General features: G+C 38.1%; 1 protein-coding gene across 1 annotated transcript; it reads left to right on the top strand.

Moving 5' to 3' along the window:
• The first annotated feature begins 33,128 nt into the window (after positions 1-33,128).
• On the top strand, positions 33,129-43,945 carry PCGF3 (polycomb group ring finger 3). Its single transcript, XM_010003793.1, has 8 exons — positions 33,129-33,237; positions 36,241-36,337; positions 36,912-36,967; positions 37,928-38,038; positions 38,508-38,596; positions 39,833-39,970; positions 41,895-41,975; positions 43,430-43,945. Exons 1-8 carry the CDS (start codon positions 33,129-33,131, stop codon positions 43,475-43,477), a joined length of 729 nt encoding a protein of 242 aa, XP_010002095.1. The 3' UTR covers positions 43,478-43,945.
• The last annotated feature ends 28,144 nt before the right edge of the window (positions 43,946-72,089 follow it).

Genomic DNA, 72,089 nt, shown 5'->3' on the forward strand with positions numbered 1-72,089 from the left:
GTTTTTCAACCACTGAGTTTTACAGAGTTGTGGTGATGTCCGATTTGGTCTCTGAAGTTGGTCTCTTTTAGTCTGAAAGTGTTGGGTATCCTTTCAGAGTGTCCTGTGTCGAAAGTCTAACATGTCCTGAAGTACTTGGATGTTCTTCTGTTACTTCAGCTGTTCGTGTTTGGTTTTTTTTTGTGTTGTTTTTTTTTTTTTTTTTTAAATTGTTACAAAAGTATCGCTGTATGCACATTGTGTCAAATCAGTTTAGCCCTTTCCTGCCTTCTGCACAAAATGTGTTCCTCTGAGAAATGGGTTCAAGAAATTCTGTTTTATTATCCGTGTATGCTGTGGAGCTGTCTTCTGGAAAGCTTTCTTTTTTTTTTTTTTTAATTTTTTTCCAAAATAATCCTACATAATTGTCTTCCAGATTTTCAGAGAAGAGCTAAGTTTGTGGATGAAAAGTTTGAATTAAGAAAAAAAAAGCCAACAGTTGAGATTAACCTTATGTTTCAGGAGGTTCTCATATATGTGTCTTCCACTGTAAATTATACAGTAAGAACAATTAGTCAAATGCTAAATATATTGTCACAAGTCTTTTTAGTGCTAGGTAGCATGCTTTTTAAAAATTGTTTTTTGTTGGTTAGGATACTTGTGTATTTAATGTTTGCTCTTTAGTGGCAGTTCAGATGAGAATCTGAACTGTGATACTTAGCATGTGTCTGGTGAAGGTGCTCTGTAATTCAAAAACTTATTTGGTTGTAAGGAAGTGAATAGGTACAGAAACCTGGTACCCTTCCAGTTGCTTTACCGTTTCATATTTACTAGGTTGCACCGGTAGATGTTTTATCATGTGTTTATGAGTGTTACACAAACTGTTCAGAACTGAAGGTACTTTGTGAAATCATGTAGGACGTATTAGGAAAGGTGATTTCTAGATCAGATGACTTCTAAAGAGATGCATAGGGCTACTGCAACAGAAAGCTTCTAAAGAAATAATTTTACAGTGTTTCATAAAACACTTTTTGGAGAAAATTTGTTCCATTTCTTTGTCAGGGCTGATCTAGCCAGGTTGATCTTGTTAGTTTACTGTAACCATAGAAAATGAAGTCTGAGCACTTGTAAGTGTTTTACTTAGGTCGACTTGTAGTTTGTGCTAGCCTCATACTAATGCCTAGAGTGGCAGAAATGGATTACCATGCTTTGAAAGACTTTGGTGCTAAGAGAATGTACTGCAGCTGGCAAACCTACTGTTACTACATACCTGCTTCAGAGGAGGTGATCTCTAAGCTTTATATTTGAAATACAGGTAAGCTTTCTTGCGAGGAACTTTACTACATTTGCTTTAATAGCCTCCATTTCCTTTTTCCCATATGACTGTTTAATCCAGGTGGCCTTTTTAGCTTTTGTCAGATCATGATCTCCCTGTGCTGAAATAATTCCAGGTTAAATTTCTGAACTCTATGGGAATCACCATAGAGAAGAAGTAGAAGCATTTCTATTGAAGGTGCAGCCTATTTGTGAGCTACAAGTGGATGTGGATATGTTTTGAAATGCATATGGCTTGACAGCATTTCACTTTTCAGCTACTGTCTGAAGAGATTATACCAGTTTACAGGGAAGTGTAATGAGATGTTGTATGTTATAAAATAAACATTTTCTCAGTTTACTGTTTTGGAACTCTTACTAAATGGAAGCTTTTATTGGTAACGGTGTTTGGAGATACAATGGATTTAAGACTGCTGGCATTTCTGAGAGTTTCGTAGGTCAAACTCTGTTCTTTTCTCGTTGCTAGTAAAGCTATTTTAATGGTAGAAACATGGTTGGACTAGATGATCTTAAAGGTCTTTTCCAACCTGAGTGATTCTATGATTCTAAGGGATTCTATGAAACTGCTCTAATTTGCTAGGTTAGTATACTGTCATGTTTGAAGGAAGTGTAGAGAAAACCTGCCTAGGGCACTTTAATTGGAGGAGTTGAAAAGCCAGAAGGAAGCTGTCCATGTCTTTTAGCATATACAAGACTTATTTTGAAGTTCTGTCTTGAAGTAAACTTAAAGTTTTGTAGTTCTATTACCTCTCTCTTTGAATTGTGAGATTGTTTTATTAGACCGTAAGTTCAGCTAATACATAGAAGTCATAAATGCATTAAAAGGGAAGAGAGAAGAGCGTTATTCTGCATTAAAAGCAGTCGTTGCTATTGTGATACGTAACAGTTTTGTTGGTAACTGAAGACACATGATGAACAGTGGTTTGTTCTAAATTTGCTCTAAAAATCTAGGACAAACTTTTTGCTCTTACTGAAGTTGGATTTTCTCAAGTTAATTTTCCTAAGTAAAATATGTTTATTCAGTATTCATTATCTGTATTTAAATCAACAGACTATGAAAATTAGAATACTTAGGGTGGTGAGAACTAGTGAGATTGAAAGCCATATTTATTATTGAAAGTTTGACTGAAGTTTGCTACTGCAGAGACCTGAAGTCTCACAATTGTATTTCAGAGCCAGCATTGTTGGAAGGAATAAAACTGTGGTCAGCTTATCAATTATACTGTTTTTCCTTTTTTTCTTTCTTTAGTTTTTATTTGTGTCTTGTTGTTTTTTGTTTCCCCTCCACCTTAATCAGAAACAGTACTTTATACCAGGAACTTCATGCTCTATGTAGGAACTTACACCTTTGTCAAACAAAGCATGTATTATTCAAAAATAGGGGCTAGTACAGATTATTCAAAAGTAGGGGGAATGACAAAGTATAGTGAGCTCAAGTTACTCGTTATTTGTCCCAGTAGATGGCTGTGCTCACAGCTAGTACAGCCACTTTTCAAATCACAGTTACAAGTTGATGGAGCCAGTGGGGGAAGTGGCTGAGGGGATAGGGCAGAAAACTGGAGAAAATCAAGGCAGGGTGTGTCTGCGTGCACGCATTGGCATTAATACAATGCAGGGTAGGATTGTAAGAAAGAAATACACAAGTGTGAAAAGAACTAGGAATTTTTTGTAGTTTTGCTGCTAGTAAAAGAACTTGTTTAAACTAACTCTACCATTATTTTCTGTCTATGCAATGTGGCAAGGAGGAGACATTGTTATCCTTATAGATTATATTTATATTTACATTAAAATATAACTATGTATTCTGACTTTGTGACTGAGAGTAACTTAGAAATTTGTATACATTTAAAGGGCTTGTGTTTTGGCAGAAATATGGATCCTTATGTTAAAAACTGAGGCTATCCTTATTGATTGAAACAGAATGTATCTTGGCTTTGTGAATAGTATACATTTATTTTGATTTAAGGTAGAAAGTATTTGCTGTCTGTTGTGTGTGAGCAAGAATGTGCTGTACACACATTCTTGTGGTGTGCTGTATAGCTTTTTCTAGCTTGTCACAAGAACAAGATGAAAGGTACAATACAGCTGGTTAACTTACCTATTATTTTGCTAGGAATATTTTTCTCTGACATTTCTTGTTGCATCTGAATTATTAGTATGAGTCCGCAGACTGGCATAGTGAAAACCATGGGTCATTTGACTACTTTGTTGAACAATATTGTCAATTTTTTTTTAACTTATTAGACAAAATGTTTAATTTTATCATAACAAATATATTCGTAGTACTGAGCAGTGGCAATCAGTAGAAATTTTTAAACATTTTTGTATTCTTTGTTCATTCAACATGAATTTTGCTCAAGGTAATTTGGATGCAGAGATGATGTGTCTTAGGGCTAAGGTCATTATGAAATGGGATGCTATCTCAACTCCTGTTTCAGATGATTATATTCCATGCTGTTCCGTTGTGATAATAACTTAGTTAGTTTTGCTTATATATATATTTCTTTCCTAGAAAATCCACATACGCATTTTCCTCCCCAACCCTCTTTTCCGACTATTTGGATTTGATAAATTGGCATTACCTTACCTTGAATCCGTACTTAAAAATTCTGAAGTTCATTGCTATAATCTGTGTCTGCTCCTGCAGTCAAATATGAAATCTAGCCTATTTGAAATACTATGGTAATACTTCGTTTTACAAAAAGTTTCAATCTAACTGTTACTTGAGCAGGAGCAGTTTACTTGAAAGGTGCTTTTAAATAACATTCATCCTTGTTGAAAGTAGCGTTACGCTTGGTGGCACCAAAGTATGTAGTCTATTTGCATACCAATTTATTAAATGTTTGTGTTTCTAACCTTGACTTCTATTTCTTGACTGGCTAGAATGGCGTGGAAATTCCTCCCAAGATTTGGTAATTTGGTAACAATTTCAGAAAAGACTTGTGTTTATATTCCTAAAATGCTTTATTCAGACTTCTTATTTTGACCATTTTTCTCAAGAAAGCTAGTCCAGATTTTTATCAGCTGATATCTGAGGTAGCATACATGGTGCCAGGCCAAATTAAGAGCCTTCTGGATAGCTAGTGGAGCTAACTTTCCTTGTTTCACCTTTTGGAATGTCAGATTCTTTCAAGACTGGACAGAAATTACCAGAAGCAGTCTGCACATATTGATCTACATGGTATTAAGTGAATCTTGGCACTTGAAGGCTGCGTTTTATTAATGTGTTTGAAACATGCAGGTGTTAAAAGTATTATACTAGTTGCACTGACTTTTAGTGCAACTTCTTGGACGTTATCTTAGATGCTAGCACCAAAAGTTGTTTATGAGGAATACGTTTGCTCTCATCTGTAACAGTTACTCAAATTGTTGAAGGTTATCATGGCCAAATGATAAAAGCTTATGGGATTGCATGTTTATTTATTTTATGGCTAAAAATGTCTTGAGTCTTGACAAAGTGCTATAGGTGTGGAGGGTGTAAACCAAAACAAAGCATTTTTTGTGTTTTGTTTTTTTTTTGGACAAAATGGTATTTTACTCTGGCCTTTTTTTCTTTTTTGTTGAAATTAATAATGCAATGTAACACAAATAAGTGTAGGACTAACTCTCTCTATAAGCCATTCTGTGATCAAGTATGTAAATGTATTATGGTCTTCAAATGAAGTATTTTTGCTACTTCTCTTTGGGAATTACCTTCTACCTTCTGTCCCCATGTTTCAGTTCCTTCCTCTGTTGCTCCATCATATGGGTCAAATGACTTGCCTAGTTGAACTTGAGGTAGACTTCCAAAGCCACTGCTCTGTCATGGCATTTTTCCTCTATTCAGAAGCATGTGTTGACATTGACTCGAAATTCTGGAGGCAACTGGAAGGTGTCATGAAGGTTTGTTTTATCTTTAGAATGTTGAAGTACAGAATATTAACATAAGTTTTAAAGATTTCAGACTCCTTTATTGTAGCCTCCATTACTAGGCTTGATGTTAATTTAAGATATATTTGCTAGAGGAGTGAAGGCGAAGGAAAAATGAGCTGCTTCTGCTTCTCCCCTAGATTCCTTAGCCACTTGCTGCTTCACATGATAAGTAACCTTTTTTCAAGTTAGTCATCCATTATTGCCATCTGCAGACAATGACAGTTTTAGAATGCAAATGCAAATGAAAAAAAAAAAAAGTAAATATTAAGTTTTCTCTGCTCCCAGCTTTAATCCTAAGGAATTAAGTTTTTTTCCCCTCAAAATTACTTTTTCAAATTCTTACAATGTATTAAGAGATATTCACATGGTTCATCTTGGGACAAAAAGTCTTTCAGATGCCCAGGATTCGCTGTGTGGAGATCACTGTGAGACAGGGTCCTTTCTGTCCTTGTCAGGCAAACTTCTAAGGATATGTGTTTCACAAGGTTTTTTTATTAAGTTATGTTCTAAAGAATGGAGTTAGAGAGTGTCAGTGAAGATGTAATTTATTTAAACAACTGTTACATTTTTATTAATGATTGTGAATTATTTTTATTGTCTCTTATGGCACAGTTCAGTCTCCAAAAGGAATTCTTGGTGAATTGCAGAAGGAATCACATTCAAACATACAGATAACTCATAGCAGGCTGCAGTAGTTACCATCTTGCACTGAAAGACTATTTCATCTCTTTTTACTGTACATGTCACACATCCCTCTAGTGTTTGAAATTTGTTTAGGAAGCAATGAGAAAGTTACAGAAGTTATTTAGCTTTAAAATTTGGGTGTAGACCTAAGGTATATCTGGAATGCAATTATTATGATACATAACAAAGGTAGTCTTTATTTACTTAATTCTTCCTTGCATGTACTGTCTAGGATCCTTTTCAGATAATATTTTTTTTCCTACAGATTTTGAGTACTTTGTACCAGTCAGTGTGCAACTGAAGAGTTTAATTGGTAACAGACATCTCTTTGAATGCTAATTATCAATTCGGTGATAGTTCTGTAAATTTAGTGATGTTTTTTTATGACAGTTACCTTTTGATACACAATCAATAAAATATTGATGTAAAAAGCTTTAGCTTCTAGATGGCTTGTCACTGCTTTCTTTGTAACTTGCTGCTTTCTCATCTGGTGCTATGTATTGGAAAGATTCTGCAGTATATAATAGAATCATTATATTCATGGTGAAATGATCTCTCATGTTCTATGAGGTTTTCTTGAACTGTGACACAAAATTAGACTACAGAAGAAAATGTTTTAACAGGTAAATTTTGGAAATATTTCCTTGCTGCAATACAGACAGTGAAACATAAAAAAAGAAAGCAACCCTCCACTCCCCCCAAAAAATCCAACTCAACAAAACAAAACAAAAAAGATTCGATAATTGCAGGTATATTTTCTGAGAAGTGACATGTGTTTGTGGAAGATAATGCATGTTTTCGTATCGATCGACATTTAAGTTCCTCTCTCCTTTCCTACTCAAATGCAGAATACTAAATCTAATGATGATGAGGAAATGAAAATAAAGGGAATCTGAGGGCATTAAAAGTGTAATTATTTGAAACACTGTTAACATATTGAGAATGTTGTGAACCTTTTTGAACTGGAAAGCTGGAGCATTTTTCAGTCACTTGCAATAGAATTGCATTGGAAAAAGATGTTTGTTCAGTTCTTAAAAGATTAAAATACTCTAAATACAACCCACCAAAAAAAATCCCAAACCACTAAAAAAAAATAATCTGTGGTCAGTTAGACAGCTACTTGAGAATGCTGGCTTCTGCACTCTGACTTTAAAATGTAGTACTTGTTGTAAATGAACACACACAGTAATTAGAGGAAATTTTGGAGATACCAGGCTGTCCTGATTTGAGCCAGGATGAAGCCGGTTTTCTTTTTACTAATTTTTCCTTCTGTGACCTCTCTTCTAAGCAGCACACGCTGAAATTAACAGCAAGTTTTCCAGCTAGTGAACTGATAATGCCCATGTGTTTATAGTTACTGCTGAAATACCAAGAACACTTTGCTCTGCTTGTAGAATCTGCTGGGCCAGACACTAAAGGAGCAGAAGGGTCATCCACAACCAGCCTGTAGGGAGGAGTAGACTAGAAAGATGGCAGACCTGGCCAAAGAGTATTCTAGCTGTCACTGTTTGAGTCAAGATTTGCAATTAAACCAGAGACAACAATGTTCTCTATCCCCTCCCTCCTTCCCCAGGTAGGGAAGAATTATGGAGAGAGACTTTTCTGGATTGAAAACTAGACTAAACAGCTTTAATTGAACAATAAGGATAAAAGAAAATATGTATAATTATATACAAATGTGTTCAGGAATGTGCAAAAGCCTCTTGCCTCCCCCCACCCCCAGCAATTCCCACAGCACTCTACTTAGCTGTGAACAGTCCTGAAAAGTCCCAGAGTGCTGCCGGAGAGAACAACAGAGCAGACAGGAACTGAGGAGAGAATTATGAGGGTCAGGGATGCACAAGCCAAGCGGTCGACAATGATAAATAGGTGGATGCTGGACATGGACGGAAGAGAAGGGAAGAAGAAGCAGGAAGGAAGTTGTCTTCTGTGATCTCTGACCTTCCTCTGAGCTTATGTAGATCTATGGAATAGAATATCTCTGGCCAATTGTGCTGTCTGTCTAACTCAGCCTCCTACAGGGGGGTCATAGATATGACTCTCCTTCTCCTAGTAGTGTCTGAGCTGGCAGGGCAAAGACATGACCTTGCAATCTTGGCAGAAACATCAATATTCCAGTGCAGGGAGGACTCCATCACCATTGGTCCCTAGGCTCATGCATTCCTGATCCTCATAACTCCCTTCAGCTCCTGTCTGCTCTGCTTCTCTCTGCTCACAGCTCAGGAGCGTGCTCGAGGTAGGGGCAGGTGATAGGGTTTTCACATATGCCTGCAGATACTTGTAGTTATCATTAGTATTTAATTAAGGTTGTCTAGTTTAGTTTTTCAATCTGGAAGGCCTCTCTCCTTGTTCTCTCTCTCTCTCTCTCTCTCTCTCTCTCTCCTTTCCGTGTCTGGGTGGGAGGAGGAAGGGGATCGAGAGTGTTGTGGTTTGATTACCGATCCTGAGTCAAACTGTGACACAGACTTACATCACTATAATGTTTTTATTAAGCCTGCCAAAAGTGTGAAGTGAAATCTTACCTTCATGCAATGTGAGCTATATTCAATCGTAACTCATAATGAGATGAGTTCAGAACTTACTATCTACAAGAAACATGGAATGTAGTTATGAATGCCTTCTGTGCTTTGGTAAAAGATACTTTCAGACCTCTGTGCTATCTGATGCTTCTAATGTTATTGCACTTAGTTCCTGAAAAGCCATAAAGGTAAAAATCTTTTTGAAATGTCTGGGTTAGAATATCAGTAGCCTAGAGCTGTTCTTCATGTTCATGTTCCGTTGAAGTACAGTAAAGATAATGGTATGGCAGCATGTCAAAATAAGCCAAGAGCTGAAAAAGCTAGAATTACTGAATTGAAGGTGTATTCCTCATGCTTACTCCATGAGTGCAGGATTTTTCTCTGTCTTTACAATCTTATTTCATTATAAATGGAAGAGAATTAAAAAAACAGAACAATCCACAGAATAAATTATTTTACATTTTGGTGTTTTATTTTCTCTTTGTTGCAGGAGAATAACTTTCTGTTCCTTCCTCCTTTGTTCAAATTATATTATGTGTTGAAAGTTACCATTTCTTTCCTAACTCCTCTCTACTGTTCCTTCCTCTACTACAAGCATAAACGCTTTTGTCACTCTAATGCCAGTCTTAATTTTAAATGCTGTTTGTATTGAAGCCCATTTTTCTGTTGGTTTGGGTGCAGTTTACATGTGTACAACAGGAGAGAAGAGGCCTGCCGAGTACATGCTGTTTCCAGGTGGCTCGTTTTTCCCTGCCTTTTATAGTGTTGACAAGTGCTTATTCTTTGCACTTGATTGTGCAGAGGGCAAATGGCCCTATGAGTTTTTTGCTCAGATGTGGAATGGAGGGCTTCACAGTGTCTTGACAGTTCAGCTCTCTGTTGCTGGTTGATGGAAAATGCCTTTTGGGCCTTCAGCATTGTAGCAGGCTGTATACTGTCTTTCAAGAGAAGTTTGTCAGATGTAGTGGAAGATCCTTGAATAAAAAGACTTAACATGAGAAATATATGTGCCTTTGGGGCTGATGCTAAAGGGTCTGCTGCAATAGGAGGTTATGCTGCCTCATGGCAAATGCACCTTCTCTAACGAGTACAATTTTTCTCCTGGTATTTTAGCATGCTTGTCACTAGTGGGAGGGGAGGGAGAGAGGAAGATGGGAAGACAGCAAACAAGCAGCAATGTAGCTTGACTTAAAGTTAGATAACATAATTTGTGCTAGAAGCTTCATGGTAGTATTTAAAAAGTTCCATGTCAATGTTGTGATCAAAATAGCTTTTCATTATATGTTTGTCTTGTAAGGCATTAAAACTGAAATTGATATATTTAGTATTATAGATTTATCTGATAGAACTGGTTTCTTCAGATACTGCTCTCCACTGTTACAGGCATACTGAAGTGAGGATGAATTTTGTTTTAAAAATAGTTAAGTTCTTAATATTTATGTTAAAGTGTCTACTCAGCAAAGAAGTAGAAATGAGAATTCCTGTCTTACTGAAAACTTGAAACTTTTTACTTTAGTCTGTTCAGTCCAGGACTAAAACGTTTTGTAAGTTTACTTGACACAGTCCAAGATACTTAGTGAAGGAAACAGGACATTCAGATGTTACTGTGTGGTCTCCAAATATTAGGGCTGTTGTGTTCCTCCTTATTAAAAATAATAAAGCCTTTTGCAGATGAAGTGATACTGAATTTGAGTAAGTTGTCTTGACTTGTGCAGTCAGTTTTATCAATGAGAAGTAAAAGTGTCCTGATGTTGGTTTTAAGTGTATCTTAGTTTAGTTTTGGGCTGAGTCGTCTCTCTGAATGGGCACAGTGTCTGCTCACCTTGGTGTATTTGTTCAAGAAAACTCCTATGCAAGTTGTGCGTAGGAGACTGAGAACTGTGGAACAGAAGCACAGCAGGCCAAAACTGGCTTGGCACAGCCTGTTGTCCAGGTTCTTGATTAAGCTAGTTGACCTCAAGATGCAGGTATACTGGACATGATGACTTGTTTTGGCACTCAAGTTCTTCACATTACACTGAGCTGTACAGTGTTGGAAATCCAAAAATTAATGAGGATTTGTCAAGAAAACTGGCTTTCCTCTACAGTGCTATTTGGTGTTGCTCAAACTTTGTAATAAATGGCATCAGTGCGGGTTATATTAATATCTTCCTCTCTCCTCTCTTATTGTACTTGAAGTCTTAAAGCACTGATGAGTGGTTGTAACAGGTGTTTCCTGTAAAACTTAGAAAACGGTCATTGTGAAAACAGATTCTGTTTGACTTGCACTAACATCTATTTAAAGTCATTATATGCTTTGTGTAGCAAAGGGAGAATTTTCTGCTATTCATACTCATTGTACTTTGTATCCTTTAAACGTAAAGTACTTGCATAATACTGTAGGCTGTACAATTAGCAGTGGTGTCTAAATTTGATACAATGCCTGTACACTTTTCCTTTTTAGAGTCTGTTGGTTTTGTAGTAATGAAGACTCATACTAACTGTTTCTCTTAAGTTCACAGTGTCTATCAGTGCACACACCTTTATGTTGAAGAAAGTGAAATGTTCTTAAAGGTAACAAGGGAAAATTGCTTGGCTACTTTGAAAATATGCCACAGGAGTGAAATAAATAGAAAATGTTTAGGTCCAGCCCTTTTCAGGTATATTGACAAAGAATTTACAATCTATCGGAGTAAACTTTAGAGGCTATGGATATTTTTCTTGCTGGTGGTGATGAACAAATGTAGTTTTACATCAACTCATTAACAGCTGGCATATTTAAATGATTTCTATGTCTCCTTGTTAAGAAAAAGGAAGTTTTTAACAGGACATTCTGTTGTATTTCTAACAAAAATCTTGAAGTCTTCAGAAGTAACAAAAGCCACTGGTGCTTTTCCTCTGCTTCAACACCTGCAAGTCCCAGCTTAGATGGCATTGATTTTTGTATTGCATTCTTGTGTCCCCTTCTCCATATTTTCACTTTAACAGTTTTTGTTTCCAGAACTGAAGTTTCAAGACTTCAAGGTAAGAATTGAGGCAATCAAATACAGGAAGATATGGAGGACTAAACAGTTCTTGGTGTAAAGAAAAAAAAAAAGTTTTCTGCTGTATTGATTAAAATCCTGCTATATAATTTCATATTAAATAAGCTGTGCTAATTTATCAAGTTTGTTTTCATTTTTGCAGTCAATTAAAAAGCTAGAATTGTGTCAGGAGTCCCCTGCAGCAGCAAGAGTTCAAAGGAGACTAAATAACTGTGTTCTATCATAGCTTTATATCTGAAAGAGCTGAATGTTAGACTCGTAAGAGAAAAGTGAGCCGAGTGAATCTTAGAGCCCTCCCGGGGCTTCCAGAACAAGAGGAGGAAGATTTTGTAGCACTCCTTTTCATTGGAGTTGAATGGTTAATGGGTTAATTTTATGTAAGTTGCTATGTGTACGTTTGAAAGAGTACAAACCATTTTCAAGGTATGGTGCAATTCTAGCAACATCTTCTGTTGTAGCAGAACAGAGGCAATTATTGGACAGGTTAGTGAAGTAAAAACCTTTGATCAGAAAAATTTTTTCACTGATGGTGTGGATATGTAATTTTTCAGATCCTGTAACTCTTAAGTTTTTTTTGGATTTGTTAACCATCAAGTGCTGTTGTCTGTGTTTCAACCATGCGGGGTTGTTAATAAGAAAAGTGGTTCGTGGTAAAATGTGTGTGTTCAGTTGAATGGTAGCACCTTCCTATGTCTTATCTGCTAACAGCTTCTGGCTTCTCACTATCCATTTCCATTTTGACAGCTACTGTTCTACTGGGCTGCCACTGTGTATGGACCAGTAAGTAAAGTCAGGTAACTGAAAACCTAAGTTTTAAAAGGTATTTTGCTAAATACCAAAATGAATTATTTGGTTCCTATATGAAGATTCTTTATCTTCTCTTTTTCAAAACCAGTCAATATTTACATGAGAATGGGGGAGATACAGGTAGAGATGTATAACTACTTTAGATATAAAAGGTATAAAAATCCTAGTACTCAGATTAATATACAATTACTAAGTCTACACTTTTTCCTTGTCTTTTTTAGTAAGTGCTTGGTTTCTGGGGTTGTACAATTATGTGTGACATACTCTGTACCTAGATGTTTTCATTGTACCTAGAATGAGGATTTTTCAAGACTTGAAGCTAAAACGTGTGTAAGGGTAAGGAAGAATGGAAGGATCACCAAAACGTAAAGGTTTTTAGGAGGTGATGGCATGAGTCCATAAGGCTTCTTGCTTCTCTATGACCAGTTTTTCAAGCCCTTGTTATTTTGCATGGAACAGGCAGTGAAAATGGACACCATTGTTTCAAATGACAACTAGATGTCACTTGATATTTTGAGTTGCTCCTCTGTTCTGCACAGGACATAGTAATGAAGATTACAACCTGTTTCAACTAAATTGCTTTCTCTGAAGCGTGTGGATGTTAAACATTTGAAAAAGTGATGAGTTTAGATAGTAGAATCTCAGTGAAGATTTACTTTTAAAGGACTCCTCTTCGTGAGATTCAAGGCTGGTTTTGACTGACTTTTTAATTACTGGCAGTCAGAGATCTCTTAGTTTCTTTCTGATCCATGTGTACTGAAGTGAAGCAAAGTGCCTTTTTAATGACTTACATTTTGTCTCTAAATTCTCAACAAGGGGGCTGTTGGAACATATTCTTCCAGTATATGACAAATGTGTTTTAAGATTTTGACAAGACTTAATCTGCGATAGTACTCAGGTTAAGAGAAGGCTTCTAAAGGCTTCTGCCTCTAGCAGTGACTTTGACTTCTGGTAATGAGATAGATTTTACTTAGGGAAGGTTGTAGTGGTATTAATTAATGAAATGAAGGTCACTACTGAGATAAAGCTGGGTTTTTATAGTAATTTTTAAAACTTCAAGAACTTCTGGCACATTAAGACCTCTTCACAGTTTTATCAGTTATTGTAATCTATGTTGATCAGAAATGGTCATGTACCCTCAGCACTAAACAAAGGAAATACCAGAATGTAAGGAGTAATTTATATGTAATTAAACCAGTGATTCTTTGTCAGAAATGGAAAATTGGTTTAGTAGGATGAAATCTGTTGAGTGTTTGTTTTATCCATGCCATCTTTCAGAAAATTTTAACTTTTGTTGCACAGATATTTTGCATCCCAATATTCGTTAGTGTGCTCTTAGAACTGTGTCAAGACCCTACCATGAACAACCCATGACCTGGACATATCTTAATTGGAATGCACTTTACTGAAGAGTTTCAAAGGATATGTTTTCACAGGCTATGGACTGAAGCTAATGTCTTGCTGCTGCCAAGCAAAGTTTGGTTGTCACTGTGCAGTTCCTATCAATCCAGCAGAAGACTACCCACAGAAGTATGAGTCATTCTCAATGCATTCCTAAGTCTTGAAACAGCACTGCCTGTGTGGAAGATGCTGTTTTAATGAGACTCTATTAAGAGCTGCATTGAATATGATAGTGATGAAATTCTAAAGTTCTGCTAATGGAGACACCAATTTTATGCTTTAAAATGACAATGGATTTTTTTTTTATTCCAAGGCTTACTATTGATGTAGTCTGTAAAAGCTTTCCTAAATAAAAGCTTTATTAACTTTATTTTAATCATACGCCTTATTGATCTACATGAAATAACTTCGTGCATGTACAGGTGTTATGCAGTAAACCACAAATACAGTAGTAAGTCCACCTGATTAGAAGATATCCATAAAAATAAAAATGACAAAAATTGTGTTGATATTTTAGAGCTTTGAGACCATTAAAACACGTTTTCTGATTGGATTATATTACAAGTAGGAAGATCTCTTTAGGTTAGGTTATCTAATATTTAATGAAACATCTGCTTTGAGATCATGTGTTTCCTCATTTTCCTGTTTTAGCTCTTCTCCTTATGCTGCAGCTGCCTAAGCTCTACCAGAATGAAATAGAATTGGCTTAAATCACTGTAACACTATTTCGGAGTATTGATAGGTACTTTAAATGCTTGTTTTTAGCTCACTATTTGCATACTAATGCAACTCTTAAAACCAGAGAAAGCAAGTGTGTGAAACTGGTTTCTGTGGATAGTAAGGTACGGCGTGAGCTTAAATACAAAACTGTAGAGGTTTGCACATGACAGTCAAATAAGTTTTAAAAACTCTGCTGGCCCCATTAACAGATGAGTGCAAAAGTTATGAAATGCACTTATTGCCCTATGATTATCCCATTTAATGCCTTTTTTTTTCCTGATGCTGTACCTTTATCTGTTGTGGTGTGTAAAAAGAGGGTATGAAATTCTTGGTAATAAAATTTAATCCTAATTCTCTCTAACTGGGCTTTATATTATTGTAATAACTGACCTTGTACTTAAGTAGTGCATTTCTAATTTCTGTGATTAAGCCGAGCAACCAAAACCACTGCAAGACACAAAACTTTACAAGAGTTTTGCTGTTTCCGAAATCTTCTTAACTTTCCTCTGCTTTGCTGCTTCTGACTCCTGCTCTGGCCACTACATCACTTGCCTCAGATGTGAAAGGAGTCCGTGGCTGAGAAGGCTGAAGTTGAAGAGAAGATCGGACAATCCTGTTTGCCTTAGCAGCTGGTGCTGCAGGTACAATGAAAATTCAAATGTTTGTGCTGTTGCAGTAGTGCAACTGAATATGCTCTCAGTCTGCAAGTCTCTAATAGACTCTGCTGCTCAGTGCAGATCTTTTACCAAAGAGATTTCCTCCAGAGATTATGAACTTTGCTACTTGTGCTAAAGTTAGAAGTTCTTATCCGAGTGGTTTACCTCTGAAACTTGGTGCCTCTTGCTGACCAATTTAGGAAAAGTTGATTAACTCTGTCCTGTCTTAAATGATAGAAGTTCACAATACTAAATGTCCCTGAATTTTTGTGGTAATGTGTTCACTGCCATTTAAAATGTCTATTCCAGAAATACAGCAAAGTTTAATAAATGCTATTTTCTTTCTAAGGTTTGCAGGCTAGCTTTGTGATATTATATGCATGCAACCAATGCATTTTTTAACCCTTACTGTAGCATACTGATTTTGAGATTACTACTTTATTTGATGGGAAAAACAAAAATCCCCAAACCACCTTATAAAAAAATACATCCCTTCTCTCCACTATCTTAATACACTTAGAGAAGAGAATAGAAAATATTTTTAACCACTCTTAAAAGTACTCTGAGAACTGGATTAATCTTGGGGGTTTTGTGCGTTTTTGGCTAGTCACATGAATGTATGATTTTTGTAATTAAAGTTCCTTTAGGATTTCTCTGTTTTATCCTCCCTTCTCTTTTTCTTATGTAATATAGAAGCAATCTTTTGGATAATTTCCTATGACTTCGGAGCATTGACATTAAGCTAACACATCAGTAATAATGAAATCTTTGTTGAAATCTATAAACTCAAGGTAGATCACTGTAATTGCACTTAAGCAGCTTTTCAAGTTAATACTCAGATTGAAAGAAAACTGAAAGTATCCATAGAAAATTCTCATATAGTGCATTCTTTTATGTTCCTGATCATGTTTTATTTCTGATAAGACTTGCCTGCCATCAGTTGCCACTTGAAAAGCCTCCTATTGCTGAATTATGAGAATGTGATCTCTTCCATATTTACACTTGCCGATGTATCTCGGGTGAATGCAATACGTATTTATCTATGCCTAAAGGAGCTGACAGTTGTGATCGTACGTGGGAAGAAATTAAGTAAGTAGGCCAGGTTGCACTTAGTATGTATATACATTTTCCTTACTTTAAAAATATGCCTTTCACTTACTTTGTACTGTCATTCCTCCTCTTCCTAAACAGAACCTTTTAAAATGTCAGCTCAAGTTTAGTGCTGATGCTTTATGCATATTAATATAAGGCAATTTTCAATCATAATTTCTTGAAGTCAGGAAAACCTTAGTCTTGCATTTATTTGCACTGTGTTTGCTTTTACCTTCAGAGTTGAAGTGTTTTGATACCAAAATCTGTCTCCACCGTTACAAAAGCAGGGTGCTGAGTTTCTGTGTTCTTTTGAATTCCCATTTGTACATTTTAAATACACTTTCGTTTTCTTCCCTGATATATATACTGCTGTAATAACCCTGTTGTGGACTTTTACAAGAAAGATTTAGAGAAGTTACAGGTAGTCTTCACAAGACACTTTTAATAATGGATGCACTGCAGATCAAAGAGTTGAAGGTATTACATAGTTTGTGTTTGTTGATCTGCATTTGACAGGCTGAGAAGGAAAGACATATGTATTGTTATCTTCCTGAAATTGCTGTGTGACCTTGTTGTATGAGGGGCTCCGTTTTAGAGGCAGTAAAATCCTGAAATATTGTCAGGACCATTTAGTTAACTTTGCTGATGTTTCTGCTGTGTTCCACTGTCTTTAGGTAAGTAGACAAGGTTCCTGATTACCTACATTAATTGAAGTGTGTGACTATTACAGGTATTTGGGGATGTTTTTCTAAAATTCTTCAACACTTAACTCTTAGATGGTTTATACATGCGTTTTCTTTCCATCGTGTATTTTTAACTTAATTAACTGTTTTTTCCCATATCTTCTAAGTATCAGTAGTACTGCCTTCTCAGAACAGGATGAGATAGGTGAATACAGGAAAGACAAGAGGTTTTATCGTTCAAACTCTGTGTTCTCCTAATTGTGATAATCCTTCCTGGTACCTGGTCCAGTTTCATGCCATTTTTCCTTAATGAATTGAACAAAATGTTGGAAGGTGTTTCACCAGTGGCTTACAGTATTGCACCAAGAGCAGATTGTGGCTATTGAAATTGGCCCATGACACATTCTGGGTTAATACGTATCTGTTTATGGATGCAGTAAAATATTGCTAATGTTTGAAACTTGTGCTTTCACATGTTTGGATGGAATGCACTGTATATGAGGGATTTTATATTACTAAGTCATCGTGACTATGAATTCAGTTTTACTATAAATTTGATAAAACTCAACATTTACTGAAAATAAAATACAAGTCTCAAGGCAGGGATGGTGTCTATCTTCTTTACAGTGTGCTGTTATGCTGACTGGTAGACAAAGGTGTAGATGTGTTTTTGAAATACAATAAAGCACTATGAATTGCAGCTCTCCAGTCCTTCATTTTTAGTGACCAAGTGGTATTTATCGTATTTAGTGCATTTTGTTAAAGGAATAACAGCTATTTACTTGGATTTTTAAAGTGTCTTCCTTAATGTAGTGCTTCATAATCATCTGTGGTCAGGTGAAAAGTTAAAGACAAGAGCTAGCTTCTGTAATTTGCACTAGTTATGTATCTCTCTGGCTGCAGACATTTTGAGAGATCAGTTGTATGACTTGTTAGCTAAAATATAGCAAGCATGTAGTAGTTATATGACTGTTCAGGACTCTAATGCATGTAATACAGACTCCAAATCTAAGCAATATTTAAATAAAACCTTATCTTAAAACATCTTAGTATCCAGCTCTGGTATTAAACGTGTCAAAGTGACTGGAGGTTTTTACACTCAGCTTCCAAACTGAGACTGAATGGCTCTGTATGATTGTTTTATTTTTAAATAAGTGTATTTTGATAGAAAAATGACAAAATATAAGTACTAAGAGCTAATACCTATAACAGTTAGGAGGAGATGGTTGTTTGATGTTCCTCATTCCTCTCTGCACAGTGAAATTATGGAAAATAGGTTACTGAAATTTGTGTGAAGGGGCCTAGAACCTAGTTTTGAGTCACTTGGTTCTTCAGTTGCTTTGCTGTTTCTCCTGCCTTACTGAAGTACTTTTTTTCCTTATGTCCTCTACTGATAACATGCAAGACAGAAATTTTGAACCATCATCTTTGCTGTTTTGACAACTTACTGCAGGACCATTTAGTGTAGACAGAAAAAGGTGTCTAATGGAAAAGTATAGATCAGTCTCTCCTTGTACCATAAAAGGTATGTGGTCTGAATAAAGATTAAATAGGCAGATTTAATACTACTGTGTCCTGATTATTTCATCTACTTTATCTCAAACATTTGTGTCGCTTCTTAAATGTAATTTATTAACAGTGCTGTGTATTTTTTATTTTACATTGAAAAGAAAGACCTGTGTAAAAGTGAGTATGTTTTGCTTTGAAGTGGACATTTCTTCAGCCACCCCTACTGCAACTATAATTAATGGTGTGGCTACACCCTCAGTAGTTTCTCTTTAACCTGTTAGTCCAGTCTCCTCAAAAAAGAGCAAACTACTCTTGAGCATAGATCAAAGAAGTAAGTATTGCATTGTCATTTTCAGGGGATGTTTTTGTGACAGTGATGTGATGCTAGAGTCTCTTCTTTGTTTTTCATTACTTGATGACTGATGTTACCATTAGTCATTATCTGAATTCTCTGACATGACAGATTTAATTTCAAATAAGTTGGCTAAAGATTACATTATTCATACCCTCTATACTTGTCTAGTCACCTCCCACTCTTTGAATTTCAAGATGAACAAGTTGTTAAAAACTTAAGAGAAATGTAAAATGACTAGCAAATACTAAGCATTTCTGACTTAAAAAACTTGCTAGCATAAAACCCATCAGTGATGCAGACTCTTGGGGAGTATTATCAAAGACAGAATTATACTTACTATGTACAAGGAATTTTTCTACAGAAGTATTTAGATAGAGTTTATTTTGGTTGCCTGGTGGTTGCACCAAAGGGTGAGAAAAAAAACAACCAGAACAAAAGTAACTGTTTCAGTTATGAACTCACATAGTTTAAAACTGGGATTATGAGCTTTGTGTCTAGTTTTATTTTCTTCAGTATTCTTGTGGAGATAGTAATACTTTTGTACTAATTAAAAATTTTTAGATCTGTATTGAAGGGACTTTTACTTGTCTGCAAACAATAAGGTGAGGGGTTTTTGTTGTTCTTTTTTTTTTGCTAGTTTTTCAAAACAGTGCTTAAAGCAGACTTGGGGAATATTTCAGAGAGAAATGTGATAGCAGTCTAGACCAGGTACTGTTCCATTTGCTTTCTTTTCACCTTTCCTTTCTTCTAGTTGTGTGACTCTGGCTTTGTGGGTGTCTTTTGTAGGCAAGGTGTTCTTAATGCCATGAGGCAGTACCTCTGACACAAACTTCTGATATTTCAAGATGCTGGGAATAAATTAGTAACTTCCCTGCATCTTATAAAGCTACACCTTCTAAAGAAAGCTCTGTATGCATCAGGGAACAGTGAAATGTCATGGCACTCCCACCCTCCTGTTCTTCTTCTCCCTCCAGAAACCCCTAAAGTACTGGAATTTGTAAAAATGAAATAGGGACTGATATTTGCTTGCTCTTGGAAGGCATGGTGATTTCCTAATACCTTCATGAAAGGTAAGTACATTCTGATAATACAACTTTTATATGCATCTTGTAATATCCTAGTTTTTATCTTTAGTGAAATTAACTTAAATCTGTGTTCCCAAATAGCAGTGATAAAGCAGCTGTAATTGGCTAGAAACTCAAATAGTGGATAATGTTATGTTTATTATAAAAGTCAGGCTGTTAACCTACACTTAGTTCCGGCAGTCAGGCAAGTCCTTAAAATAAGCATTGGGGTATTATCTGCATAATTAGGTTCACTCTGTGATGCATAATAGGAATAGTTGCATGCTTCAACCTATTTTTCTAGTGGCAAAGGCAGCTAATATTTTAGATGTGATAGTTAAACAAGACACTTTATTTTAGATGCCCTATTTTAAGATAAAATTAACTTTGAGAGGCTATATTCTTCCTATATGTTTCCAGTTTCACGTACACAGAGCAGATGATATCATGACTGAGTTAGTCTTTGAAGTTTCACCCTGTGCTTAAGTAGCTTTGGTATTCTAGACCAAATAGTCATTGCTCTAGCTTTAATTGGATTAAATAAATCATGTTATGACTTCCAGGCTTGATGACTGTTGTGTTTTTTAATTGGAATAAACAGTAAATACTAAGGCGACTTCACAACATGTTCACTTAGCAGATTTTCTGGTGGATTTCCTTGAGGGTTCGTATGCACTGTCTTACCTGAGCACTTGAAAGTAACATTAACGCTACTTGATCATACATGTGTGTTTCTCATATCTCCTGAACTATAGCTAAAATGTGTATCTAATTGTGAGCAGTTTATTCTAGTTGGGCATTCATATGATGCACAAGCATTGCTGTAACAGACAATAGAGACATAACTGTTTCTGAGCATATAATGGAAAAGTCCTATTTTGGTAGGTCTGCTGGAGAGAAAATAATACTTGCTCATTGGCCAGCTGAGAAATAGTAGACTGGTAGAAGAACTATTCTTGATGAGGGTCGATCCTGTGTTCTACACCTTGTTTTAAAGTATTTCCCTTTGCAAGGCTGCAAGACAGCTTATATTTACTTTGCTTGAAATCGTAGAATCATAGAATGACAGGTTGGAAGGGACGTTGAGGATATCCAGTCCAACCTTTCTAGGTACTGTTATAGGTTATATTAGGTGGGTAATGATATCATCATACCATAGAGTGGCTTGTCTTGAATGGAACCTTCAGAGGTGATCTAGTCCAACCCCCTTGCCATGGACAGCAAAACTTTCAGTAAGATCTGGTTGCTCAAAGCCCCTGAACACTTCCACGATGGGGCATCCACAACTTCTCTGGGCAATCTAACCCGCTTCAGTGTCTCACCACCCTTGTCATAAAAACTTTCTTCCTTATGTCCAATGTGAAGCTGCCCTCTTTCTGTTAAGAACCATTGCCCCTTCTCCTGTCATTACAGGCCCTGGTAGCAAATCTCTTCTCATGTTTCTCATAAGCCCTTTTGCAGTATTGAAACATCCCAGTAAGATCACCCCAGAGAAGTCTCTTCTCCAGGCTAAACAACCCCAGCTTGTTCAGCATTTCTTCTTAGGAAAGGTGTACCATTTAGTAATTTTATGCCTTCCTCTGGACCAGCAATGTTTTTCTAGTGTTTGAGTCTGCAAGGCTGTCCTCTGTGAATGTATGCAGTACTCCTGGTGGGGTATTATGAGAGTGTAGTAAAAGGGGAGTATCATGTTCCTTGATCTGCTGGCCACCCTTCTTTTTATGTAACCAGTTATATCCCAGCTGCAAGTGCCCACTGCCAGCTTGTGCCCCTTTTTTTTGGCCACCAGTGTCACCAGACCCTTCTCTACAGGGTGCTCTCAACTCATTCATCCCCCAGACTCTAATGAAATTGGGGATGGCCCAGACCCATGTACAGGACCTTGCATTTGGCTATTTTAACTTCTGGAGGTTCACGTTGCCCCACTCCTCGAATCTATCAAGGTCCCTCTGCATGACATCCCTTCTCTAAAGTGTTTCAACACCACCACTCATCGTCATCCAGGTCACTGAGGCACTATGTGTCTATGGTGCCAGAAACTGGAGCAAGTGAGGGTCTGGGCACTGCAAATGGAGTCTATCTGCAGGCTGGTGGGACCATGTGCCTGAGTGCCAGCACTTGGAGAGAGTGGAGTGAGCCACAGGTGGGACCAGGGGTCAGAAGTCCATGTATCCATAATACCAACAATTACAGGAAGCAAGGTGGCATTAGTGAAGAGCAAGCCATACTAGCCTGGTAGGTGAAGGTATGTGTGTGACCCTAGTGACCCCAGACAGCCTGAACCAGCAACTGGAATTGGGCAGTGCCCTCCAAGGGAGGTATGTCCAGGTGACAGCATTTGTGGAGACTGGGATCCAGGGGACAGCTACTGGGGCTGGCTGGGGCATCTGAGTCCAGCTGCTGCAGGGATCCACCTTGCCTGTATATACGTTCTCAAAGTAGACATCCATTGTGCTCAGCCAGCTGGGGGAGTGGGTTGATGCTGTTGGTGCTGTTTGTGTTCATGTTCATGTTTGTGTGTCTGTGTTGGATCTGTTGTCGCTGGCTGTGGTGTATGTGTTGTATATGTGTGCTCTGTGTGTGTGCCTACTGAAAATAAGTGCTAAGCCTCACCACAGGTTGTATCTGGGGGCTTAGAGCTGCTGCACACTCACCTCTTTTGGGTGATTTTCCCTTAATTCTCCTTTGGTGCTCTGCCTTTCATCTCCAGTGTTCACTGTTGATGAAATTGATAATTAGTCCTAAATCTTTTATTATGAAAAGAAGTAGTACTTGAAGAAGGCTGAAAGGCAGCTGTGTTTCCTTGTGGACTATGGCACTCGTTTCTGTAATAAATGTTAGATTATTTTAAATTCTTTGGGATCAATTGTGTATCAGTTTTTAGTAGTGTTTTAGCAACGTAGTGGTGAAAGCAGTAGTGTATTATGCTTGAAGGCCATCTCTTTTTTCTTTTTTTCAATAGAGGGCAAGCTTAAAATAGCAGCAAAAAACCCTGAAATGCATCAAGAAGTATGGAGCTCTCTATTCTGGAGGTAGTTCTGGTTTCACAGTAGTATCAAAATACTGTGTTCTGCTTTGGATTAACTGCATGATGTGTTTGTACTCAGTAGATCTTTAAGAAAATAGATTACAAGTGTGTAAAGGTTTGTCATTCGTTTTTCTGTTGGGAAGGGGGGTCCACCTTTTTCTGAATTACTAGGATGTATACTTGCTTTATTGAAGTTAGGGCACTGATGGCATCTGGTGTTGCCAGTATGGTCTCAAAAATGGGAAAAAAAGACTTGTGAGACAGTCCACTGAGGTGTGAGAAATTGCTGGCATGAAACAAAAAAGATTAATAGATACATTTGCTACCTTAACATATAATTACATGGATGAAGGAGGTCATAAAAGGCTGCATATGGTCTGTTAATCAAAACTTACCTTGCTAAAGCAAATTTAAATCTTCAACATATTTTATTCTGCTCAACAGAAGGTTTTGTTTCTAGTTTGCTAGTATGTTTGAAGTTACTGTTATGTTTTCTACAAGCTCATACAGTAAGTTTAAAAGTAAAAATTCTACAATGCAAACCTGACATCAGTTAAATAAACAACTTTAATAATTGAAGCCAAAGCAACCACAAATCTTCTGTCTCCTTTATCTTTTGGTCTCTTGAAAAAGGTGTCCTGCATCATAGGTTGCTTACCTGAGGTAATATTCTCATCATTCTGTACTGTATAGGCTGTATTGCCTTTGTTAGCAATGAAGGTAGAATTATGACTAATTTCCAGTTCTCTTGAAATAAATTTCTGATTCATAAATATCTTGCCACGTGATGGAAAGATTTGTAGAAATGTAAGGTACTTTATATTAAGCTGGTGGGTTTCTAAAATGAGTTTCACTTAGCCATAACTTGTTCCATTGCAGGTCAGTATGATAGTATTTAATAAGTTAATGCTAAATAAAAAGTCTTATGGAATAGAGGTGTGTCTGTTCAACCATTATCAATGTACCTATTTCTATTGCAACTGGTTACAATTTTAATGCTATTTTTATTGTTTTAATCCAGCTTGTTGAAGTGGTGCAAATTCTGTGCTTGTATTTCTTTGTAATCTCTGACGTCATGCCCAGGCAACACTACTACCTTCAGCTGCATAGTGCTGAAAGTGTGAATTAGACTTCTCTTTTAACTAGGCATCAGTTCTGTAGTGACATAGTTATGTTCACAATGTCAGGATTCTTTTTTGGATCTTGTCTTTATGGCATGAGGTGTTTGCAGGCCTGTTCTGGTGATGTAGGTAGTGGAATTAGATGGAAACTGGTGTTAAAATTGACAGTATGTAATAGTAGTTAAGCATTTATTATTAACATTTAATATTAAAAATATAATTTATCAGTATCTATTGGACATGTTTGAGAATAGTTAAACTGACTGCCATAGCAAGGACTGTCTTTTTTGCTGCAGTTTAATTCAGCTTGTTGTAGACCAAGGTTTGTTTACTGCATTTCATTTGCACACAGCTACTAATTGCAATAGCAATGTGTGAGTTTTATGCCTAGCATAAGCCAGGCAATTGTAAACATCAGATTTGAAAATTTTCTTTCCCACACTGTTTTGTGTCCGAGCAAAGTTTCATGGTTTTGTTGTTAGAACTCTGATTTTCACTTTAATGACACTGTCAATGTTAATTTAGGTACGCTTGTTGCTTCTGTTACTGTTGTCATTCAGCTTTCAGTGCTGTATGACCTTAGTACCCTTCAGTACTTATTCAACATACGTTCAGTAGTTATTCAGCAAAATTACTAGCACCTGCCACATACAGTTTTGTTTTTTTTTTTTTTTCTCAGGCCTTTTCTTCTGTGAGCTTTATACTTTTGCTTTTTAATGAAGTAACATTATTGCACTATATTTTGGCAAAAGGAAAATTATGTGCTTATACTTTTAAAATGTAGCAAGTTTGTAATAGTTTGTAAATACTTCAGGCATTCACTTCAGTTCTGCGTTTGTACCTGGTATGTATAACTTCCTGTTTTGCTTTACAAAGGTAGTTTGGTAATCTGTTGAACAGTCCTTTCAAGAAAATCTGTTTTGGAATATTAGTACTTGCCTCTGACTTCTTGATGTGCAGAATCAGTAGAGCAATCACTTGCCTGGTCTCCAACAACTGTCTAGTTATAAATTCTAATGGAATTTCACTGTCTTTAGCTTTTGTAGTGTGTCACTATCTTCCTGTAACCAGAACATGAAGAATGTGATGGTGATTTAGGAGCAAATTGGTTGTTGACTTTTTCCTTCCAAGTTGTGTGCCTCTTTTTTTTCTACCAGCTAAAGCAAAGTGTTACGTTGTCCTCTTCCAGTAGCAGTGAGGGAAGGTGCGTAACAGTTCCTTTTGAAAGACTGTTACTTGAAACTTTATTGTGATGTACTCTTGGCATGGTGATAAGCCACTGGCTGTTTCTTCAGAAGCAGTGTTATTGACTGCTCTGTTCTCCACATTTTGCAGCAGAAATAGATTTGTTTGTTTGTTTGTTTTTGTTTGGTTTGGTGTGTGTGTGTGGCGACTGCCTTCAGGAATTTCTACTCCTGTCCATACGAGGAACTTGTCTTTGATCAGGACTTTTTTTGTGGGTTCCAACAGAAGAGCAGCTAATTGAATTCTATGTTGCTTTCAGTTAATAGTATTATTTTTTTTTTATCTGAATGCAGTTCACAATGTAATTGCTAAGGTAATTTTATTTACATAGTACTGAAATTCTCACCTGGTGCTGTCATTAATATCTTGTTGTATCATTGTATTTAAAATTCCCTTAGCAATATAACAGTAAATCCAGTAATTTCAGGCTATGCTTTTGATTTTTTGAAGCAGGAAGACAGTAGAAATAGCATTCTTCCTGTCCCTGTGAGTATTTCTAGCGTAAATCAACTTAGTAAGAAAAGTTGCATTCTTTTGCCAAGCTAATCTACTAATGTGAGATTATCCTCTGGCTAAAGGTGATGCAAGGTTTTTTTTTTTTTTTTTTTTTTTTTTTTTTTTTTTTTTTTTTTTTCCTTTCTTTTTAAAATACAATTTATTTTGGGGAAATACCTAGAGATTTTGGAAATACAAATTACTTCCTTGAAAGTATATTTGGAAACTTAAGATACAGGTAGAAGATGAATTGCAAATAAAGTTTGATAACTTAGAAAAATAATAATCTGGCTGTAGATCTTCAATAAAAATACTTTCTTTTCTTACAAACCCGTCACTATCTAGTGCATAGGTTATGGTTTAAGAGTTCTGCTTATTTATTTGGTTAGTTTGTCTGCCAATTGTGAAGATAATGAATTCATTTTCGTTTTGCTGTCACATGGTGACAGGACTACTTGGCTTTCAAGTAATTTTTCTTGACTTTGTATGTCCTTTCATAAGAAACAAAATAACATATTTTTGTTTGTTTGTTTTTTCCATCCCCTCCGCCCCCCAAGGATCTAATTCTGGCAGTCTTTTTTTTCCCTTTTCCTTACTCAGAGATGCCTCTGCCCTGCTGTTATCTTAAATAATATAGGTACTTAGACATTTCTAGGTGAATTTGGTGAGCTAAGTATTTCTTTTTTGGCAGCTGGATTTTGAGAATTTTGGATGTTAACTTTCAGACTATTTTTCTGTCTTTTCAGGTCTCTGGATGGCAGACTCTGAAAAGAAATGCTGTCTTAAGAGGTATGCCTCATGTAGGCTAAAATATTCCTGACTAGTGTATATATAAGTGATAAGGGCATACTTCTAAGGAGCCCTTTGCTTATTTTCTCTGTTAGCTCGCATGAACAATAGTGCTGAAATCTCTCTGAAAGATGAAAGTTTGTAGAGAGACATTCAGGCTTGCCTTATTGGTGACACAGTTTTAGTAGATCTGTAATACCCTGCTTACCTTTTTGTTTGATCATCTTAATCGAACATTGCCTTGATGAATTAAGTATAGCACAAACAAAACAACTTGACTATCTGATTTTTGCTTGTTTTTTCAGTTAGGAATATAGTCTAGATGCCTTTGCCATTGTCTCAGTCACTCACTTCCTGCTGGCATGATGTAGGACTTAGAATCAGTGCAAGGCTGGTAGAATCAGTGCAAGGCTGGTGCCATGCTAATAGTGAGGTATCATGTCAGTTGGAACCCAGATGAAAAAATACTAATATTTGCAAGTGATCATTTTTGCATATTAGCTGGGTGTTCGGAAGGTTCTGTTGGGGGGGGGGGGGTTTAATCATGTTCCAGTGCTTAAGGAAACTCTTCTGTCTCCATTGTTGGTTTGTTGTTTCTGAATAATTAATTGCTTTACAGCTATTGGGAAAGCAATCTCTTTGAAATTGAATTAGGTAGCTCTTATGTTACATCTCCTAATCATTTCAGGATTCATAAGTGGCAGACTTTAGGAATATAGGTTTTGTTTGTCTTTTCAAGAGGAAGATTGGTCTAACCCAGTTATTTTCAGGGCTCTCGCTGTTCTATATTTTTTTAGGCAGGACCTCTTGATTATTTTTTAGGCATGATTCAGGTGTCTCAAACTTTAGAAGGCTTCCTATTTCTCTAAATAGTGCTGATTTGTTTTGTTTAGACCAAAAAATGTAAACTACTAGTATAAACTACTGGAAACTTGAGTTAAAAGTGGCTCTTCAGCTATTGACCGAGATTCTGATGTTGCTGGCTTTTATGCCGTGTTTACAAAGGTCCTAAATGAAATTATTCTAAGAATAAAACCGTGTATTATTGCTATTTTCAACACAGCTGTGACCAAAAATAAAGAAGATGGTGCTTTACTGTTCTTGGAGTTGCACATTTGCAAGATCTCCATTTCACTGGAGATGCAACACAGAACAATACTATGAGACAGTAGAAGTCCTTTTTGCATAGTTTTTCCAAGGTTTTCTTGAATGCAGATGGAATAGGCCCACAGCAGCTCAATTTAAGTGGGCCTACTTCAACTGCAATATTGGATCGGAGCATTTTGGAGGTTACTTCCAATCTATAATAGCCTATGAATCTAGGCAACTTGCTGAGGGGCCTTTTCAAATTTATGTATTGATTTTAAATTTATTTTGTATTCCTGTAAAAACAGATGAAGCTCAAATTGACGTGTTCTGTTCTGTTGGTTTTGGCTTACTTGGGGTTTGGGTTTTTTTTACTTTAAAAAAACCCCAACAAAACAACTAAAAAAAACCCCAAAAACAGTAGCACCTGTGAGTAAGAAGTGTTTTGTGATTATGGAACCAATGAATTAGAGTTAATTTTTCTATTCCAGAAACGTGGTTTTGAGACAGAAGGATCATGATTTGGCTCTAGTATTTATCTGTTGGCTTGATAGAAAACTTAAATTTTATCAATGTCACTTTTCAGTCAGTGGACTGAGAGTCTTAAAGTTTTATTCAATTCTTACAGTTTAGGTGAGATTCCTTGCTGGATTAGGTTACTATTTAAGCAGATAACTGTGTAGAAAAACTAATGAACCTCAGTTCCATACAGATTTACCCTGCTTGGCTTTGGCTTTCTGAAAACTAAAGTAAGGGACAATATTTCTGTTGTCTAGGGTTACTGGATTTTGAAAATGATGTTGTAAATGTTTATGTTCTCATCTGTCCTCTGAGGTTGCCTGCTTTTATACAGGATGATAACATTCTTTGATACTTCTGCATATGAATGTGGCTGCAATACTGTGAAAATTCAGAAGCCCTTGGGTATACATCTTGTACACAGTGACTGATTGGTCACATTAGAAAATAAGGCAAATTCAAATAGTCAAAGTTTATTGTAGAGGTTTGCTTTTCATACTAACTCCTGCACAGTCTAGTGAGTTTATAAAGTCTTTGTAATAAAAAAGCCTCAATTTTGAGATAAATTTTTGTTTTGATTTGATTTTTAAAATTCTGTGCAAGAAGACATCAGTCCAGATGGTGCTTTGGAAAAGTAAACTTATTGTCTCCTTCTACTATTACGTCAAGCTGATGTCTGTGGTTTGAATAACCTCAACCTTATTCTGCCCATTTTCTTTTTAAAGCAAGCAATTTTAGATGTTGAGCTCATGCTAGCTTCACGGAGTTCATGTTGATGTGATTATGACTAACAGTTGCTTAAAGTAGTTAACGAGTAGCCTGAGCACAGTCAAAACGGTAAGAAATTCAGCTTGCATAGGTAGGCAAAGGTAATGTAATAGTGTAGTAAGTCCATAGGTTCGTAGGATAATTCAGGTTGGAGAAGACATCCAGCGATCATATAATCCAACTGCTCAAAGCTGTAATGTCGGATGAGTTTGTTCAGTGGCTTAATCCAGTTGTCTGAACATTTCCATGCTCTTAAGCTGCAAGCTTACTTGAGAATGTTTATTAAGAGATGGTTTGGGCCTTCTTTTATTTTTAATTTTAAGCTTTGATTCCTGGTTTTGGAAGTTCCTGAATTCACTTTTAGCTTTCTTTCTGATGTATCACTGTTTCAGAGATGGTAAGATGAGTTTTCTCAAAGATACCACCTGGAGTTCAGATTTGGGAAAATCTCATTCCCTTTTTCAAAGGGCGAGTATTAAAGGGAAACCTGGATTTGCCTAAAAAATAGACAATAGGTTGCTTAAAGCAAGCTGACTTGACTTGGTGGTTCATAGTCAAACTTCAGGTTTTGAATATTGTGTAGTCTGTTACTGTGTGCTATTACTAACATAGATTAATTGTGTGTGCAGAAATTGTCACTAAGTAGTCTAAATAGAGGGATGTACCTTCATTCAGAATTGTTCATAGACACCCAGCAGCTGGTAAACATGCTTTTCCTCCTTCCTTGATGTTACTACATGTTGATATTGTAAAAGTAGATCTTTAAGAGTGCTACCTAAATAGCAAAAACAGATGCTGAGACTTCCAAAGGATGCTGAGAATTTATCAAGATAGATATCACCTTGCTTTCATGGGAGTGCCCAGCAGTTAAAAAAATTACCTAAGTTTTCAGTTGTTTGGTTGATAAATAATATTTCAACTGAAATTTCCAAGCTGAGTGGTGTAAAATCTTAAATTTTTAATAGAGTGATCTTTAATTTATTACTGTACTCATAATATTGAGATAATGGATAGTCTTTATAGTAATTAAGATGGATTTAAAGTAACACAGAAATAGAGGTTGGGGATTTTTTTATTATATACTTGTCAGTGTTAATGTCTTGGAAAAATCTTGTACTTTCTCTTTGCTTCTAATCTTACCTTTTTTTTTTTTCTCCTGTAGCAGTGTACTTTATTGTGTCTGTGGTTAGTTGAGAAGCATGTTTGGTACAGGTTCTTTTTGTAGGTTGGTAAGAACTTGGCTGTCTTACGTGATGAAAGTGACTTGACTTTTTTTGAAAGTAGGCTGTAGGAACATGAGAATGTTTGAACTCCTTTCTAAAAGAACATGTCTTTCAGATAGACTAGTATCCCTTCTGAGTTGTTAGTTGTTAATATATTCCAGCTACAATGTCTTCTACATTCTTGTGTTAGCAATCTACCCACATGGAATGTTTCTTTCATATATATGGTGAATGGTAGCTTAGCCTCATAGTTTGTAATGTGACTGTGTATCCTCTTCAGATACATAAATAGTGATAAAAATAGTCAGTGTTGAAATTTGCAATTGTTATTTGTTGTCCTCTGAAGTGATACATAACACACGATGAATGTGGAATTATTTTGGTTTAAATTTATTGCTATTATTAATTAATTTCTTACATGTAACATGAGTCCTTCTATTTCTTCTTTGTATATGTCAGTAGTTTTACTTTTTTTTTTTCTCTCCTCTTTCCCCCTGGGAAGCAATTGAAGTTATCTTGAAAGTCTGAGTCTTTAAATATGTTGTCTAACTGAACTAGCATCTTGGTAATAGGTAATCTTTTGATAGCTCCTCCCTTTCTAAATATATATGAACTCCTGTGGCCTTTCCCCCCCTCAATAAGGCTTCCTAAGGCATTTCCAGTTTTCTTCTTGTTCCCAGGACTGGAGGATACAGGTCTCATTTGCACAAGATATAAAAGGAAGTATGACACTGATAACTTACTTACAGACCTTAAATGTTGCCTTGCTTATGGGAGATTCAAGCTGTATCGAAGCTACCATGTGTAGGCCTCTGCATGTGCATAGAAGAGATCGTTCTCTTTATTTTAGCAGCTGCAAGATAGCAGTGTGGGCCAGACCTTCTGGAGAAATCTCCTACTGTAGGTTTTATCATGTTTTTGAAACTGAAGTGTCTAATGCCCTGGAAAAATCTGTTCCTGTTCTTCTGCTTCTTCCAATAGCTTACAGTTTCTGTTCCTTAAATGTCTAATCAGAGGGGTTTTGTGTCATTCTTGCAAGGTGTATAGAATTTTCATAAGGTTAACGGGACAGACTTACTCTGAGTATTCTAGAGTACATGTATTTTGCCAAAAAGTGCATTATTATGCTTCTGGGTTTTATTAATAAACATTTTGTAGTATTTTTACCTTCTTCATTGTATGTTTCACTCATTGTTCTCATTATTATGTAGAGTACTGTTCTTTTATTGCAGGTTGTTGGGTTTTTTTGGTGCCAGTTCTTGTCTCTACTGTACTGGGGAAACTGTCATAGTTTTTCTAGAAAATAATTAATTTCTCTTCTCCAGTTTTCACTGTCATGTATTTGGCTCTTGGGCCTCATTAGTGCTGGGATTCAGTCTGTGGTGATCCTGGACACCATATTTTATTATTTTAATTTTTTTTTAATTCCTGCTTAGGCAAGTAACTAGCGTAGTATTGTAACTTAATTTCTGTTTTCTCTGTGATGAATTAAGATGTCCGGTGTGCTAACTTCCTGTGTAACTGATGGTTTTAAGCCATCTCCTGAACTGCTCCTAAAGAGTGATGTTGAATCCCTCTTCCACTGTGCCGTAGAAATGTGCTTACTTCATGTGGTAGCTTCTTTAACTGGAGACCTCTTGCTCTAACTTCCAAGGGTTTAGTATGTGGCTGTTTTTCAGTTGGTTAGGAATAAATCTATAAAATATGATTTAGAAAAGTAATTCAGATTCCTAGCAGAGAGTTTGACCTGTCATGTGTACTGGAAAGCCAAGTTGTGCTTTCATTCTGTAATGGCTAGTCACTAACTTAGGTAAGAAATCTCAAATACCATAAAATAAGTTTTCATGTTACTTAATTCTTAGCAATGAGAACTGGAAGTCTTCCTAGCCATTTTTATATAGAATGATGCAGATTTTAATGAGTGGGTGTTGGATATGCTTTTCCACATATTATAATGGAATATTCTTTTTCAATGTGAAAGTTTACCGTATTCTTTTTTCTTAGTACCACTTAATTAAGAACAGAAAAAGAATATGACAAATTAAAGTAAAGATCAGATAGCCCTGCTATGGTATTTCTATGTGAAATTTGGGGAATATGTGTCAGCATTCAAATTCTAAAATGTATTCCAAACTAAGCTAGGTGAAAGCTAGTATTTGGGAGCCAAGGACAGTAAAGTCACTTTAATGGAAGCCTCCAATTTGGTGACTTCTGCAATGCAGGAACCAAATGTTGTAAGCTGGTTTAGCCTGCTCTTTTAATTAACTGCAATGATATCAAATTACAGTAACAGTGCAATTTTCATATCAATGTATTTGAAAAATAACAGTTTGTTCTGTCATGGGCTTTGTCTGGTGTTTTCTCTAAAAGCAGTTGGGGTTGCTGCAAAAATTTAAATGAGCTGTTTATTTTATAATTTCTCATATTTCTTAATTCTAGTGATAGTTATGCCATTGCTTGCTCTGAAGAAAAGAAACTATTTAGGTCACTTTTTTTAGTACAACAAACTACAGCTCTGCCAGTGAGACTGTATTAAGTTTGCATTTAGTTCTTTAACTGGGATTTAAATAAAATGGAGTTGGAGAAGGTTTACTTTTCAGCTCCGTTACTGAAACACAGCTTCAAAATTATGCTTTAACCATACTGGCACAATGAAAACACTTAAATTTGCCAAATCAGACCCAATTATTTTGATTTCTTAATCATCAAAATGCTTTCAATTCTCAAATTGCATTGACAATTTTCACTCTCCAACTATTTTAAGATTTCTCCACAGAACTAAATGTAGATCAGTAGAATGTAGAATTTCACCTTAAGTTAAAGTATGCTGGTTGATAAAATAACATTAGTAATAGTGTAAAAGATTGTTTTCTATGTTACTAAAATTCTGATGTGCAGAACTGTATGGGTTTTACATTGCTTCACTCTGGTGAAGTCCTTTAAAAATTAGTGCTATCATTGTGTATGTGTGCATGCGCGATGTCTGGTATGTGAGATCCTGAAACTTTATAAAGACAACTTTTGAGTTCTAGTTAATAATTTATTCCCAAATGATTTCTACCTGATCACTACAGCTGCGTTACTTTATTGTATGTCTTTTCTGCAGACACCAAAGATGCTAACGAGAAAGATTAAGCTTTGGGACATCAATGCCCATATAACCTGTCGTCTGTGCAATGGATACCTGATTGATGCCACTACTGTTACAGAATGCTTGCATACTTGTAAGTAGAAGTATAATTGAGTTAAATAAATTGTATTTTCTTAATTGATGTGCAACATATTTATTGGTGTTTAGTTGATATTAAGAAAAAATATTGTGCACCAGCACAAATAATGAGTGCTTCACTAGACAATGTTTTTTTAACAGATTATTTTGTTTTTTAGCAAAGCAAATTAAGAGAACATTGAAGCTGTACTGCACAAACTTGAAGCCTTATGCAATTAGTGATAACATGTGCATTCAAGAATGCAGTCTGCCTTCCTGCTAAAGGAATGTGTAATGCCTCCCTCTCTTTTCTGCAATAGTTGATGTAGGATATGTTTTCCGCCTGGAGCCTTCCAAATCTCTCTTGTTCTCCTGTTCCTCTGCAAAAAGCAGCCATAGTTTGTCCCTTAATAATAAGTGTATTGTATTGTGCTATAGAATAAACTTTTCTTCAAAAAAGTTTTGATGAGCTTGCTGTTTGTCATTATGTTACTTAATTAATTGCAAGAAACTGAAAGTCTTAAGTCAGTTGTTGTTGACATTGTAGGATATAGGAGTGCTAGGGTTTGCAATATTCTGATGGAAATTTCATAGTAGCACAATTTAAACTAACGATCCAGGAAGATTCCTAATGAGGAGAAGCATCCTTATATTTGAAATTGGTAACTCCAAAACTTCATTGTCTTGAATCTGTTCTAATATACAGTTCCCTTTTCCAAGGTAGGTATCAGCTGAGAGGACTCAGCCTTCAGTCCAGAAAGCCTACTGTAGTGTCATCAAATATCCTTTGTAGCAGTCATATTGATGGATTTAGATATTACATTACAAGATTTAGCCAAAAGTATTTTTTCTGGCTGTATCTTCGGAATCCCTGCAATTTTATCCATCTGGAGCTGATAATTTGTTTCATTTATGTGCACCTAAGTGGTATTTGCCATACAACTTCAAACATCTTATGCTTCAAAATGCTTTCGTCATAATATGTTGTTCTTATTCTTCAATTTAGAAGGATTTTTTTGGGGGACCACATCAAAGGTCTTACAGAAGTGCAGATAGATGACATCAGTAGCTTATCAGTGATGGTAGTCACTCCATTGTTGAAAGCCACTAAATTGATCAGGCAAGAATTGCCCTTGGTGAAGCTGGCTGTCCCAAATCACTTCCCTGTCTTCTATGTGTCTTACGTAGCTTCTAGGAGGATCTGTTCCACAAACTTACCAGGCACAGAGGTGAGGCTGGCAGGCTGATAGTTCCTGGATCCTCTTTTTCAGCCCTTTTTAACAATGAGTTTGTTTCCTGTTTTCCAGTTAGCATGACTGCAGTGTCTATCCTGGAGAGTGGCTTGGCAATTACATGAGCAGATTTTCTCAGGACTCTGCGATGCATCTTGTCAGGTCTTGTAGACTTACATATGTTCAGGTTCCTCAAGTGGTCATGAACCTGATCCTCTCTTACTGTGGGAGGGACTTTGCTCCCTCAATTCCTGCCTTCAGGTTCATCACCTTGAGAAGTGTAGGAAGAGAGATTGCCAGTGAAAACAGAGGCAAAAAAGTTATTGAGTACCTCTGCCTTCTCATCTGTTGTTATCAGTTTGTCAGTCATGTTCATTGGGGGTGATGAAGGGGTATACACTTGTTTTACCTTCCTTTTCTGGTTGATATACCTGTATCAGCCCTTATTACTCTTTGCATCCCTTGCAAAGTTCAGCTCCAGTCATGCCTTCATGTTCTGGACCCTGTAATTACATATCCAGACAGCACCCCTGTGCTCTTCCCAAGATACCTGTCCCTCCTTCTGCTGTCAGGCTCTGCTTTCATTGACTTGGTAGGACTGGGGTTTTGCGTCACTTTTGCAAATGGGTCTGCATTCCACTAGATCAGTCTGCTATGTGCAGTCTGTGCTTAGTGTGTAAAGTTATGAGGCTTGGTCTAACCATAACCTCTACCAGCAGCAGTACTGTCATCCTAAGTATTTAAATACAATGCAGAACATAGATTGCTACACATCATTTGCTGCAGGATAATTTTTTGTTATTAACAGATGTTAATTGAATTTTACTATCATCTTGTCTGAGAGGTAGATGGCACGATAGTTACAGAAATGCTTTAATTTTATGTGATAAGAATGAGTGCAATAACAACAGGATTAAAAGAACTGCTACTGTTAAGGAAGAGCTACCCCCCTGTCCATTTGTTATTTTTTTTTCCTCCTACAATTTTTAATTACAACTTAAGTGAATCAGGATATCATGTGGCAGCACATGAGTACTGGTTTTATTGGGTTTTTTTGGACTGGGGGGACAGTGGGAGTGTAAATAGTTTACTTTGAATGAGATGCACATGATTGTGTCTATGCATATGTAAACAGTTCTGAAAGCATGCAGTTTTATAATGAACTGGTGCTCTAGCAACTTTTGCTGGGACACTTTACAAATACTTAAGGTCTGTGCACATGTAATGTTTTGATTTATTTATTTTTTCTGGTGGAAGTTAAACTGTAGTGTAATCTGTGAAAGTTAGAATTAAAATAGCACCTGGCTATCCACTTTTTGGAAGTTTTCTGTTCTTTTAAAAAGTATCCAACTTTGTAATAATGAGTTTGTGTTGGGTTTGTTGCTATAGTGCACTTCTGAAAGTAGTTAAAGCACATGTTTAAAGCAAATCTTAATGGCGTACAGTTCCTGTAATATCTCTACAAGCTAAATGGTGCAAGCAGCATGATGTTGACCTGCTAGAAATTGCTGTTCTAGTAAATTCCAGAGAGGGGTTATGTTTTATGTTTTTTTTGGAAGACGCTGGCTGGGTACAGATGCCTTAATTCTAGTGCACCTCTTTCCTGTATCAAGAACAATAATGAAAAATACTAGAAACTGTGTTCTGTGTGATTAGACATGATGCTAACATCATGCAAAAAATGAACTTTGTGTAAATTTCAGGAAGATACAGTTCTGTGACTGTGTAAAAACTGTTTTCGTTATGCTTCTTATATTTCTTTTTTATTATGATGCTCTTGATATCAGTCTGTAGGAGCTGCCTAGTGAAGTATTTGGAGGAAAACAACACCTGTCCGACCTGTAGAATTGTTATACATCAGAGCCACCCGTTACAGTATATTGGGTATGTATGAAACCAAAAGTGCAGCTAGCTTTACTCTAGAGTGTTGCAGGTTCTAACACAGCACAGATTTTTTCCTAAATTTTCTTATTTGCTTATCAGAATGCTAACCGTTCACAAGAAAGGTTGAAGGTGGCTGAGGAGATTCAGGGTCAAACTTTTTTATGAATTTGAAGCTCTTTGGTATCTGTTAGCATCTTCCAGCTTTAAAAATCAAGAAAAGTATGCACTTGACTGTTTAACTTCTGTGCAAGTTTTGGTGGGGTTTAGTAATGTCTCATTTTATATGCTAAAAATTAGATAAGTTAAATATTTGTAGAAATTACGCTTCTACAAATTATCATACTCCACCTGTTCAAGACGATTCTTCCTCAAACTTCAGGTTTCTGTTTTAGCCTGTATTTTTTAATAATTTGCTTCAAGTTACTGTCTTCTGTTGTTTCATATAATTACAGGTTTGAGAATTGAAATTCTTCTTGAGTGAATTGAGAGATTTTACATCAATTTCGTACTGAAACATTTTTAAGATAAATAGTTGACTTAAACTTTTGATTTTGGTTTTTTTTTTTCTCTGTAGTCATGACCGAACAATGCAAGATATTGTTTACAAACTTGTGCCAGGCCTCCAAGAAGGTAAGTTGTGGTATGGCCTTTTTTAGAGGCTGTTTTGCACATATTTTAACATTTAAAAAAAAAAAAAAAAAAAGCAGGTGATGAAAATGCAGGCAGGATGAACTAAGACAAAATGCAGTGGAAAACCACATTCCTTCATTTGTGTAATTTTTGTTGATTAATTTCATACCTGTGCTAGTAGTAATTGGCAGGGGGTGTTTGTGGGAGGAGAGATAGAATATTTCTTGGAAAAAATAGCATTATATAAAGCAGAACAGTACTACAGCTTTTAAATATAAGCACAGTAATTCTCATTTGTTCTTACTAAATTGTGTATTTAAACCTGTTGTGCCAGCTTTTTGGAATTCTCAGAGGTACAATGTAATGCAGAACAGCTTTTAGTTTCAGTGAAATTTCTTTTAGTGTGTGACTTCCTCAGCAGGTAGCTTTCAATTTCTGTTTTCATAATCCTCTTTGAAACTGAGCCTATTCGACTAAAGAAATACTTTATAGTAACTGCTCAGTAGTTTTCATCATAGTGTATGTTACAGCTTCCTTTTAAATTGAGTGTTTTAATACATTTAAGCTGCAAAACCAGAATTCTCAGACATGAGTAAGGATTATTTAAAATTTATTTCTAATGTATTGAAGGTCAGAACTATAAATACAAAGTCAAAACCAATGCTTTGACTGCAATACTGTACAAGGGATTCAAAATAAGGTATAGTGTTTTGAATACTATCTCATTCTCATGGGAGTACTGTGATAGTAGCTTTACAGTTTACTTAGTAATATTCTGCCTTTGAAAAAGACAAGCATGACTTGATACAATACCAAAGATAGAAGAGTAGTAAATACTAACAATACCACAACTTCTTGTTGGCAAGCCTGTTTCACTTAAGAGGGAAAGGATTTTTAATAACTTCATAAATATTGCATTAGAACTTCATTACAGGGATTAATGTTTACCATTTTAAACAGCGGAAATGAAAAAACAAAGGGAGTTTTATCATAAACTGGGCATGGAAGTTCCAGGGGACATCAAAGGGGAGACATGTTCTACAAAACAGCACCTAGATTCCCATCGAAATGGTAAATGGTCTTCTATTTATTCTGTCTTGGGTGGGTGATGGCTAGTAAATTGATGAACAGACCTGTTGGAGGTATGTGCTCAATTGGTTTATTATAGTCACAGTCATTTCATAAACTGCACAATACAGTGAGTGCAGGATTTTTCCTTTTCTCCTTACTTGTTCACAGACTCTGTTGTGGCTTTTTTTTTTTAAGCTGGTCATAGCATATTACTCTTGGTGAAGGAGGTCTCCATAGTAGTGTCTGCATGGGGACTCTGAAAATAACCAAGCATCTGGACTGTTAGAAGTTAAACTGGAGGTTGTACTTTGCATGTGTTTCTCTCCTTCGTGTTGCCGAAGCAGATAAGCACCATCTGGGAAAAGCCAAGTTTATTCTATATTGCGGTCCTGAGCTGTACTGTTTTAAACGTATCAGCACTACAAGCTGCTGCTGAGTGTTATCCCATTTGTCTGGTTTCTTATCTAAGGTGAAACTAAAACAGATGAAAATTCAAACAAAGAAACTTCTGAGGAAAAGCAGGAAGAAGATAATGATTACCATCGAAGTGATGAACAGGTGAGTTTATAGGGCATGTTTTAGTTTTGTCTTGTATTTTAGCTTTAGTGCTTTGGAAAGCAAACAGAGAAGAGTAACTGTTTCAAGCCACTCTTTCTGTCCTTTCATACAAACAAGATGCTGTGTTGCCCAGTGGTCTGTGTAAGGATGAGTTTAATTTTTGGGTTTTGTCAGGAACTGAGGAAACATTAAAAACATTTAAGATTTGGAAGCTCTGACTATTTCTGGGTTTCTGAAGTATTTATTTGCCTTCAAACAAATTCAGTTTTTTTGGCCTCCTATCTGAAGGAATGTATCTCAGTATTATGCTACATTGAGCTGAATGTATATTAATAACTGAATAAAAACTTTTGCACTTTACTAACATAGGTTTATTTTGTTTTAAACTAATACTAAGACAGTGTTTGTCTTATATCATAAAAATAATATAAAATCTGGGAAGTTTACTATTAAGTGTTAAACACAAAGTATGTTTAAAAGTGAAATCTCCTTTTGGGCTAAAGAAGCCATCCCTTTTATGTTTTCCTGTTATGTGTGTCCAGAGTAAATTAAACCTATGGATTATGTTCTTTTCAATTACAATGTAAGGGAACTTTCAGAGGGATTGTACCTAGTCCTAGATCCTCTTAATGCACAAAGTAAATCACGAAGAGCTTAGAGTAAGTAATTAATACCTGGATGAGAAAAGAAGTGAGAATTGGAGCATAGAAATTAGAGAGACCTTTTGGGGGAATAATCTTTAGAATTTAAAAAATCTGTTATGACATTTGTATCCATTCTTTTTAAACTTTAAATTCTCTCTTAAACATGATTAAAGTTCTAGTTTAAACTGGATTTAGCAGTTGCATTAAAAGCAAGAAGTTATGTTGAAAGCAGCCATTTTAACGTGGCAACAATATTCTTACTGCATATCTTACCCTAGCTTTTGACATAGGGTCCTCTTGAACTACTGGCAGCCCATGAATTTGGACATGAGCAAACTTGCTCTAACATTTAAAAAATTATTTCTCCAACTCTTTTGTCTAGATCGGTTTTGTTTGGAGGAGTGCTTATGATTATACTGACAAGGTGTTAGAAAACTTTTTGTTTAATAGGACTACAGGCATTTCAGTTTAAGAATTACCAGTACTGTACTCTTTCACTTTTTTTGTATTAATAAAAATTACATATGGAATACATGATGAAGACTTGAGAATATTGTTCCAGCCAACTGTGACTTTTCACTTTTTCCTGAAGGTAAGCATCTGCTTGGAGTGCAACAGCAGCAAATTGCGTGGATTGAAACGAAAATGGATTCGCTGCTCAGCACAAGCAACAGTCTTGCATCTAAAGAAGTTCATTGCCAAAAAACTTAACCTTTCTTCTTTTAATGAGGTAACATTTTATTTTTTAAAACAAATTGAAAACAGAACCATGCACCATTTCTTCAATTCCATGTTACAAAGCCATTTTCTTGGCCTTTCTTGGGTCTACACAGGACTTGCTACTTAGTTGGCAGTGCATCTTTTCACATCCATGTAATAATAGTTGAGCTAAAAGTCTTGGTTATGTGCTTCCACATGTATTGAAACAGATTCTGGCGAGGTGCCCGGTTTGACAGTTTGTAGTCAGGTATAACCCCTCTTTCAGAGAGATTTTACATTTTGTGACAGGGTAGGCGGTAGCAGACACTTCAAAAATAGTGAAGCCCAGCTTAAGATAAAGCAGCACAAGTATTGTTCTTTCTGTTCTCTCAGTGAAGCTAAACCTGAAGCTGCTGCCTACTACTACAAGCAGTGTGTTATTAGATACCTGCTTTTCCCGTGCTTTGCAGGGAATACTTGGAATCATGGGAAGGATTTATGGTGAAAGGTACAGAATAAAAGGCAATTCTTTGCACTTCTCCTAGTTCAGATGTGAAATTAACAGTGGTGAGCATATGAGTGCACCCTCTGTTTACTGTTTTGCTGGGTCCTGGACACAATCTTTAGACATCTCAGTTGATTTTCAGCTTGACATCTTCCAACCCTGCATTATGTCACCAATTCACTGAATTTCATTAAGACTTTTCATTCAAATCAAATAATGTGCTTTTCAATCCAGTGTGTCAACACCTTTTTGCTCAGACTTCTCAACAGCCAATTTGCATCAATGTCACTCTTCCTTCCCAGCTTCCATACACTTCAAACCACCTTATGGTTGGAGTATGTCCCCAAACTCTGCTAGTCTTCCTGAGAGAAAACTGTGTTTTGGAAATGGTTGGCTCATAGCTGTAGCCCAGCAGCAACATATCTACTGTCACTTTTCAAAAGGGGGTATTTATGCATGTGTGTTAAGTACTCCATTCCACTTTACCCATCTGTGATTTAACAACCTGCACAGCTTTTACTGAAGAAACAAACTTTCAGGAATACCATTTATTCCTTTGCCATCCCTCCCTGCCTTCTTAAAGATTATATAAATTGTGGCTTAATCAGTGTACCAATACCAAAGAATGGGTACATAGTAGAAGGATAATTTGAGCTTGGGGGCATTTAGTTGTTTGCTATATAGACTATTGCAGGTTTGAGTAACTGGCAATTAGATAAGCTGTGTAAATGGACTGCGTGCACATTCTGGTCTTTCTGGGTTGTTAAATATGCTGCTGAGGTGGAGGTTACTTTTTCGTGCATGTTCCTTGTAGTTCAGCTGGTCAGTATGTTGCTAATTTTTTAAATGCTTATATTGTCACTGTTTCTAATACCAAGATTTTTCAACACTGAGATAGAAAAGTAAAAAAAGCTATTGAGTAGCTGCGAATAAACAAAAAATGTAGTGTTTTAGGGAAGTGGCAGACAGTTTTGGTTTGTTGGGGGTTTGTTTGTTTGTTTGTTTTTTACAAAATGTGTCCTTGTGGCAGAATGCCACCTGGCTGATGGAAGAAAAAAATCATGCTATGTTAAATAACGCCTGTCCTTGAGATTTGTGAATGGTGTCTCATTGATAATTTCATTGGGCCTTTTTGAAAGCATGTAAGCTTTCAGGATAGGGCACTGGTGCTGCTCGGGAAGCTAAATCAGTTTAAGTCCAGTTCACGTGGGATTTCCTAGGTAGGCACATGTATGGTCTTTTAGACTTGATGTGGAGGAAAAACACTCATTTTTCATTCCTGGTGCTATTTTTGTCTGCAGAGCAACTGCAAGAATGGTTCTAGTGTCTTCAGAGAAAAAAAGAAATCCTGTCAAATATTTGTAGTATTATCTGAAATATACTCATGTAGTCATAAAATATATTAATGTACTGTGTCCCAGTGAATTAACTGTTGTCTTTGTTTTGTCAGCTGGACATATTATGCAATGAAGAGATTCTTGGCAAGGACCACACACTCAAGTTTGTAGTTGTTACTAGATGGAGATTCAAGGTATGGCACAGTGATACTACGTAAATAATGAAGTGACCAAATAAAATACTTATAAAAAATGCATAATTTGAAACTACACTGTACTAACTGCAAACTCAATAAAAAGATAGTTTAACAAGTATCTAATACAGCATCCTTAAACACCAAATATTAATTTTGTTTCCAGGAGATAAAAAAGAGAGTTAAGTATTAATTGCAAAGGAAAAGGGAACACTTAACCAATTGTCAAATTGTTATCACATCTAGCCAAGGAAGTAGAAGCCCTAAGAAAGTATTTTTAGCTTATTCAGGTAAAACTGCCTTAGTTAAGGAAGCTTCTTGCAGCATAAACAAGGCTGGTTAAAAATGTTTAAGTACACCTTTCACTTAATTACTGTGATTTCTTCAAACAACTTCCTTGAAACTGAATAATAAACAGTGGAGCATTCATTCTTAGTATTGATTATCACATCAATAATTACAATTCCCATGAAATGGGTGTAAGAATTAATGGCAAAATTGACCACTGAAGAGGCAAGTGGCACCTGTGCAATCAGTGTATGTGTATTTTGGAAAGTTTGAACTAGGAGTTAGTATTCATAATGAACAACCCACAATGGTATGTGCTGAGGTAGAATCCCTGAATGGCTTTGGATACCTATCTAGAAGAAGTGTAGATGACAGTAGGAAAGCTTTTTCAGTCTTTGTGTAGAAAAATAATTGACGTGCTTAAGACTTGCAGGATGGAAGTCAATGATCAGTCTTTGAAGTGCAAAGTTCCTGAGTAGAATCCCACTGGAATCTGTTTTGTGTGATGTACGTGAATGACCTGGAAAAGAATTTCAATAGCGCAGTTAACAGTGCACTGACAAAATTGTGGTTATTTAGGATAGTGAAGAGAGATTGATGACAAAGGACTGAAGCAAACCTTTACAATTCTGAGTGACAGATGATTAATGTGTGCCTTAACTTCAGTGTAGGTAAATATAAAAGAATACAAAGCAATTGTTAGGGATTTGGGGGTGGGGACACAAAACAACCAAGAGGGAGCTGTTCTTTACATGAGAAGCAGAACTCCTTGGTGCAGGATGTTGTGGATGTTAGTTTACCTGTTCGTAAAAGAAGCAATGGATACATTCATAGAAGAGGAATCAAATGAAACCTGTTTAATATGAAGTGCCACATTCTCTTATGCTGCTTTTTAGGTATCTGCATTTCTCCGTTACTAGGAGTTTCCAAGTTAAACAGACCTGGTAGGACTGATTTAAGGTGACAAAAGGGAGAAGATTCTTGGTCTCACCTTTGAGCTCCACAGATGAAGTTGCATCTTGTCTTTGTCTTGGTAAAAATTTGATGAGTCAGGTAGCTACTGTGATAGCTCATTTAAGCTTTTGTTTAGGGAACAAAAAGTTTTGCTTACTGAATAGGTAGTTTCAGTTTTGTTTCTCAACTTACCTGATATTTCTGTCTTGCAGAAAGCACCTCTACTGCTACATTACAGACCCAAAATGGACTTGCTGTAAGAGAACTTTATTGTCCTTTTGGACAGAGTTTTTTGCAGAGACTATCATCTGGCACCTTCTTAGTGCATCACTAATCACACAACACAAACCAGCTGAATAATTTTGGAAGACTATAGTGCTTTCATAGCAGACTGTACTTCTGAATATTTGTTCTAGGGATGTGTTACCTAGATTGCTGGATGGAAAATATTTATACTTTTTTTGTATGGAAGAAAGAAGTTGCAACTCAACATGACACTACCAGCACTAAGTTTACAGATACTGAAAACACTTCACAGTTCTATGTAGCTCAGCCCAATTTAATCTCTTACAGTTATACAGGAATAATTTAGAAAGTTGTGGGGTGATTTTAAAATGTTGCTTTTTACACCAAGATGCATTTATTTACTTTTCACATTCTGAATCTTTAAAAACTATATTTTTGCAAAGTGTTACTGTCTTATATACTATGCCTGATTGCATTGGCTTTATTCAAGTTGTTCTGTAGAGCATTTAACATACCTAATGATGTGGTGACTGGTGATAATTTATTATGCTGCATTGAAAATTTTTGAAAATCTGGGAAACCAATAAGTTCATCATTTTTGCCCAGTTATTGCTCTCCCTGACTCTGTGTTTTACTGAAGTTTTTATACTCCCCTATGCATGTTGATTTGGTAAAATAGAAATAATTTCAGTTTATTTTAATGTGCCCTGATATTTTGCTGTGGCATAAATTGCACCACATAATGACAAATACTCAAAAGTGCTAAATTTGTGATTTATTTTTTTTTAAAAATAAACATTTCTTATGTAGTTGTGGCTTGCAGAAATCAGTTTTTAATTAGGAGAGAATTTGCCCTTACCAGCTATTGAAACACTGGCTCTTGGGAAACTTTGAGTGATACAGCACAGTTTTCACTTCACTGATTAAAAATTCCCCAGATCATTATAAGCAGCTTTATATTTCCTTTACTTGTTTTCTTATGAAACCATATAATTTTCTTTAGCCTAAATTCCTAGCTGTCTTGCTGGGGGGAGGGGTTTGGACAAGATTATATTGACACCTTCTGGCCTTAACTGAAAATTTTTGCTTGCGGCAGCCCAAATGAATGCAAAGTAATACACATGCATGTATATGTGTGTGTGTACATCTGTACACACATAGAACTATGTATGTTATAAAATTCACCCTCAATAGCACTTAGCAGGGTTTACTGCACTGTTTGTAAGGTGTTTTTTAACAGCTGGCTTTTTTAAAACAGTACTTGAACATGATTTCTGCAAGCTGTATACTGTACAGCATATACGTATGATTGTGAGAGTATTTGTCTGAAACAGGTGTAAAAGTCACTGAAAACAGCCTATGTCATATTATTGGCAGCTAGAAATAGTTAAAGTTCTAATTTTTGGAAGAATTTCCCAGTGAGCTCAAAATGTTAGTTGCTATTCCTATTATTAAACTCTGTTATTTTTTGATAAATTGGTTTGGGTAAGAAAACAAGTTTGCCTGTTACTGCCCTACTCATTCTGTGCTCCTTACCCTCTTCTGCTAGGAATTTTTACTTGTTACTTGCTAACAGGAGGCAGATGCTGCAAGAGTTTCATCCAAGCATTTTAAATCCTCTTCATCTGAGTTTTCAAAGCACCACATTCCTCAGCACGTGTCCCATAATTTCCTTTTTGGAATCTTCAGTCCTCCTTTCTCAGCTCTGCTTCTGCAAAAGGGGTGATCCAACTTGTTCTTACCTTTTAAAAAAAAGGTTCCTCATTTTTAATTACAGTCACAGATGTGAATGGCAAGGAGATCAAAAAGTATGTCAGCAGAGAATGAAAAGGAGCCTGATGATCTGTGGAGATGGAAAGAAGAGCCACAGAGGCCAAAAAGTCCTATTGTCCTTGCAGGTGGGGGTATAGGGTAGAGGCTTTTGAATGTTTGAGTCAGGCAAAACACCACATCTGGACTGGGTGGCTGGGTTTGTGTGTGGGGTGTATGTGTGCACATGCATATGAGCAATGGAATTGTACTTGGCTCTGGTTTTGTCTTACTGTTTGTGGACTAAGATAGATGTATTTTAGCTTTTTTTCTGTTTTTAACATTACTTGAACTGGCAGAACAGGACAAATGAGATAGTGGGTCTACCATTTGTATAATCTTACAATGAAGCAGTCAACCCCAGTGATAAAGATGTGTACACAGACTGGCATACTGAGCCTCTCTGGAGCTGTTTTTGTGGTTTTTACTGCCCTAGTGTAAATAAGAGACTGGCTCTAGCCAGTGAAGCACTTAAGAGTATGAACAGGGCTGCAGGTGTCCACCCTCTGTGCATCCTCACTATACAGACACTGTCTGTACCTGATGTAGACATAAAATTAAAGCTGCCTGAGAGCATTCTGATTAACCACCTTTATCAGCATATATTTATATACACACATAAAAACAAAAATATATATATGTGAGACCTGTCTACCTCAGAATGTGTGTACTGCAGAAACATTTTGTACGACTAGATACTGATGCAGTGCTATTAAAGTACGTTGGGATGTCAGTATTTTCCTATGTACTTGTGCAACTGAGAAATTATTCACAAACATGAAATTCAGAAGCCTTTCAAATTTATCTCTTACTCTAGCAATCTACACTACAGTACATATATTTATAAGTTTATAGCCGTCATTAGAATCACTTGAATTTGTTATGGTGCTATCAATATATTGGAAACTCTTTATACTTATATGGATACATAAATTCAAGCCAGTATTAATGCTTACTGCTGGGTTTTTATGTTCATAATTGTGTGTAACTGCTTTCACAATGTATTTAATCTGATAAAACCTCACCAGTTAAAAGAAAAAAAAAAAAAAACAAACTTCACCAAATACAAACCCACCCAGTTATTTTTCTAAATTACATGTAACAACATCCTCACTACAGAAACTCTTACCCTCAGGAGGGATGTGACTGTGTCTGGACCATATTTTTATTTCCTTTAGCTTTACTAAAAAAACTACAATGCAATTGAACTGAGGTCAGAGGGAGGTCCCCTTTGGATCAGAGCCTTGTTTCACTTCTGTGAAGCTTAAAAACCAGTTAATTTATGTTGAGATTATATTGGGTAAAATAGCCCTGTTTCTGTTCAAAGTTGGACTAAATGTTGTACTCAGTGTAGATATCTCTTAGTTCTAGTGAGATTATGTTAGTTTATTTTGGCTTTCATGAAGATGCTGTTACTGTGAAGTAGTTTTCACAATTGCTTGCGCTGGTAAATAATTGCAGTAAGGAAGTATCTTGTCACATTATCCTCAGCAGCTGTGAGACTGACTAATCACCCAGGCTCAGAGTCTCATTAAATATAGTTTCAATAAAAATAGATAATTCAGATAGAATATATAATATTGAATTTAAATAAGATTGGGGGTTTTAAATTTTAACTTTATAAAATTATTTATTCTATTTTAAGCCTTCTGTCTTATTTTACCATCCAAGTATTTTTGGTTTCAGTGGTCCAGCTTTATTTACGGGCATATAAGATGAAATTGTAAGATGTTTTTACAAGCTTCTTCCTTTTACATTGAGTTCGAGTAGCTTATATTTGTATGTTTTTGTTTTGTATGGATAAAGAGCATTACTTATGCTTTTGTGCAATAGGTTTGAAACATGCATTTATTAGGCATATGTTTAAACTGTAAATGTAGCATCTACTTACCATTAAATTTTAAAGTAATGTAGATGACTTTTCTCACTTGTTCAAATGGGTGTTTATTTGGGGATATTATTTGGGGAAGTTGTTTTTTGATTTGTTCCTTTTTATTTTAAGAGTGAAGTGTGGGATTTAAATTTGTGTAAGTGCAAGAACTATCTGTCAGCAATATTTTTAAATAAATGATCTTGCAAGAAACCTTAATGTGAATTGTGGAAGCAATCAGCAAGACTTGCAGCCTATCTGAAAATGTTTTGTGCCATTGTTATGTCTGGTATATTTGTGTACCATCAAACTTAGGAATATTTATTTTTATTAGTTGTGCAATAGTACACACAACACTGTCACCTCTGGGGATATGTAACCATAAAAATATCAGACAACTATGATGGTGCTATTTTTTTTCCAATAGGCTATGAGCCTTTGAAAGCTTATCTGGCTCTTATTGTCTTTTTAACAACATAATTACTCCTAGGAGACTGAGTGAACAATAAATATAACCATATAGCCAGCCTATTTTACAGCATTACACATCTTTCCATTGAACTAAATATAATAGAAAGAAGCCAATCAGTCCATACAAGATAAATCTTAGTAAGTACTTAAAATGCATTTTGTACTGGAGGCTTGACTATACAGAAAAATCAAGTTTCTGTATTTCCTCAGGTAATTACTTCAGTTTGGATGTTTCACTGGAAATGTGAATGCAACCTACACTTCAGTTAGACTGCCTAAAGTTTATAACAGGGCAAAAAATTGTCCCATACAATAGAACATCTACGTAACTTACAAATAACTAAGGTCTTGAGATCGGTTCTTGCAGTAAAAGGTTGCAGAGAGAACAACGTTAAGGAACATGAAACAGTGCTTCAATCTCTGCTTCAAAGCTCTGGTCCTGCTATTTGATCCATGTTTAATCACCCTTGGGGATTCTTGGGAATCTGTTGAAGCCACAATGACCTCTCCAGATCCTAGTCATAGGGTAGGAACAAAATGTCCAGTTCTATGAATACTTATACTGGTAACTTTACTAATAATCTGGATGGTTCCACAGAAACTAGCTGGATCATTCATGTGAATAGTTAGATGTGGCTGAGGAGAGAGCCCTGGTTTTTGAATACTGATGTTTCCAGTATTTTTATTTTTTATTATTTCAAACACAGAGCATTGGTTTAACGGAATCTTGAATTCAAGTGACTTATCTGAACAAGACAAGAGTTTGTTCTTTCCTTCTGCAACAAAATTATTTTATGGTTAAGGGACAATAAGCCAGTGCAACCACTAAGCCTTTATCCTTGTATGTGGCATAACAAAAATTCTGAAACTGTCACAGTGTAAAACCATATTTTTGGCTTAGCTTCATTTGAAAGTTTACAATTTTTTATGCTTTGTGTTGCTGTGTAATTTTTGTACTATTGGTGGCTAGTTTTGTCGGAATAAGCCTTTTGGGATTATTGCTTAATGTTTTGATTTTATGATAGTGAAGCTTGTATCCAGTGTTTTGCCAATTAATATTATATGCTTGTTAATAAAAGCAGAGAAACTAACTGAAATACTGTCAGGCTGGAAGTTATTGTCCCATTTTCCCCAAAGGACATAAGGAGTAAGGAGTCAGCTGAACCAATGGTGGTGTGTCGTTGCATTGCCATAATGAGCCTTTTCACTTAAAACACAAGCATGGCCCACAGTGTTACTCCACTGCACAGAATGGCAAAGGCTGTTACAAGTGAGTGGCGTGTAACTGCTGGTTAGGAAACAAAATGGCTTTACTAGAGAGGAAGAACACAGTTGCCCTCATCTCTTTCTGGATCTGCAGATAGAAAGGTACTTAAATAACCTCTTTGTGTTACTTTCAGTCTTACCTGGTGGTGTTGCACAGGGGCCAACTGCAGCAATCTGGAACACAAATTCTAATTATATTTTACTTTGGTGACCTGGTAGGGGGAAAAAGGTCTCTTACTTACAGGAAGTTTTGATTGATTAACTGCATATGTTTTTCCCTCAAAAAACTTGGTCTGTTGTGGTGCTTGTCCTCTTTGTAATTTCAAAAGCTTTTCTCTTTCAACATCTTTGAGATTTATTTTAGTGCCCAAACAGATCACAGATGTGAGGGGTTTTTTTAGTCACATTAATAGAAGTGCCAAGTTGAGATAATACACTGAAGTTGTAAAGTGGATACAAAGTAGTTTAATTTTGTGCATTGTCTCTATGCAGTAATGCAAATTTCTAGCTTGTGAACTGTTGTATACGTCCTGAGAGGGCAGAAAGGCCTCTTATTCCTGCTATTGGTTTGTTAGGAGCTGCCAACAATTATGGGCTGGTTTAAAAGTCAGAGGGTTATTCATACATGTATTTCTTACTAGCACTAATAATACCAATGTATAATTGTCCTGAGGATATTGCACTTTTGTCTCTTACTATCTTCATTTAAATACCAGCATGATAGACATCACAGAAAGGCCCCTTTGCCTGTGTGTAGTGGCTTAGAAGTGGATAAATGTTAGCACTAATCAAGCAAGGGTTTTTTTGTTGTTGTTTTTAAATCTTCCATGTTTTTGCTAGTAGTGGTTCTAACACTTCCCTGAACTTTGTACTACTGGTGGCTTCCATCTGTCTGTGAACTAACCAGTCACAGGCCTGGCTCTGCCTGCTTCTTTGCTGATTGAATTTTCAGCAACTATATTACAGGAGTCTAGAGAAGATGTGCTTGAATTGAATGATTCTGTTTCATGGAAGTGTGAGCACAGATTTTCTGACCTCTGTAAATGCTGGAGGAGTTAAGAGATGACAAGCTCTCTTCTCCAATGCAAACAGAAGTACATAGTCACTTAGCGCAGAACACAAGTTGTGCCCTTTAATTGGCACATATATCATGAAGAAATTGCTCAGATTTGCAGGTGAATGACTTACATTTATACCTCACTTCAGGAATTTTTAAAGCACTGCCTTCAGCAGCTGTTGTGAATGTGACTTTTGAAATGGTTATGGCAAAAAAATGTTTTGTAACTCAGTGTTTTGTATTGTCCTGCGTAAAATATACTTGCAGAAATTCAGACTATTCTCTGGCTTTGATTTGGACAGAAAAAGTAATTTACTCTATGTGTTATTTTTTATTGTCATTATTTTTTTTTGACATTAGTTATTAAGACTGCAAAGCATTGTAGAAAACCTAAACAACAGAAATACTTGATGAAACCGAACTAACTCCTCTCATTACCTGCAAATTTAATAAATTAGAGTAAAAACAATTTCAGTTTGACTGAAATTGCCAAGCCTCACAAGAAATTGTGTTATTAGACACATGTTCTGAAGGCATAAACCTGCCCTGCTACTAATAACGGCCAACTGTATTATTTTCCACGGAGGTAATTCAACATGAGAAACAGTTTTTTTCTTACTTTATAGGTAATTAATGTTTTCTTACTCCACTAATTGAATATTCTGCTATAAAAATAAGTACTTACAGGTGTCATATCTCTTTTTGTGAAATAATGTCTACAGGGTTTTCTTGATACTGGACAGTCAGAAAAAATAATCCATATTAATTGAATATAAGAATTTTTAGTAGATTAATTCAGCTATTGAAACTGTGGTTTAGCTGTAATTGCTCAGGATTAAAATGATCTCAACTCAGCTAAGTTTAATCCAATACTACATCTGAATAAGTATCTGAATAGAGGTATAGTGCAATGCAACTTGCCATGTGTCTTTATGCAAAAAGTCCCTGTATGTCTTTAACTTCTGACATGGACCTTATTTAGCTTTTTTTTTTTCCTCCTTGATTTCTTATTTCAAGTTTCCTTTTGATTAGTTTTTCTGTAAGAAATTGAAGCAGTTATCTGCCCTTAGTGGAGGGCAAAGTTTAGAAGAGTACTCTGAGACATTCCCTTACCAAGAATAAGATGTGAGCCACATCTGTCTAAAAATGTCTAGTCTTTTACATGACAGTATTCTCAGACTTGCACTGTTACTGTTTAGAGATATTGATGGTTTTGAATTAGGCTTCATATGTTATGTGTAATGATTGAATGTTGATGTATTCAAACAAATACTATCTTGGTGAAAGTAACAAAATCCAAGCAACTGGCTTCAGTAGGAAGACTGAGGGTGCTGCCTTTGCAACCTTGCCTCTTGTTTTTTGCCTCTGCCTGTAACATTGTTCCTTTGCACACCTGAGGGAAGGGAAGCCTCATTTTCAGGAAAGTCTTTAAGGCTGTTTATTGATTTATGTATTTTCTCCTTTGATACAAAGCTCGCTGTCCCTTGCCTGAACTTTGGCTCCATCCAGGAGCCTTTGATTCTGAATGCTCTAAGGCTGAAACATATGAAGGTCTCCAGTGCTGTTGTGAAAAATGCCGACTGCTGAAGCACCAAGTGATGTCTCTGCTTCTGGGCTGTTTTGCCAGTTCTCAGCAAGATGCAGTGAAGTTTTTGCTTTGATGTATTTCATAACACAACATATTATCTAAGTGCTTTTGTTTTCCCACATAAGCAATATTTTTGTAACCAGCTGCAATAGATTGTGGCGGCGTTACTTGGTTTATAATTTTAAATGTGTTTTGCTAATTCCTTGGAGTGTCTGGGATGAGATGAATAGTGTAGTGGTGAACCTAGATGTCAAGTAGAATGTATCCTATTGCTCTATTTCACATCCTCTGGAAAGATTCCTTTCTCAGCTTAGTTTCATCCTAGAGCAGCAACATCTGACACCTGATGATTTCAACTCTTTCCTCTGCTCATCTTTGAAATTATCTCTGGATTTTATTACATTGGTGGCCCTTGCTTGAAAATGGTGATAATGCTGGTTTGAAACAAAGATAATGAGTAGCTTCTGGACCCTGTGCCACTGCTACCCAAGCAGATCTTGTGTCCCCTGAATTGAGAGACAACTGGCTTCTCATTCTGGGGAAACAGTCTCCTCTTTCCTCTCCCCAGAAAACAAGCAATCCCGTGTCTGTGTGCATTTTCATGTGACACTGACTGCTTCATCACTGCTGTCTTCAAGGCCTAGAGGATCGTTGTGTTCAGACAAGTTTTACATCGTTTTATCCTGCTTCACAGTCTTGCAGGAACTCTGCTAGTTTTAGTGAGGATGGCTGGAGGCTAAACACATGAAAAAAAATTGCTAGTAGAGGAGTTAGGGTTCTGTGATGGGCAGCTGTGGTTTCTCACACTGCCCTGCAGAAAGTTCTCAATTCTGAAGCGCCAGATGGCTCCCTTCTTAAGCTGGTGGCCATCTCAGTAGCACAGGTCAGAACTCTGGGGTCCTCCTTAGCAAAGTATGCTTTCAACTAGCCTCGGGCCTTATTCTCTTACTTCCCTGGCTTTGATGGGTTGACTGGTTTTGCCTGTGGTGTGGGAACTCTTCTCACTGGATATGAGGGGGTCTCACCAGGTTTCTTAATCTTTCTATGGTCAATCACCCTGATCTATGTAGCAAATCTCCCTGTCTTCAAGCAGTTGCTTTTACTGCTTCAGCATATTGGCCACAACATGTACACCAACAGAATGACCTCCAGCAATCTGGCCATCAGACCATCTGCCTTGGGCCAAACCTGCAGAGTCTACCCAGTGAGGACCTGCTCCAGCTCAAGGAGGTGACTTGAGAAGGTATGCTGTGTTTACTAGGCAGCTACAGCCTTTCTGGACCATCAGAGGTTCTGGTGATTCCTTCTCCCCATAAAAGGCTGGCAAGCTGTCTGCCTGGAAGAGCAGCCCCACAGCATCAGTCCTCTGTGCAGAAGCAAGGGTCAGGAGTGGGAAAGGCTGCTTGATACATTTCAAGGCATCTGGGTTGAGACCAAGGGTCTGATGTGTGCAGGTCAAGGTGCTAGGGGAGTTCACAATTAAAAAGTGCTGTGACATCTTTGGGGAGGAGAGGTCTGGCCTCTCCTGTCCATCATCTGAGGACTTGCCAGCACCCATGGATAAACCAACTGTGTCTTTTTTGGAACAATAAGAGCTGTGCTTTGCCCTGGAACTGGCATATTCTGAAGGCAAGCACAGCTGTAAACAAAGTCTTTCTGTGTTCAGAAGAACAGATTGGAACTGTTAGCAAAGCTCCTGTGTGTTCCTGGCACTGTTGACTTGAGCACATGTTGGAGCATTAACTGAGAGCAGAGCAGGCACTTTCAAACAGTAATGCAAGGCAAAACAACAAAGCCAAGGAAGCAACAGCAGTTTCACTGCTTGGTGTTTTAACAGTGCCTTGGTTAAGTTAAACCAGAGTTGCATACCACAGACCTTCACATGGGCATGCTTAGAAAGGAAGGTAGGGGAATGAGAGACTGTATGAAGCATAGCTAAGTAGTGCAGATGACTTTCAGCTTTCTTCTTTGAGCTAAGAGCAGAGGTGCTTGGCACAGTAGATCTCGGCATGGGAAGTGCCAATGCCCTGCTGTGACAATGAAGCTCAGCTCTGCAGAGGGAAAGTGAGGTACAGAGGCATCTGAAGCAAAGCCCCGTTTCTTGCAAAGCCCTGGTGCACGGGTGGTCTCTGAGGTACATCTGTCCTTGATGGCCAGATGAACAGCATGTTCTGATAGATTGTAATTGCCAGGAGTACAGTTTAATCTGCTGGTCCCAGAGAAACCAGAGCCCTTTATAGCACAGGTGCCAGCTGTCATGCAGCACCTGGTGAGAGCACTGTCAGCCATCCAAGTTTGTGTCTGCTTCAGCCACTCTCTGGCTTCAGAGCAAAGAGCTCCCTCATCACACCAAAATGCAACCTGCAGGCTTCTGCAAGCCAAGCAGCAGCCCCACTTGATTTCCCCAAGGGCAGTGGGGAATAAGCATTTTGCTGCTAAATGAATGATGAATGAAAATGTCCTATTGGATTCTGAGCAGCTGTGGGAGACACAATGACCCATGCAACTGCATGTTATAAGTGAGGGGATATTTGAGAGGAAAAGGCAGTAGGATGCACGAAACGTAGTCATTATTAGTTTTGTTTGTAGAAATTGCATAGATAGGTACTGATGACAGTACAAATTACACATAGATGTCTGTTTTTTGTGATTGGAGTGGGAAGAAGAGGTTGTTTTTATTACTAATGAATTATTATCTGCTATTCATGGGAAAACACAGGAATTGAGTGTAGACTAACATCTTAGGTGCCTGGAAAATGCAAACTGTCATTATTGTGGCTGTGGATCTGAAAGGACAGGCACTGTTAGATAATTAATAACAGACTTACCTTGAAGGTGGCTTGTTATTTGTTAAATAAAAATAGTTCTACAGGAGATCCTGAAAGCCACCAGGAAGGGTGAGCTGACTGGGAAAAATTGAAGACTGTACTTGGACATCATAAAAAGCATTAGAGTTCACAGGAGATACTTGCAATGACTGAGAAGTCTATATGTAGTATGTGTGTAATGTAATTAGCTAATTGCAAAAGGGCATAATGGAAGGGAGAGACTAATAGGGAAATTCCTATTGCAGTATATGAGGAGTTAATTGGATGCTTTGGATTTTGTGTTGAATACTTCTTTATTTTCCCTTGCTTGTTGCTTGGTGCTGACCATGCATCACTGCAAATGTCCTGGGGTACCAACTACCCTAATGAAGAAGCCAAACCAAGGAATGCGGAATTGAGTCATGTATCTGTGAGGAAGTCAGATCCTTGATCAGAAACTCTGAGGAGGCAAATCACATCCGGTGAGGAAGAAGTTGTGTCTTGTGGTGTCCCAGGGTCATTGGACGGTCTCTGCAGTGATGAAACAACCAGTGGGAGAGGGAAGCCCTGGAAGTAAAAAGAAGGGCATGCAAAGACAAGGAGACTATCCATAGCTTAATGGGTGGCCACTGGCCATACAGCATCATGGCAGAGAAACTGTATCTTTCAGGGAATGAGCATGCCACACCATTAAAGTGGCAGCTAGGGTGCAGTTGATATCAAGAATACATTTTCGATCTGCCCTCTGACAGATTAGTTTTATCAGAGATGGCGTGCAACTCTTCTAAACCTAGCACCGATCCAGAGCCACCGTCAGCCAGATCCCGCTCACCTGCTGGCAGGGACTCACGGGAGGCTTGGAAGCGTAGGGCTGCCAGGTTTTGCTTTAGAAGATCTTGTATCACACAATAGAAGCTTCTTTCCAAGATTTATTTTTTTTTTCATTGGTTGGTTTTAGGTTTTTTTGTTTGTTTGTTTGTTTTGGTTTGTTTTGGTTTGGGTTTTTTTGTGTGTCTGGTTAATTCAGGGAGTATTAATGCTTATAGGACAGTGTTGGACTACTCCACTGGGAGCACCCTGGGAGCTACTGCTCTGAACTGCAGCACAGCAGCAGTTAGAATTTCACTTATGTCTACAGTGTCTAGACATCTGCAGAGAAGTGAATGTAGAAGGTGGTGGCAGCAGGGAAGCTGATGCTCACTTGTGACAGTTGATTTTTTCACCTGCACACTGAGTTGTATGCTAATACATCTCTTACACCATAAGATTTGTAATTCAGGAAGCCTTTTGGTTTTACCCTCCACTTTGCTTAAGCCCAGCTTTTTGCTTAATGAGTATGAAAGATATATGAAGTATTGGCTTTCCTTGAGGCTTATGCATCTCTTTTCTGTTTTACTGTGCAAAGGTTTTCTATTCCAAAGCTGTGTTCCATGGTCACTGGTGATCCATTTACAACTTGCTTTAGAACAGCAAAAGATATCTGTGTTGTGTAGCAGAAGAATCTGATGCTGAGCAGCATTCTGTTCAGAAAAGTGTGTTTGTTTTTGGTGTTGCTTCAATGTAGCACAACCAGATTTCAGGCTCAGGGAAGCTTGTGGAATAGTGTTGTCTTCCTCTGTCTGTGATAGTGGACAATAGCTCTCTTTAGCTGCAGTTCTTTAACTTCCTTCTGCAATCCTGCTGCTGGGGTTAGTCACTGGTTATCCTTATCTTTCTTAATTTGGCGTTTAACTGATAAGAGTAGTCCAGCATACAAAGCTGTGCTCCATTCCCAGAGCTCAGTTCCAAGAGGAAGAGGTTGTGCTGTGACGGCACCAAGTAAGATGTATATATATGCTTGACAGAGCAATGTGGATGAAATAATGGATTTTAGTTCATTTTGTTAATCAAAGAACAGATGTATGGTGTTCATCTTTTGGGATCTAAGGAAAAGCAAAGTTTTGAGAAACACAGGCTCTTCTATCTAGAAGGCAAAGAAGGAACAAAAACTCTGAACTGGCACCAGTAACAAAATGTGCAGAGATGGCCCTTGCAGACTCTCTCAGCCCCTTGTTCCCAGGCCACTTCACCTGTTGGCCACCTTGGCTGGAGCTCACATGCTCACTGGCACATCTATGCTTACAGTAGCACACTGAACCCTCCAGTCCATGTCTGACTGCAGTTGCTGATTCTCAGGCTCCCTCAGACATACCGGCACACAAAACTGAGCACCCACCCCCAGAAGAGACTGAGAAAGGAATTCACTATGAAGATAAGACAAGCACTGATCAGGCACAGGGCATGGTTAGATGTGTGTACTGACAAGCCAGCTGTTTACACCTAATCTCCTCTACCTCTCTTTTCTTTTTTTTTTTTTTTTTTCTCCATTTTTTCCTCCCCAAATTACCTGAGCCCCATCCCTTTTCTTGTCTTTTGTCCTTCCCCTAAACATCCCATAGTAAGTCCTTTATAATCCAGAACTGCTTTTCCCTTGCATCCCATTTTAGGTCCCATACTCCTAGGCAGAAAACCCCCTCAGACACTTGATCTAGAAAGCTGCTCCTGATGACTCACAGAATCACTTAGGTTGGAAAAGACTTTCAAGATCATAGACTCCAACCGTTAACCCTACTCTACGAAGTCCAGCACTAAGCCAAAAAGTATACCCAAATGCCAGATCCAGACAACACATCCAGGGATGGTGACTCAGCCACCTATCTGGGCAGCATGTTCCAATGTCTAACAACCCTTTAAAGTTCTTCCTAATGTCTAAACCTCCACTGCTGCAGCTTGAGGCCATTTCCTCTTTTTCTATCACCAGTTACTTGGGAGAAGAGACCAATGCCTACCTCTTTACAATGTCCTTTCAGGTAGTTGTAGAGGGCAATGAGGTCTCCCCTCAGTCTCCTTTTCTTCAGACTAAATAGCCCCAGTTCCCTCAGTTGCTCTTCATAACACTTGTTCTCAAGTTTACCAGCTTCATTGCCCTTCTTTGGACACACTCCAGCACCTCTGTCTCCTTCCTGTATTGAGATGCCCAAAACTGGGCACAGGATTTGAGGTGTGGCCTCACCAATGCCGAGTACAGAGGGATGGTCACCTCCCTGGTCCTGCTGGCCACACTATTCCTGATGGAGGCCAGGATGTCATTTGCCTTCTTGGCTACCTGGGCACACTGCTGGCTCATGTTCAGCCACTATCAATCAGAACCCCCAGGTCCTTTTCTTCTGGGCAGCTCTCCAGTCACTCTTCCCCAAGCCTGTAGTGTTGCATGGGGCTGTTCTGGCCCAAGTGCAAGGCCTGGCACTTGGCCTTGTTGAACTTCATACAGTTGGCTTTGGTCCGTTGATCTAGTCTGTCCGAATCAATGTCAATGTCCTACTCATGGTGAGTATCTCACATAGACCTTGGGCTGATGGGAGCCAGACAAGGGTCTCCAGGAGTCCTTAATTTCCCTGCCATTGTACCTGTGTGCACCTCTGGACTTGTGGACACGGGCCTTTTGTGGGCTAGTTGCTCCTACAGTGGGCTGGCAAGCAGTTCAGAAAAAGGATGTGTTTTGCTCCCAGCATTGTCTTTTCTGTGCTCCTTTGTGGCTGTGAGATGAGCTAAAGTCATGAGCACATGATTTAGCAATTGTATGTTCAGTGAAGTGACATGGAAAGATTGAGGCATGAAGTACAACCTATGTGGCATTGCAGGGTCATGCCAGTCTTGGACTAAGTACATCTGGCAGGAGAGGCAACTTCGTGACACAGCAGAATGTTGGTGGAGTATGAGATGAGCTGTAACAGCCTGTCTCACAGGTGATGAGCAAGCATGGTAAAGTTGCATGAGATGTCCTGGCCACGCAGGCTGCTTGTTTATCCCACTAGACCTAGCTTAGAGAAAGCCACCATCCTGGGACAGCTGTGATTGACTGAAATGCTAAAATGGTGATGTCAAATGCCAAATTATAATGTTTAACTACAGTACAAAACAAATTTTGCATTCCTACTGTACTGTCATCCACAAGCCTTTTTTATTTTTAAGAAACGGTAATGAAAATAATTCTTCTACTATTGAGTTCCTTTGCCTTCAAGCATCCCTAGTACTGGACATGAAAATAGACTCCAAGGGTATGCTTGCCTCTGATCTGAATTCAACAGAGATTTAAAAAAAAAAAATCCTCCTGGTGCAAAAGTGATTCAGTTTTTATGCTATGGATGTGTCAAATAGTAGGAGAGGTAAAAGAGAGGAGTTGGTTGCAGGCCTTACCCACATGTCATGTTGGAAAGACTGGCCAGGGTGCTCACTGTTGCAAGGCATGCTTGTGTGGATGATGAGGAAGCACGTTCTCAGCTCAGCTGCATGTGTGATGGTCAGACTTTGTGGTTATTCTGCAGAGGTGATGGGTGCCAACATAGGACTATCTGTCACACAGGTTTTATTTTCTGTGTGAGCAAAGCACTCACCTGACTTTTACTAGGGGACAATCAACTAGGTAACCACAGAGAGGAAATGCCAGAGCTAGGGATGGAGCACCTTTCCTTCATTAACTAGCTTACTGTGACCATCAGTGAGGCTGCTGATGGGAACCACTCCCTGGTTTTCTCCTATTTCCTGATGTCATTTCATAGAATCATAGAATGCCACGTTGGAAGGGAACTCAAGGATCATCTTGTCCAATCTTTCTTGGCAAAACAACAATTTAGACAGGATGGCCCAGGGGAAAATGGGTGGTTGACACCTAGGATTCTTGGATTTAGAGTTCACAAGTCTCTTCAGAGCAATATTTTATTGAATATTTTCCAATGCGTTATTACATGAACACAAGTAAGACAATATAGGAGAGAGAGAAAGATATGAGGAAATATCCTTTTAGTGAACTGCACCACATTAAAAGACATCAGTGGCTTGGACAATGTGCCTGGATCCAAGCTGTGGTTTAGCAGGTTTAATCCAGAGAAACATACATGTGAACTTTCTTGATGTATTTTTGCAACTGTTAATGTTGCTTCTCCTGTATAATCTGTCCCAGTTCATCGGACCTGTGTCAAACCCTCATAAATAAAACCATACGTTTTGTTCCCTCTGGCTGCTTGTCCACTTACAGGTTTTCCCATGATGAATAAAGTGAAGCTTGCCTCAAACACCCAGACTGACTGGAAGAGAGTGTTTTCCAGACTGGCTTCCTTATCAGATTTTCATTCAGATCATAACGAGTTTACATTCACTATGCACCCTGCCCCCAGCCCCTGCCAGTAAGATGTCACCAACATTCTTCTAGCTCTGGCCATTAGTGTTTCATCTTTGCAGAGGGTGGTACCTATGATCTTGTAGGGGTGGAGATGGCATGGAGTACACAGTGCTGGCAGTGGAAGTGGTGTTTACTTCATGTGTTTGTTTTCCTAATAAAGGTCAGCTGCAATAACATGTCCCATCATGGTGAGATGAAGGGAAACGCTGATGGACACACATTGTAAGAGCTTTAAGATTAATTCCATTACTTTCTTTCAAAACAAACAAACAAATAAAACATAAAAAAGCCCCCAAAAAGCCCAAACCAAAACAAATAACAAACCCAATTTTTTTCAGTGCCTTTGGAAAAATAGGATTATTTGCCTCATTACACAGCTATATGGAGAACTTCTAACTACAATAATGAGTTGTTTTGGGCAAAGAATCTTTAGTGCTGACTAGACTGTCATAGGTGGAAATAAATTTAACTGACTGATTCCTGGGGAGCTAAAACCAAATGTTGCTTATCAATCAAGATGAACTGAAGCTTGTTGGCTTGCTGCCAGAGTTGTCTGTCCTATGGCTAAAGTCATACATTCCAATGGAAAGCTCCCAAATTGCTCCTCACCAGAGGAACATGACTAGTGCAATCTGAGCTGAATGACCCAAGCAGAGCTGAGGGTTTTAGTGGGCCAACTGGTCTTTTGTCTATGTTTTCCCTGCATGGCTTTTATATCAAATTACTTTGGATATCTCTTCATATCACTGAATGATAGCGATGCTGTCTGAGACTCTCTTGGCTTTCTGATACCCTTCTCCTCACTTTTAAGTATCTGCGGTCAAGGTTTCTCTGCTTCTTAGCTTTGTACCTTGTAGGTCTCCAGCAGGAGGACTGTGCTTTAATTCTTGGGAAACAGAAAAAACTGGAATGCTTGTGAGGTGGTGCCCAGTCACTTGCCAGGATATGGTGAAGTATGGTGATACAGGTGCATCAGCATCATACACTATGCTGGCTTGTTTCTCTTCAGTGTGGTTGTGATGCTCACTGCTGCAGGAAGAGCAGTGCTTTCTGGAAAGCCTCTAAATATGTTCATCCTAAAATTTTATAACATTTGATAAAAATTGATAAATGCTTTGCACAGATTCCTCTCCTCATGTGTTCAGCATTGCTGGGAATGGAATCCATTTCTCTAGGACGAGAATAATGGCTAGTGAAGTAAGTAAATGCTGAGCTGCCCAGAGGATTTGAGTGCACTAACAGCACTGTGGTAGCTACCTCATGTCTGTTCAAAGCAACAGGATTTTTAGACAGCCTGGAAGTGGGGTCACAGTCAGGAGCAGACTGTATTGTGTGGTAGGAGGAAGGGTTGTAATTTATTGAGTGTTCAAACTAATGGCTGTTTTTATGCTCTGCATCCTCCTGGTTTCCATTCTGGACTGTCCCTACCGATACTCTCAAAAGCCAATTTTCTTGAGCTGATTGTGTGTTCAGTGGAACACATCCTAGTTCAAGCAGTGCAATAAAACCTGAGCTCAGTCTGATGTTTGATGCCTTCCCTTCAGCCTGGTCAGCCTTGCATTGTTCTTCCCATTTTGTATAACTTCCCTCATTTGTCCACGCTCTTTTGTGCAGCCTGTCAGCATGACAGTAATTCAGTGGGCTGGGCTCACTGATTACACCGTTGAACAGAATGAATGGGGCTGAGGACAGAACCAGCAGAGCCTTCATGAGGTGCTGCCTGTCAGTAAGCTGGGAGGTAGAGAGGTGAAGCTGAGCTTTTCCAGCTCTGCAATGGAAATGGATTGTGAGTGTAAGGCAGGTTAGTCCTGGAGTTCTGGATCTTGCTGGAGCTCCTTCCAGGCTTTCATATGCTTCCTGGAGCATAACCTAACACTGACAAACATGCACATTTTGCAAGAGGACTTCTTTTAACTGCTTTGTGCCTGAGGGAACCAGCAGTGGATGTAGAATGCTACATGCTGGCATATGAAATATTTCAAGGGCACCTCAGATGGCTATGCTGGTTATAAACAGTACCAGAAGAGGGTGCATGCAAGTCACATAAACTGCTTCAAAACATCTCTGCAGGGAGCTATTTTTAATACCGACCCACTACAGTTTCATTACCATCATCTATCTTACATTTGGAGGAAGACAGAGATGATGTTCTCCAAATATTTGTAGTACCCTAAGAAGCAGTGCATGCAAATGATTAAATACTCATGGTGTCCCTTCACATTCAAATATTTATTTTTTAATCCTGCAATTGACTAGTCCTTGCCGTAGAGAGACAGTGAAGGACTGCAGGATTCTGTGAGATTTCACAGCTAATATCTGAAGTAAGTTAACTATTTGCCCTAGAAAATATCAACTTAGATGTTTGCAATGCACTCAGCTGTGGGAAGCCAGAAACAATTCCAGGGTATTTCATAGTTGTGAATTTTATTTAACTCTCCACTGCAACATTTGAAATTATGAGAAAATAGAAGGTGTAAAATTTAGGAGGCTAATCTAGTAATACTTCAGCCTTTTAATGGGGAGAGATTCTTACACCTGTCTTAGGGAGCTTCCTGGGGACTTTTAAAGCATGCTGCTAAGCAGATTTAGTCAGAAAGAGTAAATGGAGAATTTGGGACAGGTTGAGTCCTCACAAAAGAGTTACCAAAACTTTCCTCAGGATATGAGCAAACTTTGAAATGAGAATATGGGACATTCTCCTTGTTCAAGCACCCTCACTTTCAAAACCAGGACTTCAGCCCATTACAGTAGTGCAGGCTGGGTTCCTGGACTGATTTCCTGCCTAGGACAGCGTATCTAGTCCACATCCCAGCTTTTCTTGCAAGCCAGTATTTGAAGAAGTGCAGTAGCTGAATTAAACCGGGAAGTGGCACTGCTTGAAAGCAATGCGAAGTCCTGTCTGCTCCGCAGCCCACGCAAATGCAAATTCAGACAGGAAATCCTATGGGACAGTGGGATGGAGTGTATGTCCTAATCACCAAAGCTAAGAGTTAGCTTTATGTGACACTACATGAACTCTGAACCTGAATGCTCTGGAGGTGTCACTTCTGTTTAGGCTTTAGCAAGTGGTGTGTAATGGCAGAAGGAGAGAATCACCTTTTTTTTTCCATTTCTTGCCCTTCAGAACCTCTTCCAGAGCACAGAGAATTCAGAAGGTTCCTTCCTGCAGTGCCTTTGAAAGGCTTTTTCTATTTCAGAAGCTACAGCATGGATGTGGCATGAATATCGTAGGTTTTCCTCTTAAAGCCTCAGATTTTCCAGAAAGCCTTTTCACCTTTGCAAAAAAATTCAGATCTTCCAGAAATGCTCATGAAGGACTGGCACCTGAAAAATTGAAGATGTCTGTTGTGTTTTGCCTTGTGGTCTGGTGGTTCTGTCTGGTAGCATTACATGTGAGACACAACAAGACACTGCAAAATCTGCAAGGCATCAGACACTGACTTAGATGCTCTGAGAGGGAGAGGAGATTCTACTTTAGCCTCATGGCACATTTATTTCACAGCCTCCCCTTTTGTGCACCACTCAGATGAGCCTTAGCACTCACCAAGCTCATGAAACACCAGACCATTGTGATTTCTGTCTACTGCCAGCTGGATCTCTCCCTGTCGTTTGATGGTAAACAGACAATACTGCCTGTGAGAGGGAAGGCACCAGTAAGTTGGCCAGAGGACAGCTTTTGAACTGTTGTGTCACCTGCTGTATTTCGTAGTGACTCTGAGGCCACTTGCAGCAGTTCTTTTTTGAGCTAATCAGAGTTTGCTAACTTGCTGAAGGATTTGTCCTTTTTGCCTTTCCTCCCTCTGCCTTGCCTTTTAGACAGCTATCTCTAGGCAACATTGTGCTTTGATAAGCCAACTGACATGTGGCTACTTTAGATTTTCCAAAGAAAACAGGACTTTGACTTGAGTGCCTGTGGGTTGCCCAGCAGCTTGGTGCCATCAGCAGCCAATGTCACCATGCAGAGAGCTCCAGGGGTTAGGGGGCAGGTGCAGGCTAGTGGAAGGCTGAGTAAAACTCCTCCTCTGTCATTACAGCTTTGCATCTTCTTCATTCCTTGCAGATGGCCTATGTTTTCCAGGCTCTGGCTGCAGAGACTGAAGAAGCTGCTGCCACAGAAGTAACCTGTGAGGTTTGTGTGTGGAGTGGCATTGCTGATGGATTTCTCCCATATCCCTGTGCATGCCCTCTGAGTGTGCAGAGACAGACAAGTCAATAAGTCCTAATAAGTCCTCTGATGTATCATTGGCGTGAACATCTCTTCTGATCTTGATTTCTCGGCCATCTCATTCATTCAAATCTGCTATACTACTGTCACGGGTTGTTTGGGGGAAAAAAAAAAAAAAAAGAAAAAAAAGAAACAAGTGTTAGATTTCTTGTTAGATTTATTTTAGAAAGGCAACTGCAACTGATAGCTCACCATCCAAACAGTTTTAGTGTTACTATTTCTTTGGCATTCCCTGTCCTGCTAGTATTAACTACTCCTGAGAATTTCCTAACTGAGCTACAGTAGTTAACGTGTATTTCTTTTGGTAGCCTATAGACATTTTAAAAAAAAATAAGACAATAACATAAGCATTTCTGAGCAACATATTGAGTTCTCAAAAAACGATCATTCTCTTTTGGATCACCATTTTACTAAATGAAGCCTCTTTCGTTAGGCAAATTCTGGCCCCGGAGGGCTGTACTCGCGTGACTTTCAAGCAGGCAGTGAGTGTCCTTGGATTCACACTGAGAACTCATCCAGCTGGCAAGATTACCCCAAGTGCATTAGAAAAACCGCTTTGGCATCGATCAATGGTTTTATTCCTCACTTCAATTAAATTACTTAATTTTGCAGACTGCAGCCTTAAAGTCAAACTGCAGTAATGTAATTTGGGTGGATAATAAAAAACCACAACCAATCAACACCCTTATAAATATTCAAGGATGTCTATTCTGTGTAATGCTGTGGAATATCCTAAAATATCTGTTGATTCAATGCAGAATAAAGTTTTTCAATCTAGATTTGATTTATAACACTGCACACTTGTTGTGGATTTACCTTTTTTTTGAGAGTGCAAGTCTTTGTCTTATTGCTTTATTAATGCAGAGAATGTCACTGCATGTTTCCCAGCTGACTTTTTCAGTAACATCTTTGCTTAGTCTGCTTCCAGAAGTCAGGTCAAAAAAGTGATTTACCATTGCCCCAGGAAAGCCAGATTTTACCTTGAAATTCATGCTAAAATGAGTTTTTTGCAAGTGGTCTCATAAGTGTGTTCTGCCTTAATTAAACTTTTTAGCCTATCGAGACCAAGCAAATTATGCAGATGACGTTGTATGGAGGGAAGTACCACTACATTTTGAATTTGTTTTTCTTATTATTTCTCTATTATTTATTTCTCTGTTATTTATTTCTCTTACATGCCTTGGAAAAACTGAGTATTAGAGTAGAGAACTTTAATGCATTGGCAAGCTCTAGATAATGAATGGAAATAACTGGGTTTTTTTTAATGAAAAGTTGCACTAGGTTTGGAACTAAAACATACTGTCTGTAGACTGACAGATAAAATGCTTTTCTCTGCCTGGGAATAGTATTTGTCTTCTATGTTCTTGTGTGGAATTTGCAGTTGAGTGGATGGGAGCCTCACATTTTCTATGGACCTTTTATGCATCTCAGCCTAGACAGGAGACAAAAAAAGAAGCTGAGAGATGGGAAAGACAAACCTTTTCTGTCTTTGATTATCAGACTCATTTGGGGCTGAAACAACCACTGTATACCAGACTTGCAAACTCCGTAAGTGCTGGTGAAGAGTTCTGAGTGCTTTCATTGAGTACTCTGAGTACTGAGTTTCCTCATCAGAGAGTTGTGTAAGACTTGCTACAGTAAGGTTTAAAGGAGGACAAGTGTTTTGAGCTGTTGGCAGCTCTGCTGAGGGAAGAGCTAGAGTATCATTATGATAGATTAAATGTAAAAGTTGTAGGGAAGTGATATCCTTTTCACACATCTGTGTGCAAATTCCCTTGAACAGTGCACGAATTTTACTGATGAGTCTGATTGTATAGGGTGACTCTAAGCAAAATACTGTATTTCACACTTATTTGGCTATTGCTATTTGGAGCCTTGTCTTCTGAAATCCTAGCTTTTGGCTAAGAGAGCAATTCAGTGATGCCATCCTTGCCTGGCAGCACGGCCAAATCTGCAGCACTCTACAGTGAGGCATGCCAGCATCCTCTTCTTCTATCTCCAGAAAGACAGGAAGGTCATTTTCATATTACAGAGGAGCCTTCCTGCAGGAATGGCTGGGCATGTCACAAGCTCTGGCTTGGGGAAAATGACACCCTTGGGGAAGACTTGGGGAGAGCTGGGGAGGAGGATTCTTTGGGTCCATGTCAGGAAATAGATGTAATTCTTTCACAAGTAACTGAACAAGGATGCAAGCAGTCCATTGGGATGTAGTGGTCCGTTTGCTTAGCTAAGCTAAGAGATAACCCAGTGTCAGAAATAGGATGGCTCAGCTGTAAATTTTATTGCTGGCAACTGGCATGACTTCTGAAATAAAATGAGGGTTCTGTGGCCAGAGATTGTAGTGTTAAGCTGAAATCAAAGGTCAGCAAAGACACCAGAGAAAAATTTGCACCAAGATTGAGCACTGGATTTCCTCCACCTCTTTTTTAATTGATAAACATCATTAGCTTGCTAATAACCGATCAGCACACAATTTATGACCTAGTCCCACCTTGTCCATAGGTATAAATTAGTTTTTAGAATCCATTGTTTTTAAAGAGGACAACTCCAGCTATCCAAATGGGTCAGTGGGCTTGCATCCTTTCTTCCCCCTCAAAGAAGGCAAAGCTGACTACCTTCTTTTGCAAAACTGTTTTGGTGCAAGTTCCTGATGGCATCTGAAGCAGGTGAATATTGACTCTAATAGATGGCTGCACATACATAATCCTTGAGACATAAACCATCAACCAAGCCTGGGACAAGGACTGGATCCAGCTGCACCTGCACCTGCACCCCTCTCTGAGGAGTTCAGAAAGCAAGGGGGCCTGATCTGAACCTTGTGGCTCAATGGGAGGGCCTTTCCCAGCCACCCTGCAGACTCATACCCTTTCACACGACAGTACAGCTGTGCTAAAACATCAGTTACTTCTTTGCTCTGAGTCCACATAAGCTTTGTCACACACAGTAAGCAAACTGTGTCCCTCTAGGCTGTTACAGAATCAAATCCTTCCAAGATCTGCAGGCTGGGGGACAAAGTGACAGACAGTATCTCTGCCGTAAGCTCTGACTGGCTCTCAATTTTGCCTCATCCCCTAGCACCATGTTAATGATGTAAGGTGCTGATTAATATCTATGGAAGCATCCCTTTCCACCATATGGAGACATGTCTGCAACTGTTATTCTTCAAGTCTGCAGGACCAGTCTTGAGGCCAGAGGCTGGGGAGAGATTTCTGAGGAAGCTGTCACAAGTTCATAGCAATGTAAACTGGAACCTTAGAAAATGATTGTTATCTCAGTTAGGATGTTGATGAACCCACTGCAACAGCTCTGATCTTCGTTTTCTGGTACAGTGTGCCAGAGCCCATTCCTGGCAGGATTACAATTATATTGGTTTTAATTATGTTCACCTTTTGACACTATTGATTTTGGCAGGTGCTAGTATTCCAGCATGTAAGGCTTTATAATTATAATCTATAATTAGATAGGTTTGCACATGACCTAGAAAACATGCTGCAAAGAATGACATCAATGTTAACCAAAGATATTTAACCCTACAAATTCCTCCTTCCTCCAGCTGTTAGTTCTGCTCCCTTCATGTTCTGTACCTCCTTCTCTAAGGCACTGTGCTATGTTGATGCATAAGGCATGAATGCAATGACAATATTTAACATGTCACTGAAGCAAGTCAGTTAGACTATAGCTACCTAGTTACATACTGATCTACTATAACTGGTCTACAGTTATAGTTATCATTGCAACTTGTGCTTGTCCACCAGTGAAAACAATTTCAACTTCAACTGCAGAGGGGACATGAGAACAGAGAGAGCCATTTTGAACTTGCTAATGGACTCTGGCAGATCCAAACCCCTCATCTTGTTGCTTAGGAGGGTACCGTTTTGCTTCTCGTAGGAGCTTTACAGTTTTGTCAGGATAAGAGCCTAAGAAGGGAAATGCAACTGATCTAAATTAGATGTAAGTTCTGGCCCTAGCCCAGTGTCCTGTTTAGCAGCTGATATCAAGAGACATGTAAGAATGGGTTAAGGATGATTCTTTCCAAGCAGTTTCTCCAGGACTCTTGCAGATGTCAGATTTAAGTTGGCTGCTCTGGACTGACTTTTGTCAGTGCATTTCTCCATATTTCTTTGTGAACTTGTGTAAGACTCTAGTATTCTGTAGCAGGGAGTACCACAGATGTTGTTCCAAAAGTCACTTCCTTTCATTTGTTTGGAATTTGGGACAGACAGATTAATCAAATGTCCCCAGTATTTTACCAGAGGAGACAGACATTTCCTGGTCAGTCTCTGAGCTTCTTGTCATTTCATGTAGCTCACCCTTTCTTAGTTCTCTATCATAACATTCTAAAACCAATGTCATAAGTCCTTCCCCCTGTTACAACTATTTTGGGGGGATAATCCCTAGGAAGAACTTTCTCAGACATATCCCTCTTACTGTCTTGGCACCTTTTGTAAATCTATTGTATTTTCTTGAGTGTCAGAAAAATTCATACAGAGCATTCAGATTTTATTCACTTATGCAGGAAGATAATGATTATGCTCTCTCCAGTGTCTTCCCCTTTTGTAATAGTTCTGAATGTGATGTTTTGACTACTGCTGAGCACAGAGCTTGTGTTTCATTTCTGTGTAGTTATGATTAGCTCATACCGCACCATTTCATACATTAAATAGATGGCATTTTTTCCCACCCATGTGCATCACTTTATGCTTACCTACATGGAATTTCACCTGCTGTTTTATTGCCTTGTCAATCAGTATTACCAGATACTTTTGCAAAACTGACTCTTGTCTGTATGACTGATCAGGCCAGTGAAGTATCAGGCCTCCCAACTTCTCCCCTGACTTTTTACAGCTTATTTCAGATTGTGAACAGCAAATGTCTCTAATACACATTTCTCTGGATACTTTCCTCTGTTGGAAAAAAAGTAAAATAGAATACTACTTTCTCCTACTTTTTATCTCTTCTCTTTAAATAATTTGTTGGATTGTCTACTAAGACCTTAGCCTGTTATCTTATGGTAGATTCATGTCTCTGAAGGTCTGCTTTGAAAGCCATCAAAAATGTTTAAAGCTGGCATGTTTGCCAAACTAACCCACAAACACCAAAAGTTTAGTAAGGCACAGCTTTCCTTCACAAACACCACCATGACCCCTCCTCAATATCTCTGATTTATCCATGTGCCTACCACATCTGTGAACTCAAAAACTTTCTGCTGATTTGCCTGATAGAGACAGTACACTTGGAGGTCTGTGACCTCCCAGGTCTCCTGGCTTTGGCTGTTGGTGACAGAAGAGTCTGGACCTATTTATCAGGTCTGATAAATATACATTTATCTGGCCATGTGCTGCAAAGGAAAAACAGAAAGGAGAGGCAGCCACATAGGCTCTTCATTGTTCATCAGAGCTTTGAGCAAAAAGGAACAGAGGAACTTTCAGTTGTCTGCTATGAGTGGCAGAAGAGTGAAGACAGAGGTTGCATGAAGGCACTTCGGTGAGTAACAAAGCTGTTTGAGAATAATCAAAGAAATAGTGGCTGAAAGCTACATTTTAGGAATGGTACAGGTATCCCTAGTCTGAATTTGCCTAAACTAATGCAGAAAGTGGAGAAATGAAGAGAATTCCACCTCCTTGTTAATGATTCATAAATAAGAGAAGCAACAGCATAAAAGTAAGTAGCTAGGTTCTATTAACTCTCAAATCAAAGTCAGTTGCCTTGGCAGAGAATTGGTAGTAGACTCACAATGGTAAGGATATTTATCTACAGTTTTCGTTGTATTTGAAAGGTGCAGAACTACTCTGACAGATACAAAAAATGATCCATAGCAGTGCAAGCATGTCTTGAAATACCTAATTATCTCCCTGTGCACAAGCAAAGGCATGCTTGGGAGATGTGACTTGGCTATTAATTGCAGATTTACATCAAGAATGGTTTTTACACCTTTGCCTGTCATGACAGCTTATCCCATCTGCCTTAAGACTGCCTCAGTTGTTTTTGCCCTCCTGGGCTGCTTCCAGCAGCTGCTGTTCAGGAAATAGTACACCTTCAGCAAAACTTTCCTGTGTCATTTGTTGTCCCAAGAATATGACATTAAATTTTTATTATTGTATGGAACTTGTCCAAAAGCCTAGTGCAATCACCAGTAGTAATAGCAGAAAGGTATCATTTTGGATGTGACTAATAGAATTAGGCTTCATTCTGTATTGGCTGCACCCAGAGAGTTCTGCTCAATGGCTCAATGTCCAAACGGAGGCAGGTGATGACTGGTGTCCCTCAGGGGTCAGTATTGGGACCAGTGCTCTTTAACATCCTTTTTGGAGACATGGACAGTGGGATTGAGTGTATCCTCAGCAGGTTTGCTGATGATACCAAGCTGTGTGGTGTGGTTGACACCCTAGAGGGAAGGGAGGCCATCCAGAGGGACCTAGACAGGCTGGAGAGGTGGGCCAGTGCCAGCCTCATGAAGTTCAACAAGGCCAAGTGCAGGGTCCTGCACCTGGGTCAGCACAACCCCAGGCACAAATACAGGCTGTGGGGAGAATGGCTAGAGAACAGTCCTGAGGAGAAGGACCTGGGGATGGTAGTAGATGAGAAGCTCGACATGAGCCACCAGTGTGTGCTGGAGCCCAGAGAGTCAGTTATGAGAAGCTTGACATGAGCCACCAGCGTGTGCTGGAGCCCAGAGAGCAACTGCATCCTGGGCTGCATCAAAAGAAATGTGGCCACCTCTGCTATGAAGACAGTGAGAGAGAGTGTTGGGGCTGTTCAACCTAGAGAAGGCTCCAGGGAGACCTTATAGCAGTCTTCCAGTACTTGAAGGGTCCTACAGGAAAGCTGGAGAGGGACTCTTCACCAGCAAAGGTAGTGATAGGACAAGGGGTAATGCTTTTAAATTGAGAGATTTACATTAGATATTAGGCAGAAATTCTTCACTATAAGGGTGGTGAGGAACTGGAATGGGTTGCCCAGGGAGGTTGCTGATGCCCCATCCCTGGAGGTTTTTAAGGCCAGGTCGGATGAGGTTTTGTGCAACCTGGTCTAGTGATGGGGTTCCCTGCTCATGGCAGGGGGGTTGGAACTTGATGATCTTTGAAGTCCCTTCCAACCTTAATGATTCTATGATTCTATGATACTAGAGGCTATTCAGACAGAAAAATAAGTAGCAATTGCTATCTTGAAAAATTTTAAAACCTAGAGAAGCATTTTGTGTTCAACACCTTGTGATCATTTCTGTGTTGATATAATAGAAAAATGATAACCTCTATTCCAGATCCTGAAGGCTTCCAAAGTTCTAAAATTTAATGCTGTGAATTCCCCCCTCTCCAAAGCTGTTATCACTGATTCCATAATTTTCTGCTTAGTTCTAAACAGTGTTGGTCTCATAGTAACAAAGGCATTTTCCTTTAGGTGACTGAAAAAGAGCTGTAACAGCACTATAAATCTTCCTCTGTGCATTCATTAAATGATCAATATACATGTACAGGTATATTAAGATTTCATCTGTCCTTCCCCCACAAGTCATACACTTACAGCTCAACATTTAATTTTTAGATACCAGATTATTCTTTCTCTGTAGAGTAGAACTGGCTTTCTTTATAGGTGTTGGCAGGGTAGTGGTGCTGCTATGATGAATTCACAGTCACATTCTTCTTGTGACAGTATCTGCTCTTCTGTAATTTCCAAGCCTCTGAGAATTAATAAGCTGAACAACAGCTCTTCGTAGGCACCTCTGATGGCAGTCAGGTTCACAGTTTCCATTACTACCCCATGACAAGAGCCTATGACATCCTGTAAACAGATGTAGAAATGCACTTGATTGGGCCTGTCTCTACACTTCACTTGTTTTAAGAACTGCATTGTGCTGTGCTCCAGTGTTGGTTTGAGTTAGCAGGCATGTCATTCATGCTGTGCTCAAATGAGCAGTGTAGAGCTGCCTCCTCTGTGCATTGTTGTGGCAAAAAGAAAAGGGCAAATGCTTCACAGATGAAAAGAGGTTATAAAGAAAAACAGTGGCACAGCATCCAGTGGAAACTGGAAGCCTTTGCAGCCACAGGAGGAAAGCCAATCAAAGTGCAAACCCTGTATGTGCACAAGAGTGTTATTGAGTAGGAGTTCACCAGTGGAGAAATATTTTAGGCCATCCCACATTGTATCTGACTTGGGAAAAAAATTAATTGGAGAGTTGTTTAGGAAAAAAATATTTTTCCACTGAACATGTATCAATGGGAAGAATGTGTGCACTTCCCAAAGCTTTTTGAAATACATGTAAACCATCTGAAAGAACTGGTAAAAGTGAATCTAAGCCTACTTCTTTTTAGAGGAAA

This window comes from Chaetura pelagica, unplaced genomic scaffold (genome assembly GCF_000747805.2).
Source record: "Chaetura pelagica isolate M959 unplaced genomic scaffold, ChaPel_1.0 scaffold241, whole genome shotgun sequence".
In the NCBI taxonomy this organism is placed as follows: domain Eukaryota; kingdom Metazoa; phylum Chordata; class Aves; order Apodiformes; family Apodidae; genus Chaetura; species Chaetura pelagica.

Bases quoted from the DNA above. Each gene is read 5' to 3' on its own strand.
- PCGF3 (XM_010003793.1), top strand. From the start codon at position 33,129: ATGCTAACGAGAAAGATTAAGCTTTGGGACATCAATGCCCATATAACC. The intron at 36,338-36,911 runs GTATGTATGAAA...TTTTCTCTGTAG, and splicing joins CACCCGTTACAGTATATTGG to TCATGACCGAACAATGCAAG. The intron at 38,039-38,507 runs GTAAATGGTCTT...TTCTTATCTAAG, and splicing joins CCTAGATTCCCATCGAAATG to GTGAAACTAAAACAGATGAA.